General features: G+C 41.6%; 1 pseudogene; it reads right to left on the reverse strand.

The window, feature by feature from the left end:
* Positions 1-40,205: 40,205 nt before the first annotated feature.
* Positions 40,206-40,323, reverse strand: LOC126428144 (5S ribosomal RNA; annotated as a pseudogene).
* Between the last annotated feature and the right edge of the window lie 31,766 nt (positions 40,324-72,089).

Raw genomic sequence — 72,089 nt, forward strand, 5'->3', positions numbered from 1 at the left:
TAAGTCCCATAGTGCTCAGAGCCATTTGAACCATTTTTTTAAACATCTTCTCGCTGATTTTGGGTGTGAACCTGTAACAGAGACAGTCAGTAACGTTGCATAATTGATGTCTGGATATTAAATACGGACTTGATAGCCATTTGTCTTGCAAGAATTTAGAACGCTCGATCGTTTAACTAATTTTCAGCTACTGCACATGGACTGGCGTTATGCGGCTTTTGCGTGGTAGGTGTTTAGTCGAACTGTCTTCAAAAAGGCTTTCATCGGCTAAAGCAGTATCTACCATCGCAGAGTGAAGGGGCAACCACCTGAAACCTATCCAGGTAGGTGGCCGGATTGTTTGTTGGATAACGAGAGACCAACCAGCCCCGCAACAGTCTGACGCAATTCACTGGCCTTCTTTCCCCTACCGGCCCCCTCAACAACAGTAAATACAAAAGGTAATGAATTCTGGTGGCCGTTCTACTAGTCACCGAGTAATGTTACTGTAATTGTTTACATAACCGACGGTAGTATGTGGTACTTTATCTCTCTCTTTACCAAAATACCTGTGGATGTACGTGTCTGTCTATTTGTTATTTGGTAACTGAGCTCTATGTATTTGAAACAAAGTGCACGTAATGCGTGAGGCCAAGTGGTCTGTATATCAATTAGTGTAATCTCGTGAGTTCGGTTTACACAGCACCCACATACTCACACACACATTTTATGCTCCGAAAAGTACATCTCAACTCTGGAATCACTAACTAGCACTGCCTTTTAACACATTTGACAATTAAAGTGGATCTTGATTATGAACTTGACTGTTAACTGGCGGCAGTCATTCCCATGAATCACTAATAATTACACTTAATGTCCAAAGATAAAATTCTGAACTGGTATATAAAGACTGGTAGCGGATATTTTTCTACAATCTGATATAAAGACGTATTTATCGATCTTTAATTCTGATCGAAAGAGTTATTTAACTGCATGATCCGTCGATGTAGCTGTAACTCTTGATCACTCAAACAACAATCACAGTTTTCACTTACCTGATAAAGCACATTTATCTCAGGGAGTTGTTGTGTCTCCTGAAATTCTTTAATACGACACAAACAAAAGCAGTCTGTACGTGGTTCGGGGGGATCACGGACTGACTTGGGTGCAATGATGAATTATCACGTATAAATTCGGAGTTCGTGGAGTGGAGTGAATGCGCTTTGCAAGTTAAATTGTCCAGGGATGACAAGAGAAATATTACGACCGTGTAGGAATTGGAGAGTCTTCCAAGCAGCCGAATTATGTGTAGCTGCAGTGTGTAGTGCACTGTTCTTGGTAAGTAAAATTTAATCCGCAAGAGGCACCTTAATTTAGTACACGTATTGCCTAACCTTCTTGCAGCACTCTCCACACATTTGACATCATACTTCCATTTTCATTTAACTTCAAGCATGAAATTTCACTTATGTGCTTAAAATGGCGCACGACAATTAAGAAGAAATATTCCATTGTAGAGCACGTCTACCTTCATGTATGATTAAACCCAGAGTAGCTCCTTCTACGTCTTATTTCACTTAGCAGTTACATAAAAACTAAAATTAATAAAGAAGTCAGCGACGACATTGCATCGAGCAATGTCTGCGTAAGTACGTCTTCTCTAGCACATGCGGTTTCACCTTACGCATTTAGCTGTTCCGGCATGCGTCAGATAAGAACACGAAAAGGTTTGCTTAATACTGACAGGTCGCACCTCAGTACAGCGTTTATTTGCACTTTTCATGAATTTACGCATGAAAATCGAAATGCGGTGTAGCTAGGACCTCCAGACGGGTAGACCGTTCGCCTTGTGCAAGACTTTCGAGTTGACACCACTTCGGCGACTCGCGTATCGATGGGGATGAAATTATGATGATAAGGACAACACAACACCCAGTCCCTGAGCGGAGAAATTCTCCGACCCAGCCGGGAATCGAACATGGCCCGTTAGGTATGACATTCCGTCACGCTGACCAGTCAGCTACCAAGGGAGGACAATTTACACATGAAACTGCAAATGTGAAGTTACATTGATATCCTTCTGCGTTATTTAATATTTCAGAACCTTCTGAATCGCTAGCCATCTCTATACTGAACGGTACGGAATTTGTTCGAAGTGCAACAGGATAATGATGTTTTGTAATTCAAGTAGTACACACAAAACGTATTACAAGATCCACATCGGCCTCGTTTTAAATTTAGTGTTTGAGGAATTATTTTTATTGCTGGTAAATATTACCTGTGTAAAGAACAACAACGATAAATTTAGCCATGTTGCAAAATAAGTAACTATCGTTATAAAAATAATTTAAAATGTACTTTACTTACGTTCTTGCAACTGGTGCTCTTGATATGTTTTCTTTTATTTTAAATCAATAATTTCTATACTTTCGTAAACCTAAATTTTTACCTAAAACACATAACTATGATACGTTTGCTTCTCAGGCTTGAAGGCCTAAAAAAAATCCATCACAGGACAGTTTCTCCTCGTGCATCTAGGAAAAGTGTCACTACAATTTGTTATACAGTAAAACCACAAAGGTGTCGCTGTATAATTCACATGTACCACACATTATATTGAAAATGACCGCGTGTACCCATTATAAATCAAGTGATATAGAGATACATATCTCACTGATTTAAATCGGAGGCAGATCGTGGTACATATGATGAAGATATGAGATGAATATTATGATGGTTGCATGCCCACGACATTCTATGCGAAGTACACATTTCACTTGCGGTTTCGCAAGACCGCTTAAGGTAAATGTCGGACTCTTTGACATGTGACACCATTCGTAATGTGAACTTACGCTCCACGTCTACTGATCGCGTCACTGACGGAAAGTTGACCGATACTCTTTCCTCATTGCTCCCTTCCTTCCTTCCTTCCTGTCAGTGACGAGAACTCTCAAAAAGGCATGACGTGTCATTTCACATCGTACAGATCACGTACTGCCTTCCTCCGACCACTTTCCGCAGTGTCTATCTTATCAGAACACTTCGGGGAACGCTTATCAGATTGTAGCAATCCGATCAATGCAAAGTCAGCGGGAGCTGTGAGTTAATCGTACTCGTAAGGTCACAACGTTTCTGTTGTGGTGTGACGACCACTACAGTTGACTCTGACTAGCGAATTAAAAACAGAAATTCTGACCTCGTATCTATTTGAAATAGTTGTAAAGAAACAGCGGAAATATTTTTGGTGGTGTACGTTGCGTGTAAACAAACACACACGTCTACATCACCTGAAAAACATTGATATTGCACTAGGTTTCAAATAAAATATCCTGTCAGCACAAATAAACTTCCTCTATATTCCCTAAATATTCCTTCTATTTTAAAATATAGTAAAAAGCATTAATTACATCACCACACTAAGTACCACCGTACTCCCATTTGTCTGCAAACACTAAAATTTTCATTTCACCCATTATTACCTGTCCGGACGGGATGTCGAACGTCAACGAACTCGACTGTCAGTGTTAATGTCAACAGCGGCAAATTTTACGTTACATCATTTCCGAACAAATAAAGTGTTCAGAAAATCGCTTGAGAGGGCAATGTCCACTTGATTGGAATGGTGGAGTATTTATTTATATCTTGAATGCAAGAAATTAAGTTATCAACACTGTTCTTACACCATTCTGATCAGATGTTCCTAAAATAATAGAATTGTCTGTTTGGTAATGTTAAGAATCGTAGAGCAGGAACATATCTGTTCCTTCGAGTATCAATAAAGTGGTGAAACTATATTGAAAAATCACACTTTGCCAATGAATAAGAAGTGCCTACAATTCGAATTCGCCGACACGAGAAGAAGAGGTTAAATTCAAGTACGAGTACACCCAGTATATTGAGTAACTCTACTAAATATAATAAGGTCATCGCTACTATTTCAAGATCCACAGGTGTTTATACAATAAACAAAAGTCAAAAAGAAAAGCAGCACTATCCGCTCGCTGTATCATTTGTTTAAAATGGTTGACTGTTTCTCATTCAGCACCTGGACGTTTGTTTTCGGATCTTAAAAGGGCAAATCACTCTGGCTAGGACAGCTATCCACTACATTGGCACGTTCCAGCAGCCCCAAGGTTCAGGTCAAGTAAGAGTTTCCTCAACACCACTTCAGTCTTACAAACAGGAGCAGATACGCCAAGAAAAAAAGTATGGATCACTCGACTTCAGAACATCTCTGCCCCCCCCCCCCCCCCCCAGCTGATCATGAATAGAATAGAACTAGCTTCTTCGTTCTGGAGTTGGATGATCCAAAAGTAACCTCCAGAAATGACACTTTCCTGTGGTTACCACCTTTTACGACAGCTGGAGCCACAGACCATGGAACACCTGTTGGATAGTCAACTATGTCTTGAATCTTGTACAGAAGAAGATCTTCTGCTTGCGACACTTGGTGCAGCTGAAACTGCGAAAGTTTTGTCAAGAGTAATACATTATGATAATTCTTTCTTTCAGTTGTTTGTAATGGTAATTATCATGTATTGTATTTGTGTTCTATTTGGGGTAAACAGTCCCATTTCGTGTTTTTCCACAGCAAAGCCAGACGAGAAACAAAACAGTCACAGAAGAGTGATCAACCTGGACAGGAAAGTTATAGGAGTGTGACTAACATGTTGATTTGTAAGAATCACTTAGCCTCTTCCAGGAACGCAGGTTGAGGTGTAGCAAATAGTTTCTGGTCTGTTTCACGAGGCCAAATAATTGTGTCGCTAACATCCATGAACAAATGTGACTCTTCGGCTGAAAAGCGTAGTAACTAGGTGCATGGGGACGTCATAGAAACCTAAGAAAGCGTCCGGAAGTTTACTTTTACAAGCTGGTAAAATTTATGGAGTTTCGCTGCTGAACACGTACGAGATAGAGTATTGTGTTCCGCAGGTTGCTTCTCCAAAGCGACGGATGTGCATTGGTGTCACATGGATTACTTCGATAAATTCATGTTCTGTGTGAGATTCAGTTGCTCTTTCGGTAGCTAAGTGAGGCATTTACGCAGGTGAATCACAACCGTGCTGGCACGCGTTATACTTGTCTCATTAGTGCCAGTAAGGGTAACCGATAAGTCAGCCCTGTCTCAACGTGCAGTAGTGATGTCGAACTTTACATCTAACTTTGATAGTGAAATGCTGGCAGTGGACCTTACATTCCTATTACGCAAATAGCTTTCAATGAGTCTAACTCCTCCGTCCGCACAGGCTTCGAAAGTTCCAACAGTACTGACCGACCGCCGTGTTATCCTTAGGGCCATCTGACATTTATCGAGTGCGGGTATGGAGGAGCGTGGAGGAAGCTGCCGCTCTCCCGGCCGTTTGTTTTAGTGATCTGCAGCCGCTAATGCTCGCATACTGTCTCGTGGTATCACGAGAAAACCGAGGAGCCACGAGCACCAGCCATCGGGGACCAAAAATTCTGAGGACGGCTTTAACATAAGCCGAAACCGGCAAATAAACAAATATTATTGCGATCTCGAGTGTTGATTTTAACCTAAATATAGCACCAGATCACTGCATTCCACAGACAATGTTGTCTAAATTTATGCGCTACTGTTCAGTGAAGTAGCTCCTCAGTTGGTATCAAGTGTCAGAGAGGTAGCCGTTAGCTCAGTCGCGCGTGGAAGCCCTGATGTTTACCCATCCAATTGATGTTTACCCACACTGACGATGCTTAACTTTACAAGTAGGTTCTTTATGTGTTTATATGTTGGCAACGCTATGTAGCGCTTTGCATTAATAACTCTAAAAGCGCTGTGCGCACTCTGTAATAGGTTCTGTTGCTAGTCGGACTCAGCAGGTGGAGGTGAACACCGAGCAGTGATGGAAGTTAGAGGTGAGTAGCCAGCGGTGATGGAGGTTAGAGGATTGAAGTGTTATCGCGGGCGGACGATCTGGACGTGTGTCCTTCATGGAAATGTAATTTGTCGATGACTATATAATTTTTGGAACGGGATGTCATGGAATATTATAAAATATTTGTACTGGTTGTCACATTGTTAGTGTAAATACATAGTTTGTTCTGCAACAAAATCTTTTCTTTTCTAACCACTTGCCTCTTTGTAGTTAGAGCCTTCAGTAGTTAGAATCTTTTATTTAGCTGACTGTATTGGCGCTTGCTGAATTACAGTATTTCGTGTAATGAAGATTTTTTGTGAGGTAAGTGACTTATGAAATGTGTAGGCTATTGTAAGGATTTCTACTAATTCAGGGCCATTCTTTTCTATTAATTATTTGAAGTCAGGTTATCATTTTTGAGCAATCTGATTGCGTTGCGCTAGGATATTGTGGGTCAGTGTTGAGATGATAAAGACTGGCAAAGTGACACAGGCAATTAATTTCACTCAGCAGTTTAAGTAAAAATTTTGATTAAGAAGTTTCAACTTCAGTGAACTGATGGGAAATGGTGTATCCATCGCGGCACAACCGTTGACTCTTTGAGTCTAAGCTACTTTCCTAATGTAAGTTAATATTTTTGGCTTCGAAGATAGGTGACTCTATGGTATTAAAGGTAATCTGAACAGACGAAGTAGCAAGCAACTATATTTCTGTATTTAATGACTTCCGCTGTATTTTCATGATAGAACAATATTTAGGTAATCTCGTTAAGAAGCTGAGTACATATTCAGTGGTGGATGGGAATTATGACTATATTGCCACTGAGCAGAAAATGGCACAAAATAACTAGAAACTGGTATAGGCACAGTATAAATGAGGAAGCGCAGTACAATGTAAATATGGACGACATGAGCCAAGGCTGGATCCCCGTGTCATGTCGAGGTTATGGGTCGTAGCCAGCTGACACCGCATTTCACCAAACTGGCAACATCCTCAATACCAACCCAGTATCTTGGGCAATGACTAGCCTTAAGAAGTTTCGACGCCAGGGAAGTATGTGGCAGCAGATGTCCCCCACATTAACTCTGTACAGGGCGATTCAACCAGCTGCCCATACCTACGAGTTTTATGCAACCTGCAACCCGCAACACCATCAAAAACCACATATGATATTTTCATGTTCTCTCGCTCGCTATACAGGAACTGTTGGTCATACAGAAAAACGAATACTACCTTTTGTAAGAAATTTAATGTAGTTAAATTTTGTACAGTGCTACGTTTCTACTGAAGGCTACCGTTATCGAGTTGTTCAAGGAAAACGAGTCTGAAGGTGAATTTTGTACGCTTTTGTTTAATAATTCGGGAACTACAGCCTCTAGCGAAAATGTATCCTAGTACAAAATTTAAATTTCTTACAGAAAGGGCCTACTCGTTTTTCTGTAGGAGTAACCGTTTGCTAGCGACCGAGACGATATGAAAATCTTGCGTCGTGGGTTGCATAAAACCCAAAGGTAGGGGCAGCTGAATCACCTGTGGCGTGACACACATCTTTGAGTCAGCCGAGGGTATCACTGGTGCAGGAGGGCTGTAGATGGACGCTTCCCATGTGTCGGCCTCGGTCATGCCGTCGCCGAGGCTCTTCTAACAGCTGTTACCTTCGCATCAGGGTCTTCTGACAGCTGTTACCTTCGCATCAGGGTTGCAAAGCACCAACCGCTGACTGATGGCTGGCCGTCTCCACGAGGTGGCCTCATTGTGAGTGGTATGAACTGAGGTCCATCCATTTCCTTGCTGCTGGGGTCCGAGGCCGCCAGGCTCAGCGGCGGAGTCATCAGTCCGGGGTTCGTCTCTCGGCCGTCGACCGATACGTAGGGCTATGACCGTAGGGCTATGACCGCCGCCTCCGTCGTCACAGCAGCAGGTGCGTCAGAACGGTCGAGTAAGCGCACTGCATCCCAACAGCGTTCGAGAACCCTAGGGAGTGCCGTCACGATTCTTTAGCAAAGCAGAGACAACAACACGCTGCCCCCAGGACGCACCTGTAGTTGTTCGGGCTTGTTAGAGTAATAAGGAATTTTCATGTAGACCAAATGTCCCACTGCAGCCACGGATAATGGGCTCTTGTCTCCCACTTCAGGCTTACGAACGAATTAGTACTAGGTGAGAGACTCAAACTCCCCCTGACTCTCGCAGAACAGCGCTCCTGCCTCTTTGTAGCTGTCATTGCACACCTGTCCACTGCTGAAGTATTCTAATAATTAGGGCCAAATTATCCAACGTAGGTGCATGAAGAGAGGAACTGAAAGCTGACTAAGGAAGATTAAAAACGGTTTCTTTAATAAGACGTCTCTGTTTTTAGAAGAGATTGGCACATAACTGAGAAAAATATATGAAATCAAAGGTGAACCGTGCGAAACCCAGAGAAAATCGAAAGTGAATCGTTGAAATGCAGAGCTACGTCACGGCGTTTTTTAATCGAAGGGAAACTAATGTAGTAGAAAACAGACTACGTGAAACGTGTTTATCTATTTTTATTTATTGGTTTATTTAAATTGATGGTTCACAGAACGAGGAATAGGTCAGAGGGTCATGCGCTAAGACATTCAGGGATAACAAGAGATGAATCTGAAAGGGGTAGATGAAGATATGGGGAAAATAGGTAAGGAGCAAGCAAATAGTTTTTGGTGGTCTTCGTTTATAATTTGTATATATAAAATAGTTACTCGAGCGGAATATTAAAATAAGAATGACTGCAAAAAATCTACTCGAATGTTGTATTACATTTTAAACCACCTTCTGCTGACTGAATTGCACTAGCTCCTAATAATCTAGTTTACTACGTATATTTACACTGGTACCGGTAACGCTAGTATTAATTGACACATGCTCCGACAAAAATCCTCTCTGTAGAGCTATGTATTACCATCACGACGGACAATAGACAATAGAAACAAGAGGATCAAAGAGTAAAATTTATTCGTTCAGTGTACATGGTGTTTCGCTAACAGCTCTGTCTTGTAACATCCTGTCAGATTAAAAACATGTAGCGGACCGAGACAAGAGCTCGAGACTTTTACCTTTCACGGGCAAGTGCTCTACAGGCTGAGCTACACAAGCACGACTCACGAGGCATTATCACAGCTTTCCTTCTGCCAGTACCTCGTCTCCAACGTGCCAAACTTGACAGAAGTTCTCCTGCGAAAGTTGCAAGACTGGCACTCCTGGAGTAAAGGATATTGCGGAGACATGGCTTAGCTACAGCCTGGAGGATGTTACCAGAAGGAAATTTCTGCTTTACAGCGTAGTGTGTGCTGATATCAATCTTCCCGGTAGATTAAAACTGTGTGTCGGCTTGTAAGGTTGCCCAGTACGAAGGGCGCCAGAACAAACTGACTAGTGATATTAGAGAGTCAGTTAAATAATTCCATTGCCAAACTTCATTGTGTTAATGTCACCTTGATCTCCTTAGAAACCATCAATCAGACGTGATGTGACGACAGTAAGTATGCCATGTCGATTGTAAAGATAACCAAGGACTGTCAAAAAGGTCAGAAGATCACGGAATCTGACATCTTGTATACAGTTTTTGTTGACCCATGTTATCGAACTAACTCCTTTTCAATAGCGTCATACGACTTCATACCATCAAGGGATCTCGAAGAAAAGAACTCTTAGATTGCCGGTAACTGGCATTGCACGAAAGTTTTTACACGCCTTACCAGCTTAATCACTCCAAAGTAGTTACATCAGTGCGGAAGGAAAAAGATTCGGCACCACTGCGTGATTCAGTCACGACTTTATCTTTTGAGACTTACGCTGATAACTGTCGGTAAAATCTTCTCTTTCGATGTACCATAAAAGTTAATCATATATCTTTTTACTACATTATTCAATAAGTGTAGCTCCTTGCCTACACTATAGAGGGTTCTTATTCATTAGCCTGTTTCTAGATTCTAATTCATCAGCCCAGTTCTCAACAGTGGGCTCCTCTGTAAAATCCCGGCAGTCCTTTCTTCTTGGCGTGGACAAGTGAGAAACTATTGCACATCGTGACCTTCTGGAGCGCACAGTAGGACATTCCACGAACGTCTCGAACGAGAGTTGTGCTTTTGAACAGTACGGCACTGAGATAAGAATGAATGGTGGCTTATCGGAAACTCGAAAAGTTACGAGCCACGAGGCGCTAGCTCTGCTTGATACTAAAATTATCAAACCCAAGGGCTAGTGGTCAGTCAGCTTCCGAATAACATTGATCAGCACTACTGACTAAGAGTCTCCCGGTATAAGAAGTCATTCTCATTATGAAAACGGCATTGTTGACAAAGCGAAGTGCGGTCAGACGTTCAGGGAAACCAGTCCGTAAAGACAGAAGAATAAGCAAAAGTCCACTGCATCAGAATGCAAAAGTAAACTGTATTAAAAACACAATGCATATATACAGGTAATGTGGCTGGCCAGGGAAGCAGTCGAACATTTTCTGTATCCAGAAAGACCCGTACAGGAACTGCAACATGCGGTCGTGCATTATCCTGCTGAAATGTAGGGTTTCGCAGGGATCGAATGAAGGGTAGAGCCACGGGACGTAACACATCTTAAATGTAACGACCATTGTTCAAAGTGCCGTCAATGCGGACAATAGGTGACCGAGACGTGTAACCAATGGTACCCCATTCCATCACGCCGGCTGATACGTCAGTATGGCGATGACGGATACACGCTTCCAATGTGCGTTCACCGCGATGTCGCTAAAAACGGATGCGACCATCATGATGCTGTAAACAGAACCTGGATTCATCCGAAAAAATGACGTTTTGCCATTCGTGCACCCAGGTTCGTCGTTGAGTACACCATCGCAGGCGCTTCTGTATGTAATGCAGCGTCAAGGGTAATCGAAGCCATGGTCTCCGAGCTGATAGTCCATGCTGCTGCAAACGCCGTCGAACTGTTTGTGCAGATGGTTGTTGTCTTGCAAACTTGATCAGTTGACTCACGGATCGAGACTCGGCTGCACGACCCGTTACAGCCATGCGGATAAGATGCCTGTCATCTCGACTGCTAGTGATACGAGGCCGTTGGGACCCAGCAGGGCGTTCCGTATTACCCTCCTTTCACGAGGCATCACAACAACGTTTCACCAGGCAACGCCGGTCAGCTGCTGTTTGTGTATGCGAAATCGGTTGGAAACTTTTCTCATGTCAGCACGTTGTAGGTGTCGCCACCGGTGCCATCCTTGTGTGAATGCTCTGAAAAGCTAATAATTAGCATATCGCAGCATCGTCTTCCTTTCGGTTAAATTTCGCGTCTGTAGCACGTCATCTTCGTGGTGTAGCAATTTTAATTTCCAGTAGTGTAGCTTCGGAATATTCGATTAGCTCAGTCTTCACAGCTACAGATAGATCCTGATGCAGGGGACTATTATCTCCAAGACTTTTTTTTTTTTTTACTAAATGGCATAGTGCTCTTCATTTACTAACAGGCATAAGCAACATGCATCTGGAACACACGATCTCCATTTAATAGACCTAGCGCCACGTTGTCGAAGAGTTGCTTACGGCGGTAGTGGATGTAAGTCCATATTTACGTTAGACGGCATGGAATTCCATGTACATTTTCTTTCACTTATCACTGGCCAAAGATATCTGTGTGACCGTGTGCATCCGTTTTATCAAATAAAGTACCCACTAGAGAAATGGTTAATTTATCGAGACTGTACCTCCTTGTAATTCCTCCGATCCTAGGATGCAGTACATTTTACTAAGAACACTTCACGATGATCTTATTCACAACACATGAAATGCAGGCCAACGTAATCTACCCGCCTTGCGACCATCTCCAAACTATTTTCGTGAGCTATAGGTGGCGGCTGAATGGATATGGATGAGGTTAGCTGTAACGTTTCCGGTGGGACTGAGTCAGCGTCATGATGAGCCACTGTCTCCGTAAGGGTGAAAGAAGGTGCTCCACGAGTTACATTTCCATTCAGTTTCTTAGTAGTTTCTTTCAAACTGTTGATTTTGTGTGATTGGTCTTTGTCTGTATCTCGTCATCTTTGTGGTGTAGCAATTTTAATGGCCAGTAATGTACTTAAGCACTATGGAACTTAACGTCTGAGGTCATCAGTCCCATAGACTTAGAACTACATGAGCCTAACCAAGCTATTGACAACACAAACATCAATACCCGAGGCAGGATTCGAACCTGTGACCGTAGCAGCAGTGTGGTTCCTGACTAAATGCCTAGAACCGCGGCCGGCGAACAGGAATGGGCCGGAAGCGACAGGAAACCGACATCAGAAAACATGTAAAGGTCAACGGCACCTACAGCAGATGAAGCGATAGATTATGTGAGGACATTCAACAGAAATTCAGTACAGTTATGAGATGAAAAATATTTCATCGTGATATGAAGCTCTATAGTAGGGAAAGGATTAGAAAACCGTTGCGAGAAAGTACTGGCTCGTTTGTAGGATGGGAGGCAGCAGGAACTTTACTTGAATTCTCCAGTAAATTTTAGCAATTAAACGTAAATACTCTGTTCAATAAACACAAGACGAGGAGCTACCAATGGAAAAGGGCATTAAACATAAATACGCTGTTCAAGAAACACAAGATGAGGAACTACCGCCGTAAATGGGCATTAAATGAATGAAATCGACTGGATTAATTCGTAGTGAGACAGTTATTCAGAAATCACTTTTTACATAGTGGGATGTATCCAGGACGACAGTTTGGTAATGATGAAGAGTAGATTGATGCCAAAGAGACTAAAAAGTATCAGTGTGTAATGAAGTTGGACACTGATGCACTGAGGAAGGATGATGCGAGTTCAAATCTTAAAAGCTGCAGATACTGAAATACTGAAAAACGTTGCTGGCGTTTCAGTTGAACGGACATCCCTAAACTGGAAAACTCAGACTTTTGGTACACTAATATAAGTGAAAGGAAGGTAACTATAGAAACCTTTGGCAGCAGAAAAAATACCTGAATAATTATCGACGAAAGAACGAAATACTGAAATGCTCACTAATAGAAAGGAATACCGCTTTGTAAGCGACTGAAGGATTAAATCAGTATAGAGAAACTACACTGAAACGTGTTCAGGAAAAACAAGAAGGAATATGATGGGAAAGTGTCATCAGTGGGATATATTAAGCATTTAGAAAAATCTAAGTATTTTTCAGTGAAACTAAACCAAATTTGTCAACACTAAACATTCCAAAGGAAATACATCTCTAAACAAAGTGGGGAGATGATATAATCGAGGACTTCTACGAGTATAGTTAGGTCAGGAAATACATAACTGAGTGTCGATTTGGAAGAACTAAGGAACACACGATCTGTCAAAAGTCAGTAAGTTTGGTTCAGAAAAATCATAATACATTCATACGATGTGCAATTTTCAGAAACCGTCTATGGGCAGATCTCTCTGAGCACTATCAGAATACTGTAATAGATTTCATAAAAAAAACATTACAGATTTTACATGACAGAGCTTAATGCCACCACCATCCGTAAAAAAGCGTTCAGCAGGATAAAATAGTGGAAGTCGCATCAGATGCTTAGAAAACAGTTGCAAGAAAATGTGAAGAGGAAAGGAATAAGTATATTTGGAACGGGCGAGAGAAGTGCTCCGATTAACGCTCTTGCCGAACAGCTATATCTAGTAGCATCTCTCAAATACGTGTTTTGTTTCCGTTTAAAGCAGATCATAAATTAAGGTAGTCTTCACCGTGGAGTTAACTTCGCGAAGCCATTCTCCTCTACAAGAGTTATACCAAATTCCTCAGCAAACAGCAGCTGAGAAATGAAGTAGTTTCATAGGAATATTCAGTCCACAAGATGTTTTATTGTTCTCCGTGATAAAAACACATTTTCGTCTTCTTAAGTATTATACAGTGTCTCTGAATAACTCGTTTCATCATTATATCGGTTTTGCGTATTATAGTGCCGTTCTGGAGACAGCCATCAGCACCACATGAATTATATGTGTACCCCACATTCGTGGGTTATTTTCCTTGTTGTGGTGTCACCGCCAGACACCACACTTGCTAGGTGGTAGCTTAAATCGGCCGCAGTCCATTTAGTACATGTCGGACCCGCGTGTCGCCACTGTGATCGCAGACCTAGCGCCACCACCAAGGCAGGTCTCGTGATACGAGAGAGCACTCGCCCCAGTTGTACGAGAACCTAGCTACCGACCAGATGTACGAAGCCTTTCTCTCTCATTAGCCGAGAGACAGAATAGCCATCAGCTAAGTTAATGGCTACGAACTAGCAAGGCGCCATTAGCCATACAGTGATTGTAATTAAAGTCTCCTGTGTATCGTCAAGATCGATGTACCACAATGATATTAAAGATAAGTATTAATACAGCTACGTACTTTTCTTAATAACATTAATTACGTAGCCTGTTCCAGTACTTCACGCCCGTCTGCGTTAGTCTAGCGTGCATTTTCAGCCATCTCGAACTACAAGGTGTCGGCCCAGCTGCCGACACAACACTTGTCACTGCCTACATTTATTTCTGCGCGTTTGTTACACGTTGCTTAATTTCAGATGTTGTACTTTTCTCTTTACCTCATTATTTTGTAGAATTCCACCAGATACAAACGTCAACCTGGATTTCAAATTCTCCTCTACAGGAGGTCTTGATCCAGTTCTTTAAATCTACGTCTCTTTATCTCTTTTTCCATTTCCGAAATATGAATCGTAGGCATTTACTCTTGCGAAATACACTCTTGGTTTAAGTCTACTCAGTGATCCTGATTTTGAATTTCGAAAGACACTATCATCTACAATCATCTTATGCACAATATCAAAACCGCAAACTGTTTTAATGTATAATGTGATCACGTGCATCATAATTTACGCTGGAATTCCCGAGTAAAAGACCCTTACTTCATCTCTGCAATATACGAAGCCATAGTAAAGTACGCTATTTATATTCTCTTCCTCGTCTGGATTCTGTTGACACGTTTTAAGCGTCCCAACGACAGTGAGTATGTTGCATAAATTTATTGAAACAGTATGTGGATATCTAAAGAAGAAATGATACAAGTACAAATTCACTCCCAGTTCTTAAATATATGGTAGACATTAGGAAAAATCTATTTTGTAAATAATGCAACTACTGAAAAAGTTCGTGAAGTAGCAGAAAATGTTGTTAACTCAAAGGTTCATCGTGTTGTCATTCTCAGACGCAGTTAGGCTCTGACATCTTTAATGATGCACTATTCACAACAGCGACGTTACTGTAAAATATATATAATACACAAAGATAGACTAAATCAGAGATGAGGACTGTGAGACTCCTGCTGCTTTTTAGTTTCTCGGGAGAACACCCTATGCCACACACTGTCAGGTGGCTTGCGGAGTATGGATGTAGATGTAGAAGAAATGCGTTGGAATCTGTTGGAACACCTTGAGTAACGGTGGTGAAAAGGTGTGTAAGACAGGGAGGCATTTTCCACTACGGTCAGACACGTGCAGCGAAGAAGGATAGGCGGGAGTAAAAAGTTTCAAGAGACGGATTAAAATTTAGTGTGAAAGCGTATCAGTGATAGGATTCTCTAATGGTACTGCTGTCCACAGTGAATAGGAGGAAGTACTGCAGGACCTGTTGAGCTGAATGAACTGTAATTGACTCATAACACAGATTTAGATTGAAGTGTGAGGCAGCGGAAACAGGTACAGCGATAACCTTATAATCGACATCTAGGATCACGTAGCAGTCGAATGAAGCTATTCAATTTTCTTGAAAAAAAAAAAAAAAATTATGACCGGCACAGAAGAGAAGACATATGTAGCCGGCTTTGGGAGGAAATCGACATTACAAGATGTCTACTGGTATAAAATTGCAAATAATTGAGGACGTAGGTTGCAAGTGTTAATCTGAGATGACTTCGTGGCGGGCCGCATCAAACAAATCAGAAGAGTATATTTCTGGAAGACAGCACGGTAGGGAAACGATTCATGGACAGTGGGACAACCTGGAAGTGATAGAAAAAAAGCGTTAGAGATGCGGTGTTACAGACGTCTGCTGGAAATTAAGCAGATTGATAAGAAATTGGGAGCTCCTTCGTAAGAATGGCAAATAAATGAATGGATAGAAAATACTGACTATACGAAGGGACATCATAATCAGAGAATAGTTTCACGTTATGCCAGAGAGAGGAGGGGACGGAAAACAGGGTGGAATAGATACCAAAAATAGACGAAGATGTTGAGTGTAAGTGCTACTATGAGATGAATAGATAGGCGGGTACTGGACTGGAGGGGAAGCTACTGCAGATAGTATTAAATCAATTGCTAAATAGCAGAGGTAACTTTATTACTTCTGATTATCTCTACCTTGAAATCACTTATTCAAAATTTTACATGTAATAATCCAACTTAGGTTATTAAATCCTCCACGTTAGACATTGTGAAACAACTTACAGACAGTTTCAACATAAATTTAAGGATTTGCTATCTTCATTTTACAAATCATTATGTAATATCTGCCTAAACAAAGACGTAACATCAGATCAGCGTTTACTGTATCATGAGGATGCACTGATGTTATTATAGTTGCTAGAGCACCTGGGATGCATTTTCACATTCACCGTTACCTTACATACGTTTAATTTCCCTTTGTGGGCAATTGGTGTTAAGGTCAAATGTTCATTTCAATTTACTTTTGCGTTATTCTGTTGAGCTTCTTTAATGTTTTAAACATAATTGTAAACTCTGGGGATAACTAATGCCTCCCATGTAATGTAGCATATAATATTATGAATCAGAGCATACCGAAATATGTACAGCTATACCATGATTATAGGTAAAACTGTTCTCGCCATCTATACCTGACATGTCCCATGTACTTGGCCCTATAGAAGGACACTTATGTTTTATATCTTATGCTGCCTGCTTGTAATTCTCTTTAGTGGTTGAAGGCAACGATATTTTTGAATATATCTATGATAGAAATAATTTTCAGCGTATAATAACTATTTAGTTCTCATCGGTAGTAGTAACATATCCACCTGGATGATAGTTCCTTGATTTCTTGCGAGCCAAAGACTGTAAGCCAATACTGATGTTTCTCTGATGTGTAGTCGTAATACATCGCTCTTCACAACGTTACCATGGTGGATGGAGGCGTCCCTCATAAGCATCTTTGCCCCATGGTCGTTACACACACAGCCCTAAAAAGGGCCCATGCACATTGTTATACTTTAACAGCTTCTTTTCTTTCTCTTTACTCAGTTTTAAGCTTTTTTCGTATTATGGTTTGATAAAACTTATTTGTAATGTCGATATACTTATGGCCTGCACGTATATAATGTACAAATTTAATGATGTAATGATGGAGACTATGGGTGGAGCTTCCCTTATTTAATCGATGTAAATTGCATGATATGCAAGCGGCGATTATATTCCTCATAGAGTTGCATCTGCTCCTTACCAGCTACCAAAGACTCCCACGCGTATAGCTTTCTTTCTTATACGTATTTGTCGACGTACTGTGTTTCCTTTTGCGCTTGTAGTTTACATTCCTCTAAGTTCATTCCTCTTACTCTGTTCACAGAATAAGCGGTCTGATGATGACCAGAAACTGGTCACCAGTGAATAAACATTTTAGGTGGTTGCGACTGTTTAACTATAGTAAAAGAATGTAGCCGCTGACTTTCGAATAAAAAAGTAAAATGTTCCAAAAATTTTTATCACTCACTGCCAAATGTCTCATCCTGTTGTAATTCAAACAATTCAGACAATTTAGACGCTATATCACTCAAAGCTTTGTACTGAGTTTCATGAGGAACTGCACTGAGTGCCTTACAATCTTACAGTAATTACGGATTGTTCATACAATTAAATACTCAACCTACTTCCTCTCGCTCGCCTCGGTAGCTGAGTGGCTGGTGCGGCTGACTGCCATACAAAGGTAACACTTTCGATTCCCGGTAGTTGCCGGATTTTTCTTTGGTGGAAGTGCATTCACCCTGGTGAGGCAACTGAGGAGATACTTGTCCCATTAGGGACGATTCAAACGTCCAACATCAACAAGCACGCCAAGATAGTGGCGTGCTAACCACAGGCCCATCCGCACCACATCCTTCGCCACTGTTGGCAATCGATGACACTGCAGCCGATCGGATACAAATGTGCCCTCTAGAGGCAGAACGCTGAACTACTCCATACTGCGTGAAACGTTACGCCACTGTACACTCTTTTCCTTTAAAACTGTACGATCAATAACGACAGTAAATATAGAAATTTTACTTGTGTCTCAATATAGTTAAGCGAGAAGAGTGCTTGCTTAACCCTATACGTAAACAGGCGATAAATTTAATATACAGAGCTGCTGCCATTGACACAAACAGTACTTCTAACCTGGTAGAGTCTCGAATCGAACTGAGCTTGAATGCCACATGTAGTTAGGTCATTGCATGCAGCTCCAGCTCTGACTCGTAGTCGCTAGGAAGTATTGGCGAGTCAACCCATGACCACATGTTTTCAGCGTGTGACAGATTTGGAGAACGTGCGCTCGTCAGGCCGTCAGCCAAATATTCCTTGTATCGTGGTAGGTCAGGACAGCACATGCAAAATAGGCTCTTGCGTTATCTTGTTGAAAGATAACGTAACAGGAGATTTCGAAGTTAGGGCTCCGAAACTGGCCATAAAAAGTCGGAAACGTAACGTCTCCTGTCCAATTTACTGGCTTTGCCAAGCAGAGTTGATCGTATAGTGTAGCCAATGACTACATACAGCATTACGCCAGGAACTGTCACCGTTCTCAGAAATTAATTCCTTTAATTAAGGCCTATGTTTGATAATAGTAGACTTCTCTAGGCCAGGGATGCCCTTTTTGCCGTTGCTAGTCTGCTTTTGGTGTCCTCCTTGCTCCTTCCATCAATGGTTAATTTACTGCCTAGGTAGCTGAGTTCCTTAACTTCATCTACTTTGTGACCATCAATCCTGATGTTAAATTTGTGGGATTTCTCATTTCTACTATTTCTCATTACTTTCATCGTTCTTCGATTTACTCTCAATCCATATTCTGTACTCATTATAATGTTAATTTCATTCAGCCATTCACGTTATTCTTCTTTACTTTTACTCAGGATAACAGTGCCATCAGCGGATCGTATCACTAATAACATTTCCCCTTGAAATTCCTCTCCTGAACATTTCTTTTATTTCCATCATTGCTTCTTCGATGTACAGATTGAACAGTAGGGGCGCAAGATTACATGTCTGTCTTACACCTTTTTTAATACGAGAATTTTGCTTTTGATCGTCCACTCTTATTATTCCCTCTTGGTTCTTATACTTATTGTATGTTACCCGTCTCTCCCTACAGTTTACCCCCATTTTTCTCAGAATTTCGAACATTTTGCAACCATTTTCCATTGTCTAACGCCTTTTATAGGTCGAAAAATCCTATGAACGTGTCTTGATCCTATATGACATTTGAATATGGGCCTCCTGAACGCATCCATTCCGTATTTTGGACACAGTGGTGAGTTCCCGACCAAGGCGGGCAGCAGTGTCGCGGAACGCGCAAGGCTACTATGCTCCCACTTTTGAATTTCAGTACATGCTGCTAGATAGTTCTTTTTAGGCTGAGCTATCTTTTAATAAATAACCAAATTCGAAAATATGAATTCTTAATCAGAAATCTGTTGCATAATCTTTCCGAAAATATTGAAAGTTCGACGTTCGTATTTGTTTTTTGAAAATTTGCTATTGATTCTGCTGTTGCGTGCATACACAAATTCTGAGCCTGAGAAATAATTATCACGAGTGGTAGCGAGCGACCAGTTGTTGGAGTAGTCGGACGAAGCCTGGCGTGGAGAGAAGCCACGGTTCAGGAGAGGTAGCAAATTGCTCTGACCGTGCTACTGGCGTGTGTTGAGACTTTTGTATTACTCGACGATTTTTCGTAATTTGCCTTTTTGCTGCGAGTAGTACTTGCTTGCTTGCGCACTGGAGGGATTTTGTCAGATCTGATTGTGCATACATTCAAATTAACATTCAAATCTTTATTGTGACCAGATACGTGATTATTAGTTGAAGACATTGTTGAATAATTAGTTTTTGATAAACAAACTGTCCAAGGAAAAGAAAGGTCTGAGTAAATACTTTCAGGATATGAAACGTCAATTTTCAGAATGTAGTACAAAAGTTTTTATTGATTCCTTTAATTTTTTACACCGTTTAAGGCTTGTTGACTGAACCTCTTCCCATCATTTACTTTTTATAAAAAAATTAGAAGGAGTAGTTGTATCAGCAGTTCTGAGCAAGATTGCGCTGTGCATTGATCGCAGTATTTCTCTTGAATTATTTGAGTGCTTTGCTACATGCAGAATATTCAAGCAGTTACAGCAGAAAAGTAAGCTGTCTGGTTGCGTGCAGGAGCACTACAGTATAATTGTTGGCAGACGTCAGAGAACATTTTTCAAAATTGCTGTCATATACAAGAGAATCGGTTTATCAAGATTTATTGGAAGTGTAATTAATATTAAACGAATATACTTTCAGTGTGTGCATACACAAATCTGATAAAATCCTCCCAATGCGCAAGAAAGCAACAAATGCGAGTAGCAAAAAGGCTAATTATCTAAAATTCTCGATTAATACAAAATCTCCTCTGGCGCCACTAGCACTTTCAGGGTATGCTGTGACCTCCCATGAAGAGCGGCTTCTCTGCACGCCAAGCGGCTTCCGCCTACGACCAACAACGGTTTGCTCGCTACTACTTGCGATAATAATATCTCAGACTCAAAGTTCGTGTGTACACACAACGGCAGAATCAATAGACAACGTTACAAAAAGAGATATGAACGTACATCTTTCAATATGTTACCTAGTCTATGTGTTTATGTATAAAACCAATAATTTTTGTACCGTATCCAGTTACGAGCTGATTTAATACTGATTTGAAGTACGCTGTATGGCGCCTTCATGTTGTAAAATTTAACGGCCTGTGGTGTATTGACTAGATGTGAGAGTGTCCGGTAATAAATCACTTCGGTTGAACAAGAACGGCACACGTAATGAGGACACAGCGTTTAGCATTATCAGTAGAATTTCAACTGCCGACTATAAGTAAATACAAAACTGTCAGTGAAAATTTACAGATTTTCTACCACTATTCCTAATTTGAATCGAATTGTACAGTGGTGCTCAACTCTGCCGGTTGCATCCGCGGAAGGACGCTTATCCACGATATACACATGTCGAACTACGAATTACGTGTCGATAAATATGGAAATAAAGGGTACGTATCACTTCCTAGTGGACGAAGCAGTCATTTCAGCGATAAAAAACTCAAATGTCCGCAATGCAGCATTACCGACTCTTTCATTCCTTATACGGTAAGTGGGATATGGCTTCCGTCTGCACCTAGCTTATCAGATTACTCCGACAAAATCTTATCAGACTGTTGTGAGAGAGATTATATATAATTATCGGGCGCTGTTAGTTAATTCAGCCGGCATAATATCATGGCTGCCAGCGTTACACTCCAAAATGATACACACGCCGTCAGTGCCAAGACGTAGGTTAATTGGAGAAACAAGAATCTGGTTTGAACAGTGGTACTACTCAATTCCTTAGAAAATCAAAAATTACAATCTCACTACAGTGATTTAAAGGAAATATGGATCACTAGTAGTCTAGAGGTAGCGTCTTTGATTCATAATCAAAAACGTCTTCGGTACCGGGTTCGATCCCCGCCACTGCCTAAATTTTGATAAATAATCAGCATTGGCGGCCGAAGACTTCCGGCATAAGAAGTCAGCCTCATTCTGCCAACGGCCTTGTCAAAGAGGGCGGAGAAGCGGATAGAGGTTCAGGGCACTCTCTCGTCCGAGGAGTGGGAAATTGCCCCTAAAGGCGGAAGAATCAGCAATGATCAACGACATGAGGATGCAGAAGGCAATGGAAACCACTGCATTAAAGACACGTAACGTGTATCCACAGGACATGTGGCCTGTAATAGAAGAAGTGCCATGATGATCTCTCCATTGGCAAAAGATTCCGGAATAGTCCCCCATTCGGATCTCCGGGAGGGGACTGCCAAGGGGGAGGTTACCATGAGAAAAAGATTGAATAATCAACGAAAGGATAACGTTCTACGAGTCGGGGCGTGGAATATCAGAAGCTTGAACGTGGTAGGGAAAATAGAAAATCAGAAAAGGGAAATGCAAAGGCTCAATCTAGATATAGTAGGGGTCAGTGAAGTGAAGTGGAAGGAAGACAAGGATTTCTGGTCAGATGAGTATCGGGTAATATCAACAGCAGCATAAAATGGTATATCAGGTGTAGGATTCGTTATGAATAGGAAGGTAGGGCAGAGGGTGTGTTACTGTCAACAGATCAATGACAGGGTTGTTCTAATCAGAATCGATAGCAGACCAACACCGACAACGATAGTTCAGGTATACATGCCGACGTCGCAAGCTGAAGATGAACAGATAGAGAAAGTGTATGAGGATATTGAAAGGGTAATGCAGTATGTAAAGCGGGACGAAAATCTAATAGTCATGGGCGACTGGAATGCAGTTGTAGGGGAAGGAGTACAAGAAAAAGTTACAGGAGAATATGGGTTTGGGACAAGGAATGAAAAAGGAGAAAGACTAATTGAGTTCTGTAACAAGTTTAAGCTAGTAATAGCGAATACGCTGTTCAATAATCACAAAAGGAGGAGGTTTACTTGGAAAAGGCCGTGAGATACGGGAAGATTTCAATTAGATTACATCATTGTCAGACAGAGATTCCGAAATCAGATACTGGATTGTAAGGCGTACCCAGGAGCAGATATAGACTCAGATCACAATATAGTAGTGATGAAGACTAGGCTGAAGTTCAAGACATTAGTCAGGAAGAATCAATACGCAAAGAAGTGGGATACGGAAGTACTACGGAATAACGAGATACGTTTGAAGTTCTCTAACGCTATAGATACAGCAATAAGGAATAGCGCAGTAGGCAGCACAGTTGAAGAGGAATGGACATCTCTAAAAAGGGCCATCACAGAAGTTGGGAAGGAAAACATAGGTACAAAGAAGGTAGCTGCGAAGAAACCATGGGTAACAGAAGATATACTTCAGTTGGTTGATGAAAGGAGGAAGTAGAAACATGTTCCGGGAAAATCAGGAATACAGTAATACAAGTCGCTGAGGAATGAAATAAATAGGAAGTGCAGGGAAGCTAAGACGAAATGGCTGCGGGATAAATGTGAAGACATCGAAAAAGATATGATTGTCGGAAGGACAGACTCAGCATACAGGAAAGTCAAAACAACCTTTGGTGACATTAAAAGCAACGGTGGTAACATTAAGAGTGCAAAGGGAATTCCACTGTTAAATGCAGAGGAGAGAGCAAATAGGTGGAAATAATACATTCAAAGCCTCTATGAGGGTGAAGATTTGTCTGATGTGATAGAAGAAGAAACAGGAGTCGATGTAGAAGAGATTGGGGATCCAGTATTAGAATCGGAATTTAAAAGAGCTTTGGAGGACTTACGGTCAAATAAGGCAGAAGGGATAGATAACATTCCATCAGAATTTCTAAAATCATTGGGGGAAGTGGCAACAAAACGACTATTCAGGTCTGTGTGTAGAATATATGAGTCTGTCGACATCCATCTGACTTTCGGAAAAGCATCATCCACACAATTCCGAAGACGGCAAGAGCTGACAAGTGCGACAATTATCGCACAATCACCTTAACAGTTCATGCATCGAAGCTGCTTACAAGAATAATATACAGAAGAATGGAAAAGAAAATTGAGAATGCGCTAGGTGACGATCAGTTTGGCTTTAGGAAAAGTAAAGGGACGAGAGAGGCAATTCTGACGTTACGGCTAATAATGGAAGCAAGTCTGAAGATAAATCAAGACACTTTCATAGGATTTGTCGACCTGAAAAAAGCGTTCGACAATATAAAATGGTGCAAGCTGTTCGAGATTCTGAAAAAAGTAGGGGTAAGCTATAGGGAGAGACGGGTCGTATACAATATGTACAACAACCAAGAGGGAATAATAAGAGTGGACGATCAAGAACGAATTGATCGTATTAAGAAGGGTGTAAGACAAGGCTGTAGCCGTTCTCCCCTACTCTTCAATCCGTACGTCGAGGAAGCAATGATGGAAATAAAAGAAAGGTTCGGGAGTGGAATAAAAATACAAGGTGAAAGGATATCAATGATACGATTCGCTGATGACATTGCTATCCTGAGTGAAAGTGAAGAAGAGTTAAATGATCTGCTGAACGGAATGAACAGTCTAATGAGTACACAGTATGGTTTGAGAGTAAATCGGAGAAAGACGAAGGTAATGAGAAGAAGTAGAAATGAGAACAGCGAGAAACTTAACATCAGTATTGATGGTCACGAAGTCAATGATGTTAAGGAATTCTGCAACCTAGGCAGTAAAATAACCAATGACGGACGGAGCAAGGAGGACATCAAAAGCAGACTCGCTATGGCAAAAAAGGCATTTCTGGCCAAGAGATGTCTACTAATATCAAATACCGGCCTTAATTTGAGGAAGTAATTTCTGAGGATGTATGTCTGGAGTACAGAATTGTATGGTAGTGAAGCATGGACTGTGGGAAAATCGGAACAGAAGAGAATCGAAGCATTTGAGATGTGGTGCTATAGACGAATGTTGAATATTAGGTGGACTGATAAGGTAAGGAATGAGGAGGTTCTACGCAGAATCGGAGAGGAACGGAATATGTGTAAAACACTGATAAGGAGAAGGGACAGGATGATAGAACATCTGCTAAGACATGAGGGAATGACTTCCATGGTACTAGAGGGAGCTATAGAGGGCAAAAACTGTAGAGGGAGACAGAGATTGGAATACGTCAAGCAAATAATTGAGGACGTAGGTTGCAAGTGCTACTCTGAAATGAAGAGGTTAGCACAGGAAAAGAATTCGTGGCGGGCCGCATCAAACCAGTCAGTAGATTGATGACCCAAAAAAAAAAAAAAGTGATGGACAAGCTTGTGACTGTTTTACAGTTTATTATAAACTTCAGTTGGGACATTTTCCCTCTTACTGATGCAATATACAAATCTTCACTTTAACTGAATTACATAAACAGGAATAAGAATCATAGTTTGCGTCCGCAACCAAAAGCATATAGTGGGCACGGTGAAATAATCAATCATAAAGAATCATTCTTGTTTAACTGTATCTCAAAAGACTAGTAACACTATACACTTTCAACCCAAAGATACGCAGCCGCATAATACCACAACTTCATTAAAAAACAAAGATCTTGAATCTTAATGAAACTGAAATGCCCACGTAAAGGTCCACAGAGAAACATGCTCGTGCTAAAAATGCTAAGTGGGTCAACCAAGGTCGTAAAACTGGCACACAGGAAAAATAACAAGTTGCACATTCATTAAAAATACACAAATGATTAATATAATTGTTAAATAAGAATGGGTAGTAATATCTTAACCAGTAAAATGACTTACAGAAACGCTAATATTAACAAATTGGACTCACTTAACTAACGGACACAATGACTCAGAATGATTCCCAAATTGCATTTAACTGTAGAGCACAGCGTTAAGGCCCACATCAGTATTTGGAAGCAATAAGGCTACGCCCGGCAGGCAGTACGAGCGTTCACACCCCACGGCTTGTGTACGGGTTCACTACCACGCAGTATATATTCATAAATAGTCCGACCGGCCTCATAATGAGCGGTCCTGACAAGAATCCATAAACGCACCGACGCCAGGAAACGAGCAGACTCAACAAATAGGTTGCAATGAAAACAAGGTCAAATAATAGGCACTCTGGAATATACAACAAGCATGCCACCAAATTCTTATGGAGCAATACTCTAACATTACCCATCTCCCAGTAAACTAACAGGAAACTTAGAGATCACTTCCAGTTGCCTTAAGGCACTTTCAGCATTAAATAAACATACGAAATCCTGCCGTGACAAATGATTAAACCATTAACGCAACGGCTGCCAGGCGTGTACACAACCGCAACCAGTCCCAAAGCGGTCAATGTGTCATAAAACAAGTTAAAATTTGCTTGAAAACTACTTGAAACACACACTCCACAGATGATAAACGAAATGAGGAACATCAGCCTCCTTAAAATAGCCACTGTGGGACCAACTTCAGAACATCTCCGGCGGCTACCCATGCCACAACAAGTTTCAACGATCTTCTTAGTTAAACACAGAATAAAAGTCATACGTAACTTGGAGCTTGCTAATTACGCGCTGGGAAGCTGTTCAGCGTGAGACGACGAACCCACCACAATTTTGCACGTCAAGGCGCCCAATGATCGGCACCATACATCCGGTGCGACAAAAGACAAGGCCGGCCGTTGTGACCGAGCGGTTCTAGGCATTTCAGTCTGGAACTGCGAGACCGCTACGGTCGCAGGTTCGAATCCTGCCTCAGGCATGGATGTGTGTGATGTCCTTAGGTTAGTTAGGTTTAAGTAGTTCTAAGTTCTAGGGGACTGATGACCTCAGATGGTAAGTCCCATAGTGCTCAGAGCCATTTGAACAATATACAAGGGCGGCGAGCACGGTGAGGATCGTGCACCACGGTTAGGGACGCAGGCTTGTTTTCAACACAAGTTGGCTCGTTGAATGCCGACCGGATACTCTCCCGTCACACGTTCACCCGGGAAAACCCCGTGGGGAGCAGTCAAAGACAGCAAGACAGCCGATTATCGATATCAGCGATGCAAGTAGAACACCCTTCCGCCAGTCGCCACGGCTCATTGTTTATTATCCGAGAAGACTCCTTGAACCGATAAAATCAAATTGTGTCGACCAGTACTGATGTGTGATCATTGCTAACATCAACTCATAAAAAACCAAACCGTTCAGTTCCTCTACAGCCACGTAAACACATGTGACACGCCGGGTCGAAAATTGCTGAAATGATCTCTTGCAAATTATTTTTGAATAATCGTGTTTATTGGCATGATAGACTCGCTGCACAGTGTTGTCTAAAATTGGTAATCAGAAACAAGGAAGACTGATCACCGGCATTCGAGTTCAATTGACACGGCTACTCTCATATGTCATCTAGCCGAGAGTCTTCTTACAGTGACGTACAATACCAAACTGTAAGAACGTAAGAAATAGAGCGTCGTTTATCGAAATTATTGTTTCGAGTCGATTTACAAGGATTCAAAACTATGTAGAGAACGTTGTGTAGCTATGTCGAACGGCACGGGTGACACACACCCCAGGGCCTGCCCTCTGACTCATTAAGCATAAAAAGACAACTGACTATAGTTAGCCAGTTGTTTTCATGTTCCATGAATCATTTGCACCACAAATCATGACGTGGAATGAATCATTTCACATTCACTTCGCAAATTAATTTGTATATGTGGATACATGGTGAACGTTTATAAGTTATTCTTTCTATTTTTTGAACACATGTCTCTCTATATTTGAGTTAATAATTCCCATTCAGCACCTTTTACGCATTACAATAATAGAAATTCGTCTACGAAACAGGAAAAATGGAGACGTCTAGAACACTATAGTAAACAATTTTTAGCAAGTTTTAAGCAACACAGTCCGAAGACTGGTTTCATGCAACTCTCCATGCTAGTCTGTTCAAGACTGTTAATCTCTGCACGTCGACTGCAGCCTTTATCCTTTTGAACTTGCTTGCTGTATTCATCTCTTGGTCTTCATCTTCTGTTTTGATCCCACATGCCTCCCGCCAGTGCTGAACTGATGAGTTTATGACGTCTGAGAAACTATCCTGTGAACCGATCCCTTCTTTTAGTCAAGTTGTGGTACAAATTTCCTTTGTCCCAAAGTCTATTCAACGCTTTCTGATTAGTTACGCTATCTACCCATATAATCTTCAGCATTCTTCTGTAACACCGTATTTCGGAAGCTTCCATTCTCTTCTAGTCTAAACCGTTTATCATCCAAGTTTCACATTCAAGCTTAACAACGCTCCGAATACTTTCAGAAAAGACTTCCTAACTCTGAAATGTATAATCAATGTTGACAATTTTCTCTTCTTCAGAAACGCTTTTCCTGCCACTGCCAGTCTACATTTTATATCCTCTCTGCTTCGGCCATCATTATTTATTTTATCTCTCTGATAGCAGAATCCGTCTACTACTTCAAGTGTCTCGTTTACTATTCCAATTTCCTCAGCGTTACCTGATTTAATAAAACTTCATTCCATTATCTTCGTTTTCATTTTGTTGCTAGTAATCTTATATGCGTTTATTTGTCCATTCCGTGTAACTGCTCTTCCAAGTCAAGTCGAGCTTGCTGTCTCCGCCAGAAATGCAAAGTTATCGACAAACCTCAAAGCTTTTATTTCTTCTGACTGAACTCTAATTCTTTCTACATACTTTCTACTGGTTCCGTTTCCTGTTTGCTCAGTGTACAGATTAAATAACATCTGGAATAGCCTACAACCCTGTCTCACTGTCTGCTCAACTACTCCATCCCACTCATGCCCTACGAAACTTATATCTAACGTCAGGTTTCTGTAAAAGTCATATATAACTTTTCACTGCCTGTATTTTACTGTGGACTAATGAGTAGGTAAGGGACGTGTACATTGATACTTTGGAAAACATGTCTCATCTTTCAAACAAGTAACGATATTAATCAAAGATTTCGCTGTGATTAGGGGCACACGTACTACATAACACCAGTGCGGTTTTCACTAGCCACTTAACTGATCTGACATAGTCTCCACGTGTCGCGTCTCTACCCAACTAAACCGAATACGCACAACCTATAGAAAAAAGATCGAGACACCTATTTGAGTATGTTTCTGCAAAGGTTCGCATCTGCCCTTAGTTCGGCACCTACACACCCTGTCTAGTGTCCTCCTCCTCCCTCTGCCCATCCACCTCATCCTCCTACCTCCATCTGCCTCCTTATCTTCACACTCTGTCTCTTCATCTCCTCCTCCCCATCTCATGGTCTATATCTTCACACTGTCTCTTCATCTCCTCCTCCCCATCTCATTGTCTATTTCTTCCACACATTCTGTCTGACCACATCTTGCCCACCGTTCCTCTGACCATATCTTCCTTCTTCTCTCTGTCTCCCACTCCTCCTTCTCCACCTACCCAGTACCCCTACATACCACCTATCTGCCACATGCATCACCCCTCCTAACCTCCATCATTTCCTCAACCCCCGACTCACTCTGTCCATCACATCCATCTCACCGTGTCCCTAGTCATGTTCATCAGCACATGTAACGTAATTTCACATGAAAAATGTGCGCCAAAGGAGGCAAATTAAAGTTAGTTTCCTTTTCCGCAGCGTATCGTAACTGTAGTCATCGTGACACACATTCCTTCTTGACTTAAAGCCTTACGTAAATATAATGAGAGCACTGTGCTGGCCCCACGCGTCTCATTATCATATCCAACGACGATCTTGGCAGAGGATGTCACGGCATTTGGTAGGTACTGCTGGGCCTGCCAGGGCCTTTGAAAGAGGGTTTAGAGAGCAAATACACTGTACAATTGTTTCCTTCTGTGCTGAAATAAGGTACTCAAGCTACGGTCAAGGTAAGTTATTCAAAAGAATCAGTGTAATGTTCCATGCAGACTTCATATTTGAATGATACAACGGATGTCTGAGCGAGTTCCTGAATACCGCTTAACATCTCGCAAAATCGTCCAATGCACGTATCGTCTTCTTCAAAAGTGCGATGTGTTAGCAGCAACTTACATCTTTTCCATTTGTAGTCTTCTCTTGTTGTCATTGTGAACCAAATAATGGTATCTCAAGAACGCCACTGTACTTGCTCTTGACACAGTCTCGTTTAACGCTTTCCACGTTTAACTGCGAAAAGCAATAGACAATACTTTGCATCGTATATCGGCTGTAGTGTGTCACACGATCAAGCTCACAACCAGTAATATCTGGTTTACCGAGCTCTGTAGCTAGACTGAGCATCCTCTTTCTCCGTCAAGTTACCGTCATATGCAAAACTAAAGAGCGCATGGCAAAGCGGGTGAGTTTGTTTGGAAGGCAGCTACCATATGACACGCGTATTTTATTACTCCTAAATCTGGATTACGAGCTGTGTTTGTCACATGCTTGGTCGTTTTGCTGCTTATACTGCCGGCTGTAAGTGTGGGTGCTATGCATCTTGTTACTTTAGTATGCTGTGGTCACTTCGGAGACACTAAGATAATTATTGCTCCATGGTTCACCAATCAGAACACTAGACGGTATTTGCGTTGAATTCTGGTCATGAGTTTTGGAACGGCCAAAGAGCTCTTGGCTCTATCTCGGCAGAGTGAGAACAATCGTTCGGAGGGTCAGGAGCTTGAAGCACGCCACATTAAAGCTTTTAGGCATTTCGCTTTTCTGGTATGGAAAAGCTATTAAGCCACCTATGCTCATAGAGTGGGGTGAGGATTCATAGTTCTGAGCGCACTGCATTTTTAGTTTATTTTCAAACGATCCCTCATTTATCGGTTTCTAATTTAGTGTACTACGTGCTAGTCTTTGTTACACGCACAATTACTTTTGACCACGTGACGTCCGTAATCTGTTTCAGTGATACGCATCCTATACCGCAAGTGACTTCCACAAAATTTATCTTACTTTAAAAGATTTCTAAATCCCAGGTGAAACGTTATTTTCTTTGGTAGTGTTTTTAAGATGTTGATGAGAAAATATCAAATAACATTATAATAGATGGACCAACTGCCATGCCTGAAACGCAGTCATGATTTTTATTCAGTTAAAATTTCAGGCAATTTAACATACTTTCAGCCATTAGACAATTTCAATTCTCCCCTCTGATAAATCGTAAACTTCTCATATTTTACTTTATCGAAGATATATTGGCATGCATCCGCTCAACAAGAAGACATGTCCAGTAGAATTAGGTACTCTCAGGGGTTTAATGTTCCACGTTTTCCTTTGAAGGTCTTTCGTAAGCAAACCTCAAAATCTAAATTCGTTCAGAAGTAGAGCGGTGCTAACGAAAATTGGCCAAAAGAAAGACTGTTTGAACTAAATACCTCCCTAATGAATGAACGAGATCAGTCGTGACTTAGTGCATGTGGACATATGGTAACATAAGTGGTAGAGTTAAGTGTGTTCAGTTCAAAGTAAATAAACAAAGTATGTAAATATTCTGCATTTACTTTTTGATTGCTACAAATTCCAGTTATTAAGTGATCCAGCAGCTACATCATTGCATTTGACACAAATAACAATGAAGTGCCTTGCAGAATAGTTAATTTAACAAAAACCATTCACTATCGTGCACCTACACGCAGAATTTTTTTTTTAAGAATAGAGATACTCTCATTCATATTGAAACCGAGAGAGATGTTTGCTATTGGGTGAGGTTCTTGGCCACGCGGAATTAGCCGAGCGGTCTCAGGCGCTGCAGTCATGGACTGTGTGGCTGCTCCCGGCGGAGGTTCGAGTCCTCCCTTGGGCATGGATGTGTGTGTTTGTCCTTTGGACAATTTAGGTTAAGTAGTGTGTAAGCTTAAGGACTGATGACTTTAGCAGTTAAGTCCCATAAGATTTCATACACATTTGAACACTTTGAGGTTCTTGTACACAAGCTACAATGCACTATAATCTATTCTTGATTCTTTTTTTGAGTCTTTAGTCTCTAGGCTAGTTTGAAACAGGCGAATTCCTGTCTTGTGCCAGCCTCTTCACCTCAGAATTGCATTTTCAACCTATGTTCTCAATCATTTCCTATATATATCACAATATCCGTCTTCCTCTACACTTTTTACTCTCTACGCCTCCTTCTAGTACCAACGAAGTTATTTCCTCGTGTCTTAAGGTGTCCTATCATCCTGTCCCTCCTTCATGTCAGTATATTCCATATATTCCTTTCCTCGACGATTCTACAGTGAACCTCCTCATTGCTTATTTCATCAGTTCACCTAATTTTCAACATCCTTCTGCAGCACCACATCTGAAATGCTCCGATTCCCTTCTATTAATGTTTTCTCACTGCTATACAGTGCTTTGCGCCAAACGTACATTCTCAGAAATTTATTCCTCAAATTAAGACCTAGGTTTGATACTAGTAGACTTCTCTTGACCAGGAATGCACTTTTCTACAGATCTGCTTGCTTTTTATGTCCTCCTTGCTCCGTCCATATAGGGTTATTTTGCTACCTACGTAGAAGAATTCCTTAAATTTATTTACTTCGTGATCGATAGTATTATACTGTTAAGTCTGTCGCTGTTCTCGTTTCTGATTCTTCTCATTACTTTCGCCTTTATTCGATTTACTATCAAACCAAGTTCTGTACCGATTATATTGTTCATTGCATTCAACAAGTTCTGTAATTGTACTTCACTTTCACTGAGGGTAACAATGTCATCACCGTATCTCATCATTAATATTCTTTGACCTGTAATTCAAATTTCCCTTTTGAAACTTTGTTTCATTTTCGTCATTGCTTCTTCCATGTCTAGAGTTAAAATTAGGGGCCGAAGACTACGAATCTGTCTTACACCCTTTTTAATCCGAGCGCTTCGTTCTTAGTCTTACATTTTTATTATTCTCTCTTGGCTCATGTACAAAGCGTGTATTACTCGTCTTCCCCTATAGCTTACCCATATTTTTCTTGGAATTTCTAACGTCTTGCATCGTTTGACATTGTCAACGTTTTTCCAAGTGTCTTTGTGTTTCTTCAGTCTTCCACAAAGCCAAACTGACCGTCATCTAACACATACTGATCTTAGTTTTCCATTATTCTGTATATTATTCTTGTCAGCAACTTGGATGAATGAGCTGTTAAGCTAGTAGTGCGATAATTTTTGCACCCTCCAGCTCTTGCAATCTTGGGAACTGTGTGCGAGATGTTTTTCCGAAAGTTTGCTGGTATATTGCCAGACGCAAAAATACTACACACCAACCTGAACAGCCGTTATGTTGATAGTTTGCTTAATGGTTTTAGAAATTCTGTTGGAATGTTATTTATCAACATTACTCGATCTGAAATCTTCCAAACAACTTTCAAATTTTGATTCTACTGCTGGGTCCCCCACCTCTTCTGTATCGACTCCTGCTTTTCCTTAAACAAGGTCACCAAATAAATCTTAGCCGTCATAAAGGCCTTCAGTGTACTCCTTTCAGATATCCGCTCTCTCCTCTGCATTTAACAGAGGAATTCCGGTTCCATTCATAATATTACCACGCTAGCTTTTAATTTCACAGAAGGCTGTTTTAACTTTTTTATATTCTGAGTCAGCCCTTGCGCCAAGTACGTCTTTGTGGATTTCTTCACATTCTTCATCTAGGCATTTCACCTCAGCTTCCCTACAATTTCTGTTTATTTCATTGCTAAGTGGTTTGCATATCTGTAATTCTGAAATTCCCTAAACGTTTTTGCACTTCCTTCTTTCGTAGATAACCTGAAGTATTTCTTCTGTTACCCATGTTTCCTCGCAATTACCTTCTTTATAACACTGTTTTTCTTTCCAACTTCTGTGTCTGCCATTTTTACACATGTCCATTCCTCTTCAGCTGAGCTGCCTACTGGGCTATTCATTATGGCACTATCTACAGTGCTACAGAGCTTCAAGCACCTCTCTTCATTCTCTAGTACTTCTGTAACTGACTTTGTTGCGCATTGATTCTTTCTGATTGATCACTTAAACTTCAGCCTACTCTTCATCACTCCTAAGTTTCCGTCTGAGTCTATTTGTGTTCTAGGGTACGCCTTGCAATTCAGTACCTGATTTCGGAATCTCTGCCTGACCATGGTGTAACGTAACCGAAATTTTACCGTATGTTCAGGCCACATTTGCGTACACCTCCTTCTCTCGTGATTCCTGAACAGAATATTTGCTGTTACTAGCTGAAATTTATTGCAGAACTTAGTGTTTCTCCTGTCTCGTTCCTGCTACCAATCATATATTCTCCCTTTCTTCTGATCCTGCACCGGCAACCGCATTTTAATCCCGCATAACTTAAATTTTTATCGCTCCTTACGTTCTAAGCAAAGAAGGGAAAGCAGAAAGGTGGAAGGAGTTTATAGAGGGTCTATACAAGGGCAATGTACTTGAGGACAATATTATGGAAATGGAAGAGGATGAAGATGAAATGGGAGTTACGATACTGCGTGAAGCGTTTGACAGAGCACTGAAAGACCTGAGTCGAAACAAGGCCCCGGGAGTAGACAACATTCCATTAGAACTACTGACGGCCTTGGAAGAGCCAGTCCTGACAAAACTGTACCATCTGGTGAGCAAGATGTATGAGACAGGCGAAATACCCTCAGACTTTAAGAAGAATATAATAATTCCAATCCCAAAGAAAGCAGGTGCTGACAGATGTGAAAATTATAGAACAATCAGTGTAATAAGTCACGGATGCAAAATACTACCGCGAATTCTACACTGACGAATAGAAAAACTGGTAGAAGCCGACCTCGGGGAAGATCAGTTTGGATTCCGTAGAAATATTGGAACACGGCGGCAATGCTGACCTTACGACTTACCTTAGAAGAAAGATTAAGGAAAGGCAAACCTACGTTTCTAGCATTTGTAGAGTTAGAGAAAGCTTTGACAATGTTGACTGGAATACTCTCTTTAAAAATTCTAAAGATGGCAGGGGTAAAATACAGGGAGCGAAAGGCCACTTACAATTTGTACAAAAACCAGATGGCAGTTATAACAGTCGACGGACATGAAAGGGAAGCAGTGGTTGGGCCCATCCCCATTTTATTTAATCTGTATATTGAGCAAGCAGTAAAGGAAACAAAAGAAAAATTCGGAGTAAGTATTAAAATCCATGGAGAAGAAATAAAAACTTTGAGGTTCGCCGATGACATTGTAATTCTGTCAGAGACAGCAAAGGACTTGGAAGAGCAGTTGAACGGAATGGACGGTGTCTTGAAAAGAGGATATGAGATGAAGATCAACAAAAGCAAAACGAGGATAATGGAATGTAGTCGAAATAAGTATGGTGATGCTGAGGGAATTAGATTAGGAAATGAGACAATTAAAGTAGTAAAGGAGTTTTGCTATTTGGGGAGCAAAATAACTGATGATGGTCGAAGTAGAGAGGATATAAAATGTAGACTGGCGATGGCAAGGAAAGCGTTTCTGAAGAAGAGAAATTTGTTAACATCGAGTGTAGATTTAAGTGTCAGGAAGTCGTTTCTGAAAGTATTTGTATGGAGCTTAGGCATCTATGGAAGTGAAGCAAGGACGATAACTAGTTTGGACAAGAAGTGAATAGAAGCTTTCGCAATGTGGTGCTACAGAACATTGCTGAAGATTAGATGGGAAGATCATATAACTAATGAGGAGGTATTGAATAGGATTGGGGAGAGAAGTTTGTGGCACAAGTTGACTAGAAGAAGGGATCGGTTGGTAGGACATGTTCTGAGGCATCAAGGGATCACCAATTTAGTACTGGAGGGCAGCGTGGAGGGTAAAAATCGTAGAGGGAGACCAAGAGATTAATACACTAGACAGATTCAGAAGGATGTATGTTGCAGTAGGTACTGTGAGATGAAGAAGCTTGCACAGGATAGAGTAGCATGGAGAGCTGCATCAAACCAGTCTCAGGAGTGAAGACTACAACAACAACAACGTACTGAATTACCTGTTCAATATCCTCCTATACTTCCTCTATCTCTTCATCTTTCGCCAGGACGTCAGCATCTGTATCTAAATTAACGTTGTCGGCATTGGTCTATTGCCGACTCTGATGAGAATATCCCTCTCACTGAAGTGTTCACAGTAACTCACTCTGTGCCCTACGTTGCAATTCATAACAAGTCCTTCTCCCGTCATACAATTTTATGCTGTTATTAATATTAGCCTATATTCGTCTGACCAGAAACGCTTTTCTTCTTTCCGTGTCACTTCACTGACTCTACTATATCTAGGTTCAACTTTGGCATTTAAGTTTTCAGATTTTCTAGCTTCTCTACCATGTTCAAGCTTCGGATAGCCCACGCCCCGATTCGTAGAACATTGTCCTTTCTTAAGCTATTCAACCATTTTCTCGTTAGCAACCTCCTTCTTCGCAGTCCCCTTCTGGATAACCGAATAGGGAACAAGTCTAGAATCTTTTGCCACTGCAGAAATCGTCATGATACTTTTTCAATTACAAGCCAAGTGTCCTGTGTATACACATGTACCTTTAATGCAGTGGTTTCCATTGTCTTTTGCAATCTCATGCGGTTCGTAACTGCTCATTCTTCCGCCTTCAGCACCAGTTTCCCTCATAAAACGTAAGAACATCTGTCCGCTCCTCCACCCTGTTTGACAAGGCTGTTGGCTTAATGAGGGTGACTTCTTGTGCCGAATCTCTTCAGACGCCATTGCTGATTTTTTCTTTTTTTTCTTCTAAATTTTAGCACGGCATGTTCCAAATCGGGACAGAAGATGCTCTGATTGCTAATCAAAGACGATACGTCTAGTCCATTTCTGCTGCATGCTACGAATTTCGAGGTATGCATTTCTACTTACTAGGGTGTTGAGATAACTTTTTGAAATTTATGCAACTGAAAGATCTCTTGAAATATCGGCCCACGACGAAATTAAGCTCGCATCAAATTGGAAACCTAATAGTGAGACAGTGCTGCGGCTGCATTTACTGTCAGTAGCGGTATACAGGGGCAGCATAGGTAGCTATTATACTTTGTGTTCTAATGCCAATTTCATTAATGACTAGTGCGTGGTAGGAGTACTTTCATTTTCACTGGTCGTGTTAATTTTGTAAGAGTGATTTGTGCACAGTCCGCATGCATAAACGCTGTCACACTTCGAAGTATCAACTGAGTACAATTGCCTACAATGTGTATTGTTGTTACACTATTGAGCCAGTCACCTTTTTCATCGTAGATAACGGACGTTCCAAATCCCAGTCACATAGTCCCTAGCAACGCACGTTCTTCTGTGACTGTCGGTAAATTACTGAAAAGATAGAAGTTTTGTGATTGTTTTAATAACTGTATAAGTAGTAGATGGAGTAACAATTTCAAAAAGCAAACATTCACACAGTTCATTTAAATTGTGGTTACGCTATGAGACGAGTGCACTTCATTATGTATATTTTGAAGTACCTCCATAGCCCATTCATACGATATTTCGATCTTTGTCTTAAGTATATCATTCGGTTTTTGTCAAAATGATTCGGTGGGCGGAACAAAGATTTAAATTTTCCCTTTTTGTCGGGTGTAAACCATGAGTGCCTTTTAAATTCTTGCAATCAATTTAGCAGTGGTATTGTGCTGTCTGTCGGTGATCACTTGTGTTTCTATAGTGCTTCTGTGGAAATAAATTTGTGCTTTGACTTTGATATTAATGTTACTCATAATCAGTTTGTAGGTCAGCCGATATTTCAAAGATAAATAGGAATATGACGATTTTAAGACAATAATTTTCAATAAGAAGTAGACCAATAAAAGTTAAAATTCTACACCATTCATTTATTTTCTCTAAATATTGAATTACATGTTCATTTTCTTACAATACAGTTAACAAATGCAGAAAGAGACTGACTACTTTCTTACGTTGTGAAACAATGCTTGGAGAGACATAAGCATTGTTATTCAAAGGAGAATTTCATCAAAGAATACAGTCACAATTCGAAATTCTTACTCGAAAAGGTATGGTCTGTCAATATTTTTTCGGTTGTACTGCACCACTTACGGTATCCTTTTAGTAATAGTTTTTTCGGGAACCGAGGCTGGAATGCTGTCTGAGAGAGTCGAATAGGTTAGTGGCAATAATTACACAGTCGTCAACAAACACAGTGTCAAATTTCACCTCGTGTAAGAATATTAAAAGACTTGACTGAAATGCACATTGGAAACAGCAGGAAAATATTCTCTGCTGATATATAAAATTAGCAAGTAAATTGCAGTCAAAGTGGTTGGAAACGATACCATTTAAGAGAGTTCACTGGTGTTTCACACGTTTAGTACTTACAATGTGCAGCAGAACATTATTTATCTGGCTTCTAGCTTTACTTGCACTTAAAATACGAACTACCAATACAATATAGTCTTTCGCTCGAACCACACTGAGTATTATATGAATACTACAAAACAATTAATAAATAACATGAAATTAATAAATAACATGAAAGAAACATTTGGAAATTTCATCGTCAGAACGTTGCACTGCGTGCTCGTCGATAAAACAAATGGAATAAATAATACATACACACAGTAAACAACAAAGAAATAAGTTAATATGAGCATATCCCAGCTGCATAAGAAATTGTAAACTTCATGTCTGCTAGCCTTACATTGGACGGATAGTCAATAATAGGCAATTATTAAGTCACTGGACGGTTAAACGATCTTGCAGATCTAGCAGAGGACAGGTAGAAATTAAAATCCCCTAATCGCAGTCGTATACTGACCCAGGATTGAAACCTAGGCCTGGATTATGAAACACTTGTAATTTTTTTTTTTTGCTCTGTATTAGCAAATGCTAAGTACAGACTGAAGGCTCAGCCTTACTCACTCCTCATAAAAAGCTGAGCATTCGATGAAAACTAAAAAAAGAAGTAATAAGTCGATAAGTTATACTTAAAAAATTCCAACAAACAATAAATTAGTCGCATTGTAAGAAGAAACTGAATAAACAGTACAAGCACGCAGTAAAAGAAATAAGTTACTGTGAGCGCCTCTGAGTGACAATCTGTAAAATTGAGAACTAGTCTCCCTGTTGTACTGTGGACAGTACCACTTGCAAAAGAGTCTATGGACGAATACTATTTATAACTCAGGGCTTATGCAGTATTAACACAAAAATTCGAGGACGGAGTCAACAGGCGTTCAAATCAAACCCCCTAATCGCAATCCAGTATTGCTCCAGGATTCATCTGTCGACGTGGCTGGCAGAAGAGGACGTCACTGTACTTGCTGTGGGCCCGCAGCACGCACTGCGGTCCGCAGGTTGCGTTCGCGGTGAGGCGGTGCTTCTGATCCCCGTCCATGTACAGCCGCAGCTCGTACGTCTCCACGCAGTTCTCCAGGCCGAGCTTCAGCAGGTTGTGCCAGGCCTTGCTGAGCCAGCGCTTGGAGCAGTGGCCAGCCCTGCTGAGTACCCTGCCGTCAACCATCGAGACTTGGTACAGAAACAGCACCAAAGCCAAGGCAATGAGAACGACTGCTGCCTTCTGGTTGGCCATCGCGACTGTGTTCGGTCGAAATTTGGGGAACGTATTTATACAGGTTAGGTAGAGAGATACTCAGCGATAAAGATCTTGAATGTGGAGCCCCACGAGGAAGTGATAGGTGTTCACGTTATCTTCTCTGTGGAGGGACGTCGCAGAGGGACACGTCATGATCGGAGGTCTGCCAAGTTATCGCAGGAAGCAGTGAGGAAACTGTGTTCGTAAGGTAGCGGTGAATGAACCGCATAGCGATTGACGTGTCAAGATTTGTCTCAAAACCTAATACATTGCTGCTGTTTCAAGTTTGTGATCTGAGTTTAGTTAACTTCATCGGCGAAGGAACTATCGATTCCCTTGCTAAATGAAGTTAATTTAAACAATAATTTGAAAACACAAAAATTACTGGTATCTACCTGTGTCTCAGTAGTTCTGATCATTACCGTATGTTTGTAAGGATGTGTTGGAATGATACCAGTAACTTTCTGTGTTTGAAGGAATTTTCATTATCGATACTTGTTTGCAGCTTCTGTGGTGGTAAAGAGATGCTGGACTGATACCAATAACTTCCAGTGTTTGAAGGAATTTTCACTATCGATACTTGTTGAAGGTTTCTGTGGTGGTGGCACACAGTCCTACCTTTAATAGCAGTTCTACCATAAAAGCTCAAAGTATATTTTTTGAGTAAAATTCAGTCGTTTGCATCGCACGAAGTAGAAGTTTGCTATGCTTTTGATAGTGGTCTTTGTATCCCGTTGAGTGAGACGCTCTTCGAGACTAATAAAAAACAAAAAGAAACTCCGTCCGGACAGGCCATGAAGGCCCAACGGTACCGATCGGCCGCTATGTCATCCTCAGCTCACAGACCTCACTGGATGGTCGGCCGAAGTGGCCGAGTGGTTCTAGGTGCTACAGTCTGGAACCGCAAAACCGCTACGGTCGCAGGTTCGAATCCTGCCTCGGGCATGGATGTGTGTGATGCCCTTAGGTAAGTTAGGTTTAAGTAGTTCTAAGTTATAGGGGACTAATGACCTCAGAAGTTAAGTCCCATAGTGGTCAGAGCCACTTGAACCTCACTGGATGCGGATATGGAGGGGCATGTGGTCAGCACACCGCTCTCCCGGCTGTGTGTCGGTTCATGAGGACGGAGCCGCTGCTTTGCAGTCACGTAGGTCCTTAGTTTGCCTCACAAGGGCTGAGTGCACCCCGCTTCCAACAGCGCTCGGCAAACTGGATGGTCACCCATCCAAGTGCTAGCCCAGCCCGACAGCGCTTAACTTCGGTGATCTGACGGGAACCGGTGTTACCACTGCGGCAAGGCCGTTGTCCTTCGAGACTTATTCTTGGAATTGTAATTAGATAAAACAGAAACCATATTAGGATGACATTTCATGTTTATCTTTTTGTTATATACTGATAAATTTTAAGGCTGGCATTTACACATTTATGTTCGTCTTAAGAACACATTTTTGGACTTGAAATGTTCTTCCGTAATGTTCTCTGTCAGTCCAGCACCACTATCCGAGGTTCGCGAGAGACTGGTTGATGCCGCATATGGATGCTGGAGGGCAAGGGTTGAGGGTGGTTACTGAGGCACATTTGACGTTAGTAAGATATAAACCAAATATGATTATACCGTACACAGATTTGCTATATAAACGTCAGGTACACCTGAGACGACGCTAGAAACCTGGGAATCGATAATGGGTAAATGAATTGAAAATAATTTAATCGCACTCTGAGGCAATTTCCGTTTTTCTTTTTTTTTTCTAGGTAATCGAATAATTCCGTCTCCAGAGACCCTCCGATGGAAAAAGCAATAAGACGCACTGAGGTGACGAAAGTTATGAGATACCGCCAAATATCGTGTCTGATTTCCTATCGTCCTGCGTAGTGCAGCAACTTGACGTCACAACGACTCAGTGAGTCTTTGGAAGTCCCCTGCAGATATACTGAGCCATCCTGACTATAGCCACCCATAATTGCGGAAATGTTGCCGGCGCAGGATTTTGTGCACCAACGGACATCTCGATAATGCCCATTAATAACCGATGGGTTTCATGTCGGGCGATCTGGGTGGCCAGATGATTCTCTCGAATTGTCCAGAATATTCTTTGAGCCAACGGCGAACGATTCTGGCCGATGACATGGCGCCTTGTCATTCTGCTGTCGTTTTGAAACATGAAGTCCATGAATGGCATGAAATGGTCTCCAAGCAGCCGAACACAACCATCCCCAGTCAATGATCTGTTCAGCTGGTCGAGAGGACCCAGTTCACTGTACCGAAAAACAGCCCACACCATTACGGATTCACCACCAACTTGCACAGTAGCTTGCTAACAACTTGGTTCCGTGTCAGTGTGGGGTGTGAGCCACACACTTACCCTACCATCAGCTCTTACCAACTGAACTCGGCGTGCATCTCAGCAGGGTACTGTTTTCCATTCATCAAGATTAGATTAGTTCTTGTTCCACAGATCATGAATACGACACTTCGTAATGATGTGGAACATGTCAGGTTATTAAAAGGTGTCTATATAAGATATTAAATAACATAAAATATTACATGAAACTTAATATTTTTAATATTTTTTTGTGGGGGTTGGGGAAATTACCCACTTAGTATATCCAAAAATTCATCTAATTAGTAGAACGAGTTGCCATTAAGAAATTGTTTTAATTTCCTTTTAAATGCTATATGGCTATCTGGTGGACTTTTGATGCTATTAGGTAAGTGACCAAAGATTTTTGTGGCAGCATAATTTACCCCCTTCTGAGCCAAAGTTAGATTTAACCTTGAGCAGTGAAGATCATCCTTTCTCCTAGTGTTGTAGCCATGTACACTGCTATTACTTTTGAATTCGTTCGGATGGTTAATAACAAATTTCATAAGTGAATATATGTATATTGTGGGGCTACAGTGGAGATCCCTAGCTCTTTAAATAAGTGTCTGCAGGATGATCTTGGATAAGTTCCAGCAATTATTCTGATTACACGCTTTTGTGCAATGAACACTCGTTCACTCAATGATGAGTTACCCCAGAATATGATGCCACACGAAAGCAGAGAATGAATAAAGCCGTGGTAAGCTAATTTTCTGAGATGTATATCGCCAAAATTTGCAATGACCCTAATAACATAAGTAGCTGAACTCAAACGTTTCAGCAGATTCTCATCAATGCATACACCTAGAAATTTTGAATATTCTACCTTAGCTACCGATTTCTGATCGAAGTCTCTATTTATTAATGGTGTCATTCCATTTACTGTGTGGGACATTATATACTGTGTTTTGTCAAAGTTGACTGAGAGCCCATTTGCAGAGAACCACTTAATGATTTTCTGAAAAACATCGTTTATAATTTCACCAGTTAATTCTTTTCTCTTGGGTGTGATAGCTGTACTTGTATCATCGGCAAAACGTACCAGCTTTGCATCTTCGTAAATATAGAATGGCAAGTCATTAATATATATTAAGAACAGCAGAGAACCCAAGACCGAACCTTGCGGCTCCTCATTCTTGATTGTTCCCCAGTTTGAGAAATCACCAGTTTTTTGCATATTATGTGAACTGCTTATTTCAGCTTTCTGCACTCTTCCAGTTAGATATGATTTAAATCATTTGAGCCCTGTCCCATTCATACCACAGTACTTGTGTTTATCTAGAAGTATTCCATGGTTTACACAATCAAAAGCCTTTGATAGATCACAAAAAATCCCAACGGGTGACTTCCGGTTACTCAGATCATTTAATATTTCATTAGTGAAAGTGTATAGCATTTTCCGTTGAAAATCCTTCTGGAAACCAAACTGACATTTTGTTAAAATTTTATTTTGCAAAGGTGTGAAGCTACTCTGCAATACATTACTTTTTCAAGAATTTTGGATAAGGCAGTCAGAAGAGATCCAACCGGTATGTTCACGAGTCCAGCAGAGGCTATGCAGGTCAGTCGTTTTGTTAGCAAACTCACTCGCATCGGTCGTCTGCTGTCATAGTCCGTAAACGCCAAATTTCGCCTTATTTGCCCCAACGGATACGTTCATCATACGTCGCCGTTTGATTTCTGCGGTCATTTCACGCAGTCGGTCTGTTAGTACTGACAACTCTAAGCCGACGCCGCTGTTCTCGATCGTTACGTAAAGGCCGTCGGCCACTGCGTTGTCGGTGTTGAGTGGTATTCTCGGAGCACTCTTATCGCTGTGATTTTTCGAAATGGAGTGTTTATGCGACTAGCTCCGACTACCATCCCACGTTCAAGGTCTCTTAATTCCCGTTGTGCGGCCATAACAACATCGGAAACATTTTCACAGGGATCACTTGAGTACCAATACAGCTCCGCAGGGGCACTGCCATATTTAGACTTCGCGTACGCGATACTACCGCCATCTGTACAAGGGCATATATCTCTATCCCGTGACCTCTGTCATCTCACTGCATTATTGCCATCAACTCTATACCGCTTTGAGTTCTATGGCATTCAGTACGGTCATCTACATAAACGGGGCCATTTGGGATACAAAACATATTCTAAAGGAAAATAATAACATGGAAAAAAACAATCACAGCACATGAGTATACGAATGATAATTACAGATTAACGACACGTCAACATCGATGTTGTTGGAGACAGGGGAGAAGTCGAGTTTGGCAAAGAACTCAGGTAAGAAACAGGTTGAAGGTACTATCCTGAGATTCCCTGCGAACAATTGCTATATCTTGTGGTTCATCAGTGTCAAAAGGCTCTATCCTTCTCAAAGAATTTCACGTTACAGACGTTTCTTCAAACACGCGTACCCTCCATGAGCGTGTGTTACACTGAAATTAAATTAGCATAATTTGATATGTCACAAAAACATTTAATCTTATCTGCATAGATACTCGAAGTAATCAGTCTGACTCAGCTATATGATTCAGAATGTGGTGATTACTGCTCAAAGAAAATGACTTTCGACTAACTACTGCAGGACACATTTCACCTACATAGACCATGCTCTCTAGGATGAGTCTCAACTGTACTGTTACTTACATTTGCGAAGTGCAACGAGCCAGAGATCTCTGTTGCCCCTCGTGATTCCAGCGATGCGCCGCCATCCAACGCTCTTGCGGCTACTTTGTCGCCTGGCGACACTACCGACCGGGTCATAACGGCGATTTCCGGAAGTCGCTAACAGCTAAAAGTTGGATATGCTGGCGGCTGACAATACAGCTCTTTGTTTGCCTAAAACACAAATGCGGTAGTGTTCACCAGCTGCAGCGGTGCCGATTCGAAGAAGTGGGTTCTTAGACGTCTTTCTTTTTACATCTACATCTACACTTATACTCCACAAGCCACCCAATGGCGTGTGGCGGAGGGCACTTTACGTGCCACCGTCATTACCTCGCTTTCCTGTTCCAGTCGCGTATGGTTCGCGGGAAGAACGACTGCCGGAAAGCTTCCGTGCGCGCTCGAATCTCTTTGATTTTACATTCGTGATCTCCTCGGAAGGTATAAGTAGGGGGAAGCAATACATTCGATACCTCTTCCAGAAGCGCACCTCTCGAAACCTGGACAGCAAGCTACACCGCGATGCAGAGCGCCTCTCTTGCAGAGTCTGCCACTTCAGTTTGCTAAACATCTCCGTAACGCTGCCAAGCTTACCAAATAACCATGTGACGAAACGCGCCGCTCTTCTTTGGATCTTCTCTATTACGTCTGTCAACCCGACCTGGTACGGAACCACACGGATGAGCAGTACTGAAGTATAGCTCGAACGAGTGTTTTGTAAGCCACCTCCTTTGTTGATGCACTACATTTTCTAAGGACTCTCCCAATGAATATCAAACTGGTACCCGCCTTACCAACAATTAATTTTATATGATCATTCCACTTCAAATCGTTCCGTACGCATACTCCCAGATATTTTACAGAAGTAACTGCTACCAGTGTTTGTTCTGCTATCATATAATCATACAATAGAGGATTCTTCTTTCTATGTATTCGCAAAACATTACATTTGTCTATGTTAAGGGTCAGTTGCCACCCCCTGCACCAAGTGCCTTCCTGGATTTCATTGCAATTTTCTAATGCTGCAGCTTCTCTGTACACTACAGCATCATCCGCGAAAAGCCGCATGGAACTTCCGACACTATCTACTAGGTCATTTACATATATTGTGAAAAGCAATGGTCCCATAACACTCCCCCGCGGCACGCCAGAAGTTACTTTATCGTCTGTAGACGTCTCTCCATTGAGACCAACATCCTGTGTTCTTTTTGCTAAAAACTCTTCAGTCCAGCCGCACAGCTGGTCTGTTATTCCGTAGGCTCTTACTTTGTTTATCAGGCGACAGTGCGGAACTGTGTCGAACGCCTTCCGGAAGTCAAGGAAAATGGCATCTACCTGGGAGCCTGTATCTATTATTTTCTGGGTCTCGTGAACAAATAAAGCGAGTTGGGTCTCACACGATCGCTGTTTCCGGAATCCATGTTGTTTCCTACAGAGTAGATTCTGGGTTTCTAGAAATGACATGATATGCGAGCAAAAACCATGTTCTAAAATTCTACTGCTTGACGACCCTTCTTGAAAACTGGAACTACCTGAGATCTTTTCCAATCATTTGGAACCTTCCGTTCCTCTAGAGACTTGCGGTAGACGGCTGTTAGAAGGGCGCAAGTTCTTTCGCGTACTCTGTGAAGAATCGAATTGGTATCTCGTCAGGTCCAGTGGACTTTCCGCTGGTGAGTGATTTCAGTTGAATTTCTATTCCTTGGACGCTTATTTGGATGTCAGCAATTTTTTCGTTCGAGCGAGGATTTAGAGAAGGAATTGCAGTGCGATCTTCCTCTGTGAAACAGCTTTGGAAAAAGGTGTTTAGCATATCTGTTTCAATGCCATTATCATCCCAGAGCGTCTCGATTTGCTGTTTCGATCCACTTACTGATTTAACGTAAGACCAGAACTTCCTAGGATTTTCAGTCAAGCCCAGACAGCTAAGTTCAACATCGTTAAAGAAACTGCCGCGGCAGACGAGGCTGTAACCACGAGCCAGGGTTTGCTGTGCGAGTCCCAACGTGCGTATGTCAGGCTACCCATTCTTGTACTTCACGGCATGTACCATTCGTAGCACAACGAAACTTCAGAAACAGAATGAACGAGGTCAAAATAGGTAGTGTGCAGCGTCTGTTAGGCAAACGAAGTAAAAATTAATGACAATGTACACGATACGTCATGTAGGTCTTCAAGGTACCGAAACGATGTATTTCTCAAATGACCATTGGAGTGGTACATTCCATTCTTCAGAGATAATGAATCAGTTACGGAATGGTTTAATTTCAAACCTGAAAATGCTACAACACACATTCTCTGGAATTCATTCTACAGGTCTTCAACGAACTGTGTTAAAGAAATAGCACTTGTCAATGACTGGTGTAAAAACAGGAATGTAATTTAATGAATGTGGGAGCCAAAAAAGAAAGGACCCATGGTCCAGGGGTAGCGTCTTTGATTCATAAACAAAACGTCTTCGGTCCCGGGTTCGATCGCCGCCAGTGCCTAAATTTTGATAAATAATCAGCATTGGCGGCCCAAGACTTCCGGCATAAGAAGTCAGTCTCATTCTGCCAACGGCCTTGTCAAAGAGGGCGGAGGAGCGGATAGAGGTTCAGGGCACTCTCTTGTCCTAGGGGTGGGAAATTGCCCCTAAAGGCGGAAGAATCAGCAATGATCAATGACATGAGGATGCAGAAGGCAATGGAAACCACCGCATTAAAGACACGTAAAGTGTATCCTCAGGACATGTGGCCTGTAATTGAAGAAGTGTCGATCTCTCCATTGGCAAAAGATTCCGGAGTAGTCCCCATTCGGATCTCCGGGAGGGGACTGCCAAGGGGGAGGTTACCGTGAGAAAAAGATTGAATAATCAACGAAAGGATAACGTTCTACGAGTCGGGGCGTGGAATGTCAGAAGCTTGAACGTGGTAGGGAAATTAGAAAATCTGAAAAGGGAAATGCAAAGGCTCAATCTAGATATAGTAGGGGTCAGTGAAGTGAAGTGGAAGGAAGACAAGGATTTCTGGTCAGATGAGTATCGGGTAATGTCAACAGCAGCAGAAAATGGTATAACAGGTGTAAGATTCGTTATGAATAGGAAGGTAGGGCAGAGGGTGTGTTACTGTGAACAGTTCAGTGACCGGGTTGTTCTAATCAGAATCGACAGCAGACCAACACCGGCAACGATAGTTCAGGTTTACATGCCGACGTCGCAAGCTGAAGATGAACAGATAGAGAAAGTGTATGAGGATATTGAAAGGGTAATGCAGTATGTAAAGGGGGACGAAAATCTAATAGTCATGGGCGACTGGAATGCAGTTCTAGGGGAAGGAGTAGAAGAAAAATGTTACAGGAGAATATGGGCTTGTGTTGAGGAATGAAAGAGGAGAAAGACTAATTGAGTTCTGTAACAAGTTTCAGCTAGTAATAACGAATACCCTGTTCAAGAATCACAAGAGGAGGAGGTATACTTGGAAAAGGCCGGGAGATACGGGAAGATTTCAATTAGATTACATCATGGTCAGACAGAGATTCCGAAATCAGATACTGGATTGTAAGCCGTACCCAGGAGCAGATATAGACTCAGATCACAATATAGTAGTGATGAAGAGTAGGCTGGAGTTCAAGACATTAGTCAGGAAGAATCAATACGCAAAGAAGTGGGATACGGAAGTACTAAGGAATGACGAGATACGTTTGAAGTTCTCTAACGCTATAGATACAGCAATAAGGAATAGCGCAGTAGGCAGTACAGTTGAAGAGGAATGGACACCTCTAAAAAGGGCCATCACAGAAGTTGGGAAGGAAAACATAGGTACAAAGAAGGTAGCTGCGAAGATACCATGGGTAACAGAAGAAATACTTCAGTTGATTGATGAAAGGAGGAAGTACAAACACGTTCCGGGAAAATCAGGAATACAGAAATACAAGTCGCTGAGGAATGAAATAAATAGGAAGTGCAGGGAAGCTAATACGAAATGGCTGGAGGAAAAATGTGAAGACATCGAAAAAGATACGATTGTTGGAAGGACAGACTCAGCATACAGGAAAGTAAAAACAACCTTTGCTGACATTAAAAGCAACGGTGGTAACATTAAGAGTGCAACGGCAATTTCGCTGTTAAATGTAGAGGAGAGAGCATATGGGTGGAAAGAATACATTGAAAACCTCTGTGAGGGTGAAGTTTTGTCTGATGTGATAGAAGAAGAAACAGGAGTCGATTTAGAAGAGATAGGGGATCCAGTATTAGAATCGGAATTTAAAAGAGCTTTGGAGGACTTACGGTCAAATAAGGCAGAAGGGATAGATAACATTCCATCAGAATTACTAAAATCATTGGGGCAAGTGGCAACAAAACGAAAATTCACGTTGGTGTGTAGAATATATCAGTCTGGCGACATACCCTCTGACTTTCGGAAAAGCATCATCCACACAATTCCGAAGACGGCAAGAGCTGACAAGTGCGACAATTATCGCACAATCAGCTTAACAGCTCATGCATCGATGCTGCTTACAAGAATAATATACAGAAGAATGGAAAAGAAAATTGAGAATGCGCTAGGTGACGATCAGTTTGGCTTTTGGAAAAGTAAAGGGACGAGAGAGGCAATTCTGACGTTACGGCTAATAATGGAAGCAAGGCTAAAGAAAAATCGAGACACTTTCATAGGATTTGTCGACCTGGAAAAAGCGTTCGACAATATAAAATGGTGCAAGCTGTTCGAGATTCTGAAAAAGTAGGGGTAAGCTATAGGGAGGGACGGGTCATATACAATATGTACAACAACCAAGAGGGAATAATAAGAGTGGACGATCAAGAAAGAAGTGCTCGTATTAAGAAGGGTGTAAGACAAGGCTGTAGCCTTTCGCCCCTACTCTTCAACCTGTACATGGAGGAAGCATTGATGGAAATAAAAGAAAGGTTCAGGAGTGGAATTAAAATACAAGGTGTAAGGATATCAGTGATACGATTCGCTGATGACATTGCTATCCTGAGTGAAAGTGAAGAAGAATTAAATGATCTGCTGAACGGAATGAACAGTCTAATGAGTACACAGTATGGTTTGAGAGTAAATCGGAGAAAGACGAAGGTAATGGGAAGTAGTAGAAATGAGAACAGCGAGAAACTTAACATCAGGATTGATGGTCACGAAGTCAATGAAGTTATGGAATTCAGCTACCTAGGCAGTCCAATGAGTACCAATGACGGACGGAGCAAGGAGGGCATCAAAAGAAGACTCGCTATGGCAAAAAAGGCATTTCTGGCCAAGAGAAGTCTACTAATATCAAATACCGGCCTTAATTTGAGGAAGAAATTTCTGAGGATGTACGTCTGGAGTACAGCATTGTATGGTAGTGAAACATGGACTGTGGGAAAATCGGAACAGAAGAGAATCGAAGCATTTGAGATGTGGTGCTATAGATGAATGTTGAAAATTAGGTGGACTGATAAGGTAAGGAATGAGGAGGTTCTACACAGAATCGGAAAGGAAAGGAATATGTGGAAAACACTGATAAGGAGAAGGGACAGGATGATAGGACATCTGCAAAGACATGAGGGAATGACTTCCAAGGTACTAGAGGGAGCAGTAGATTGGAATACGTCAAGCAAATAATTGAGGACGTAGGTTGCAAGTGCTACTCTGAGATGAAGAGGTTAGCGCAGGAAAGGAATTTGTGGCGGGCCGCATCAAACCAGTCAGTAGACTGATGACCAAAATAAAAGGGAGCCAAAAACTCCCACTCACATACATCTCAACACCACCACCACGTAAACGATAATTAACGAAACCAACATTTGAACTGATTTTTCGACTTTAAAACACTACAAGGTATTAAAGAACATTGTGACCAGTGCTATGTTATACTTTTTGATATCCACTTCAGTACATGAATACGTTTCCAATTTGGCAGTATATTTTATACGAGTAATTAAAAGTTAGTTGGTTTAGGAAGCACTGCCATTTTTCAGACATGTTTCGATATCTACTCCCGTTATGACACAGTACAGTGTCTTTGCTATTGCGTGAACCGCCAATTTGCTTACCGATGACAATTTCCTATCTCCAGTGGTGATGGCTGTGATACTTTGGTCTTGGAATACATACGAGATGTATTCGACTCGCCGCACGGAACTATGTACAGAGTCGTGGACTAATAATTCGGAGAATCGAGTTTGAAATACATTTAATTTATCAAGCAAACTGTACAGTATAGATGTGTGCAAGCAGGACAATGTTGACAGCCATCTATTCTATTATACATAAAAGTCTATTTGAGATCGCCTTGTCCTCCATCCTTGCAATGTCAGGCGATCATTTTAGAACGCAGGTCTATCTCGTCACTTTCGACCTTATCAAAAGAAAAGTTAATTTTAGCCTTTAATATGAAAATTCTTTTAATCTAATAACTTCCGTGGTACAAGAAATTAACTCAGAAGATCAACCAATAGAATAATTATCAAAAACTAGACTGCGACGAGGCTGAAGTCGACCAAGGATAAAAGTCTACAAAAATGAAAATTAACTTTTTGCTTTCTTCTTCATTTCAAAAATCTCTCTTATGTGTGTATGCTATCCAACCATTGTTCTGAGTCGTCATTCCTCCTCGTAATAAATATACAACTCACATAGTTCCAAAAGTGTGTCCATGCATTACTCTGTAGAATCTACGAATCCCCAACTACTCCACACAACACAGTGATCCACTACTAACTAAGATTCTACGACTCCACGATGTTGCCGTCGCAGACGCAGATACCGTTGCCTAGCAACTGTTTCTCTGACCACAATTCTGCAAATATGTTTCTTCCTTTACAAATACTAAGACGTTCAATAACATCATCAAGAAATAGCCATCTTACTCGTCTTCGGAACAAAGGATTATGGCCGTCCTCAAAAGAGCATAGGAATCAATTAGTCTACTCTTGGATTTTGGGTGGATATGTTCCGTTGTTCCTTACGTGCTTCACATGTCGCAATCCGCTGATGCTAATCTATAATTTTCCCCACCGAAATTAGCCTCTTATCGCAACAGAAATGCATGCGGAGCGATACCGAAATATTGGATCTGAGGCGTCAGTGGTTCCCACGAGATAAAGAATGCCACTGAAGATGTGTTACGTCTACATAGACGAATGTTACCACCGTGACACTGACTTTTCTTGTAGTTAAAATTCTCATATACCCACATAGGACGCATTTCGTGTAGTTTCAGAAAAGACACTTGTGTATCCGTCACGTAGATACGTTGTGTACAAACGCTGCTCTGTTTGGTTGCATAGAAAATTACAGAATATTTGTGAACGGTAAAGTGGAACACCAAGCCGATAAACAACCAATTGATCTATTACAGCTCCAAGTGACATGTCCGTCACATCGTACCTCTCTGACGAAAAATGTGACCTTCAATTTTACGTCATAGAAATCGCAGTCGAATAATAGCGACCAAATGCTTTCCACCCCAAGACTTCAACCACCTGTAACAGGATCGATCGCCACACAACACCAATGGGCAATGTCAGATACAGAGGAGACAGATTTGCGTAGCTTCTCATGGTTGACCAAGACTGGTAAAAGGGAGCAATGTCAGTTAACAGAAACATCTAGCACGATGCCGTTCTGGTATCAGGAAACTGAGAAATGCGGAATATCCTATTAAAGGAATGAAACTTGCACAGTTAAAAGACGATAACGCATAGTTAGCAGTATTCAAAAACCAACAGAATCAATTTCAAAATTACGACAGGTAATATAAAAAAATAGATGTATTCTCAAGGGAAAAATTCTTTGGTAGGCACACGAAGAGAGATAGGGAAAACAGGTAAATGTGTTACATGCAATTACTTATACATTGAACAAGGTTTGTTTCATAACATAGAGGAAATGAAGCATATCAGCGATCCGATATCCACAGAAAAAATTATTGTGATAGAGGAAATGCCCATGGTGTTGGTAGTACATCCTAAAGGAACGAAAACAAAAGGAAAACTAATAAAACGAATAACCACAACAGAATTCGTACCAGTGAAGTACAATATTTCGGTAATTCCAAATTTGAATAAAACGCGATAAAAACAAGAAACAGTAATTATGGCACAGTCTATTAGTAAGGCAGAATGTCAAGTTTCATCTCATAAACAGTTCAGTACTCAAGTCGTACTGGTCAAAGCAACAAGGTGCCTTCGCGACGGAGTGCTATTTTCACTACGGCAAATCTGCCGTGAGCGTGCAATGTACGTTTCATTATCATTTCGAGATTCAGACGCGACATACAATTCCTGCTCGTGGAGTAAATGCGTAAGAGACCTCTGTTCAACTCCGACTGCATCGGATCAAGAATTAACTGGCCGTCGGAAAACCGTCCGAACTCCCGAGAACATCGAACGTGTGAGTAGCAGTTTACAGGCAAGCTATCTTAGTTTGTTACGAAAATGTGCCGAAAGTTTGCAACAGTTAACAGATCGAATTCACGATGAAATTTCCAGAATTCATCCATCAGCTACGAAAGATATGTTGAAAAACAGCATCGCGAATGGTCGTCGTTTGTCCGATTTCATAAGTGAACTTGAATGAAGTTTGTACCTTGTGTAAAGTATTGAGCTTTGTTTCGCAATTAGTTAATTCGTCAAAATATTGATGAACATAAGGAATAGGCTACTATATTACAGTACACGTATATGACATGAGGACATCTGTTAAGGCATGCCAGAAGACCAAAGCTATCTCTTGAGTGAATAGCAGAAGTGTGAGAGGGTTGTAGTACTGATGGAGCAAACGTGTAGAATAAGTAAACCATTTATTATTGAAAGATATGGATAGTAACCACATACAATAATGTAATTACTGATGCAATTTAGTAATATTTGAATGAAGTTTCAGGTCATTACCATGTATTACGTCTGTAGAAATGGGCAGTTATTGTATAGACTAGCGGTCTATCTTAACTAACGGTATATCTGGCAGAGTACTTGCTGATATTAATCACTGATGTGTCCCTTTGTCTCTTACAAAATTGATTACCTGACAACTGACAGGACAAATACTGATGACAAATTACGTCGCCTTTTCACCAACTTACGCCATGACTGTTTTTGTTCATACAAATCTTGTGTATTACTCTTCCCTGACAATAAGAGGTCGATTTTCTTTACAGGAACAGCAGTCGATCATAGAAACATGTAAAAATAGGAACAATTTGATTAGAAAGAGACTTTTCATCTCGAAATGGGGAAATATTGGGTTCGTTTTATAGGAAACACCCCAGCATTAATCTTGGGCAGTTTACGACTGCTCCACTTCGGTAGGGATATGAAAATCAGATATGCGACGAGGAGGGACTGAATACGCGTCAGTTAAGTATTCATCATCGAACGTAAGAAGCTCTATACCGTGTCGCTTGGCTCAACAAATTATCCTTCAGGTCAAACGAACAAAGCAATGATTAAAAACTGGCAGTTTTAGGTTCACGATTGGCTTTCCAAGCTAATAATTACTAGTCGATGCCTATAATTCTCAGCTCTGAAAAACCTATTACATGTAAATAGCACAGTGAAAGTAGTAGAGGGAGAGAAACACATAAACACTGCAATCTGAAAGTCAAACGACTACTGGAGTGAAGGAGAGTAAAGTAGTAAAAAACTGCGAATATCTTCTAGGTGGGGACAGCTGCCCCCCCCCCCCCCCCCACCCGCCCCTGCCCCTCGCTCGGTACTCCCATGCTACTGGCCATTAAAATTGCTACATCAAGAAGAAATGCAGATCATAAACGGGTATTCATTGGACAAATATATTATACTGCAAGTGACATGTGATTACATTTTCTCGCAGTTTGGGAGCATAGATCCTGAGAAATCAGTACCCAGAACAACCTTGATACGCCTGGGCATTGAGTCAAACAGAGCTTGGATGGAGTGTACAGGTACAGCTGCCCATGCAGCTTCAACACGATACCACAGTTCATCAAGAGTAGTGACTGGCGTATTGTGACGAGCCAGTTGCTCGGCCACCATTGACCAAACATTTTCAGTTCGTGAGAGATCTGGAGAATGTGCTGGTCTGGGCAGCGGTCGAACACTTTCTGTATCCAGAAAGGCCCGTACAGGACCTGCAACATGCGGTCGTGCATTGTCCTGCTGAAATGTAGGATTTCGCAGGGTTCGAATGAAGGGTAGAGCCACGGGTCGTAACACATCTGAAATTTAACGTAAACTGTTCAAAGTGCCGTCAATGCGAGCAAGAGGTGATCGAGACGTGTAATCAATGACACCCCATACCATCACGCCGGGTGATACGCCAGTATGGCGATAACGAATACACGCTTCCAATGTGCGTTCACCGCGATGTCGCCAAACACGGATGCGACCATCATGATGACAGAACTCGGATTCATCCGAAAAAATGGTGTTTTGCCATTCGTGCACCCAGGTTCGTCATTGAGTACAGCATCGCAGGCGCTCCAGTCTGTGATGCAGCGCCAAGGGTAACCGCAGCTATGGTCTCCGATCTGATAGTCCATTCTGCTGCAAACGTCGTCGAACTGTTCGTACAGATGGTTGTTGTCTTGCAAACGTCCTCATCTGTTGACTCAGGGGTAGAGACGTTGCTGCATGATCCGTTACAGTCATGCGGATACGATGCCTGTCATCTCGACTGCTAGTGATACGAGGCCGTTGGGATCCAGAACGGCGTTCCGTATTACCCTTCTGAACCCACCGATTCCATATACTGTCATTGGAACTCTACCAACGCGAGCAGCTATGTCGCGATACGATAAACCGCAATCGCGATAGGCTACAATCCGACCTTTATCAAAGTCGGAATCGTGATGGATTGCATTTCTCCTCCTTACACGAGGCATCACAAGAACGTTTCACCAGGCAACGCCGGTCAACTGCTGTTTGTATATTAGAAATAGGTGGGAAATTTTCCTCATGTCAGCACGTTGTAGGTGTCGCCACCGGCGCCAACGCTGTGTGAATGCTCTGAAAAGCTAATCATTTGATTATCACAGGATCTTCTTGCTGTTAAATTTCGCGTCTGTAGCACGTCATGTTAGTGATGTAGCAATTTTAATGGCCAATAGTGTAAATGGTGATGCAGGAGACTGTTATCTCCAAGATTTTTTTTCACTAAATGCCATACTGCTCTTCCTTTAATAACAAGCACAGGCTACATGCATTTGGAACACAGCCGGCCGGAGTGGCCGAACGGGTCTAGGCGCTTCAGACTGGATCCACGCGACTGCTACAGTCGCAGGTTCGAATCCTGCCTCAGGCATGGAGGTGTGTGATGTCCTTAGGTTAGTTAGGTTTAAGTAGTACTAAGTTCTAGGGGACTGATGACCTCAGCTGTTAAGTCCCATAGTGCTCAGAGCCATCTGGAACACACGATCCGCATTTAGGAGACCTGGCGCTGCACCGTCGAAGAGTTGTTTACGGCGGTAGTGGATGTAAGTCCGTGTTTACGTCAGACAACACGGAATCACAGATACGTTTTCTATCACTTCTCACTGGTCAAAGATATCAGTGTGACCATGTGCATCCGTTTGTCCAAATAAAGTACCCACAAGAGGAGTGGTTAATTTATCGAAACTGTACCTCCTTGTAATTCCACCGATCCGAGGATGCAGTACATTTTACTACGAACACTTCACGAGAATCTTATTCACAACACATGAAATGCAGGCCAGCGGTATCTTCCTGCCTTGCGACCATCTCCAAACTATCTTCGTGAGCTATAGGTGGTGGCTGAAAGGATATGGATGAGGTCATCTGTAACGTTTCCGTTGTGACGTTTAGTCTGCGCCATGTTGAGTCACTGTCTCCGTACGGATGAAAGGAGGTGCCATACTCTACGAGGTATGTTTACGCTTAGTTTCTTAGCAGTTTCTTTCTAACTGTTGATTTTGTGTTATTGGTCTTTGTCTCTATCCTCGACAGAAAATGTGCCGGCGACTCTGTGCGGAGTTTGGACGTAGGACAGACGAAGTGCCATATCATGTTATGACTGTGTGGCTGAATGCAGGGAAGAGGCTACCCGCGAAACAACGTTTTCCACGTTTCATTCCGTACAAATGTTTCGATATGGCACACACGCTCATGTAAATGATTACCTGTGTTATTATTGACATCTACTGGATCTGTGGTATCATTTCTTCCTCTGCATATATGTTGAAGAATAGTCCGTGGGTGTACGGCCGTTCCTCGATGTCCAACGGGAGCAATATTTCGGTAACCAAGCCTGATGCTGTCATCGGGTGTGCTGACGACTGACTTCTTCGGTGCATGCCCTTAACCAGACGTGGGAAGCAGTGCTTACTTTCTCTGTCACCACTAGACGAATGTAATCGGAAACATTTTCCACGTTTTTATCACTTCTAGCAACTACATCAGTTGACTAGCAACTACATCAGTTGAAGCATAAAATATTACCACAAATCTATTGGTGACTTCATGTGACGTATGATACTCACATTTGTGTGGGTGGTATTCGGTCCAGAGAGCTGATTCGAATTTTGTAGTGGGAAAATGTATTTGGTAGACGGCCCGTATGGAAACAAATCTACATTCCATAGAAACCCATGCCATTTTCTGTAGTCAGCCTTCGGACACGTTTCGAGTAGGCCATATCTTCATCATAGAGAGTACCTACACCCAAGTTTCTCAATTATTTATTGGATATATTCCAATATCTGTCCTCCTTCTACATTTTTTTACCAAATGTGTCTCCCTCACGTACCATGGAAGTTATTCCCTGATGTCTAAACAAATGTCCTGTCATCCTAAGCCACCTTCTCAATGTTTACCACATGTCTCTTTCTTTGCCGATACTGCAGAGAATCACCTCATTTCCTATCAGTCCACCAAATATTCAATGTCTATATATATCACAGTCCATTTTTCAGTACCATACAGTACTGTACCCCAAACATGTATTCTGGGAAATTTCCTGCTCACATTATATTCTATCTTTTATAGCAGCAGGCTTGTTTTGCTCGGGAATGCCCTCTTTCATGGCGCTGGTCTGCTTTTTATGCCCTCCTTTCGAGGTATGTGATGCGTTGTTTTGCTTACCAGGTAGCAGGAGCCCTTCACTTCATCTACTTCGGAGGTCCCAGTCTTCATGTTACTCGTACGTTTATCTCTAATATCATCTCTGACACTTTCATCTTTCTCAGTTTGCTCCTCTCCAAGGTGCTTACTGATTAAACCGTTTGTTCCACTCAACATATTCCTGCAACGTTTCAACGCTATAATGACATTAGAGTAATAAGTCTGAAATTCAGCGCACAGAATTGTATTCTGTCTACTTTATCAGGTTGTGAGTCACATTAAAAGTCACCGCCGTAGAACTGCAATTCGTTTGTGTAGACCTTATACACGAGAATACGCTACTGCTAAGCGTTGTCTCCTGGAAACCGCCGAAGTCTATCATCTTCCTTATACTTTCATGCTGTTAATCGGCTTACTATACGCTACTTCCTCTCGGCTTTCAATCAGAGAAACAAATGAATGCTATACACATACGTAAAATTCACTCTATTTTAACCACTCGTACCAAAGATTCAGCTGAAAATGATCGGTACGACTTGCTGTGCTGGTCAAAATGTTCTGGAATGAAATGTATGTTAGGAGTTAGCAAAAGAGTGATCAGAATCAAAACTGTATCGGTTGCAGATGGTAACATATCAAGCATTGTGTGTGTTCTTACTTTCGGGTGTCTCTCCAACGTCCGCTTACTATCTGTACGCCCAAATATCGTTCATATCCAGAGATTTGTTTCATAGTTTAAACTCGGGAATATAAAATCGGCCTCTTTCCACTTAAAATCTTATGGAGAGAACCACTGGCACTCATAACTCATTTTTCCGTTACGTGTCTGGACAGTACAGATTCCATAATAATTTTAGTCTCAGATTTTAAAACACCATAATTGTGTCCAGTCATACGACGCATTGTAATATAGCGGAACCACTGAGTAACAGCAAGTCAACACTGTCTTTCTAGTACTGATAATTTGTTAAATTGACAGAATATGACCTGTACCATCATACCCAGTGCACCAAGGGTGGTACGCACTTCAAGTGACAAAAATATATGTTGCATTACGTGCTGCATGCAGAGTGCTAACAATATGTTTGAAACAATCGCTTACATGCAGTCTATAGTCCACTGTCAGCACAGTTTTACATTTCATGCAGCATGAGCCTGATGGGTGACAACAGGTTAAATGTTTGAAACTATCGCTTACATGCAGTCTATAGTCCATTGTCAGCATAGTATCATATGATTTAGACTCCGTCCACACTGTTTTCCATCACATCGTACATCCAAGACCAGAAGTAGAATTCCACTGCACCACATCTAGCCGCACATGTACTGTCCGAATATGGGCATGTAAAAATTCACAAGCTCTCATAACTTACCAACTTTGAAGAATGACTACCACTTATTGACGAAGACAAGTAGACTTCAGTAGTGTGAGTAAGACGGCATCCTATTTTCACAGTACTCACAGAACATCATGACGTATATGTCGAACAGATATTTCTTTAATTATGTAGTTTATTACATGCTCATAACTATTTGTCGTAAAATTTAGACGTTTTTCTTGCGGCTATTGTATGGTATAATGTCTCATCAATCGATGGTTGAAATATGAACGATTACATATTTTTGTATATTTTTCTGTATCGAGGCATAAGATCTTTTGGGCTTTCGAAAAGAATGAAGAAATCTCAAAGTTTAACTTCAGTAAGACGCATTGAATGCAGAGCATTAGGGTTCGTCAGCCAGTACATTACAAATCGGCGTATTTCCCATTACAGCCTGAATCGTGAATGACTTCTGTGTAGTTAATATTGGCGAGAGAAAAGTTATTTAGAAAACTGTATTCTGCAGCTCCAGCAACGCAGTAATGCTATTTTTCAGGGAACAAATGAACTATTTTGTCAAATATTTTTTAAGGTGATAATGATCCCGTATGTGTTTACTTATTATTATGTTGAAAGTCGCATCAGAATTGTGATCACTAGTTTAAGTTTACTGACACTCTAGTTTCTCCAGAGCTCTTAGGTCAGCAGCAATTTCAATAAAAGGAAGGAGGTACCAGTGATGTTACAAATTCAACAATGAAACACCAAAAGAAAGTAAAATTTCTAATCGATTTATTGACAATATTTTAAATTAAATGATGTCCTTCTAATGAATAAAATTAATATGCAGCTGACACAGTCATGCATAAATAATAAAATAAAAAATTGGACGGTCGCTCACAATAATAAGTGAAAAGTTATTCACCCAAATGTATCTAGGAAACTGTATCATAAATAATAATACATAAATAGGGACATTGGTATATTTTCTGGCATCATGCCTTAACGTAAGTTCCCTTTGTGCGCACTCTAAATTATACTGCATATTATGAATTAGATACTTATCACTTATTAGTAAAAATAATGTTTAATTAAATTATTACTAATGCATTAAGTAATTAGAAATTGAATGCTGTCATTCTTCTAAGTAAACAATTAATATGCAGCTAATAAATTACATACTGAAATTACAAAATTAATAATTGGACGGTTTCTCGTAATAACATGTAAAAAGTAATTCAGTCAAACATATTACACATAAACAAACTGAATCATAAATATTAGTATATCTATAGTGACGGTTGTATATTTTCTGGCGTTGCGCCTTGTTGCTGGTTCCCTTGCTATGCGCTACTTGGTGGTTACTGGCTGTATCACTATTATCTGCTGCAGCAAGCTTTTGTATTCAGATGGGATACTGATGTACATATGCACTTAAACACATCAGTAGTCACAATCTACCTTTTGAAAGTGCAGCTAGAGAATAAAAATATTACAACCCATAAATAATTTAAAATACTGAAACGAAATAAATATTGAAGTGCAGAGATGAATTTTTCCGAAGCTGCAACGAGGACTATGAACTCCCAGAAATTTTCAGAAAAGCATAATATAATTTTTTGCAATTTACGATAAGCTACCCTGTCTGAAACAGAAATCAAAATACAGGGGAAAAAATACAAACAACTTCAACTACAACTTAATCACCCCCAGGGCCAGTTCGGTAGTAGGCGGATACTAAAAGATCACTGGTAAATAAGATAACAGTTCTGAGTGAAAAGCAATGAATTACTTTCTCACCGATATAGGATACTGGTAATTAGTACAAGCATGCACCAAAAGTTATAAGTTAGTATCAGAGCATCTAAATTGATTAGCAAACTGTCAAGTTAAGTACTGGTCTTCCTCTTACTATGGACGGATTCACTTTGAAAGAAACTTAAAAAGTAATAAGTTAGTATCAGCGCATCTAAATTGATTAGCAAACTGTGAAGTTAAGTACTGCTCTTCCTCTTACTGTGGACGGATTCACTTTGAAAGAAACTTTGGACGGATCATGTAAAATAACATAGGACTCGCACTGCATCAATATAAAATTAAGTGGACGGAGTCAACAGGCGCTTAAATCAAGCACTCTAATCGCAGTCGAGTATTGCTCCAGGATTCACGCGTCGACGTGGCTGACAGAAGAGGACGTCACTGTACTTGCTGTGGGCCCGCTGCACGCACTGCGCTCCGCAGGTGGCGTTCGCTGTTAGGCGGTGCTTCTGATCCCCGTCCCTGTACAGCCGCAGCTCGTACGTCTCCACGCAGTTCTCCAGACCGAGCTTCAGCAGGTTGTGCCAAGCCTTGCTGAGCCACCGCTTTGAGCAGTGGCCAGCCCTGCTGAGTACCCTGCCGTCAACCATCGAGACTTGGTACAGAAACAGCACCAAAGCGAGGGCAATGAAAACGACTGCTGCCTTCTGGTTCGCCATCGCGACTGTGTTGGGTCGAGATTTGTGGCACACATTTATATTGGACAGGTAGACCGATACTCGGCGATAAAGATCAGCAGTGTGGAGCCCCACGAGGAAGTGATAGGTATTCGCGTTATCTTCACTGCTGAGGGACGTCGCAGAGGGACACGTCACGATCGGAGGTATACCAACTTATCGCAGAGGAAGCACTGACGAAACGGTGCTCGTCATGTAGCAGCGAACGGGGAGTACTGTTGGTGAATTACAACATCTATCTCAAAGGGACTATCGCAGGAGCCTTTTAGATTGATAATAAGTGTTACACAGGGTGGTCCACTAATCGTAACCGGGAAAATATCTCACGAAATAAGCGTCAAACGAAAAAACAACGAAGAACGAACCCTGCCTAGCTTGAAGGGGGAAACCAGATGGTGCTATGGTTGGCCCGCTAGATGGCGCTGCCGTAGGTCCGACGGATATCAACTGCGTTTTTTTTAAAAATAGGAACCACTTCTTTTATTACATATTCTTAAAGAAATATGAATGTTTTAGTTGGACCACTTTTTTCGCTTTGTGATAGATGGTGCTGTAATAGTCACAGACATATGGCTCACAATTTTAAACGAACAGTTGGTAACAGTTAGGTTTTTTAAATTAAAATACAGAACGTAGGTACGTTTTAACATTTTATTTGGGTTGTTCCAATGTGATACATGTACCTTTGTGAACTTATCATTTCTGTGAACTCATGCTTCTACAGCATGGTTACCTGTAAATACCACATTAATGCAATAAACTCTCAGAATGATGTCCGTCAACCTCACTGAATTTGGCAATACGTGTAACGACATTCCTCTGAACAGCAAGTAGTTCGCCTTCCGTTATGTTCGTACGTGCATTGACAATGCGCTGACGCACGTTGTCAGGCGTTATCGGTGGACCACGATAGCAAATAACCTTCAACTTTCCCCACAGAAAGAAATCCGGGGACCTCATATCCGGTGAACGTGCCAATCCACCTGTAATGAAATATGCTATTCAGTACCGCTTCAACCGCACGCGAGCTATGTGATGGACTACACTACGGGTGCATTCGATGTTGATGTAGCATTCTCAACACCGACGTTTTTGAGATTCCCGATTCTCGCGCAGTTTGTCTGCTACTGATGTGCGGATTAGGCGCGACAGCAGCTAAAACACCTACTTGGGCATCATCATTTGTTGCAGGTCGTGCTTGACGTTTCACATGTGGCTGAACACTTCCTGTTTCCTGAAGGGGGGTAGGATGTCAAACGGGCCGACTTGGAGCAGGAGAGGCATCACAGGACATTTCAATTTCCCGTGTCTATACTTTTATAAATAAATTCATAAAACTTTGTCAGCATCACCAGGAATGATTCAGAAATCACTCTCATTGCACTGGAAGTTCGAAAATATAACTAAATAATTTTTTACGTGCGAAATTTCATCAATTTTCACTAACTAACAGCTGCATTTGTTGCTATAGGTACACTTTACTTAATAAGTTAGATCCTTCGATGAATTTTGCACAGCATACATACCATACTGACAGGTGTATGAAACTCTAGAATTTATTTAATTTATTAAAAAACGAATGAGCTGTTGTATTTTAAACTTCATGTTTAGAAAAAACACAAATTTTGTAATTAATTACCTCAATTTTTACCACAGTTTTTAATAGATTTGGAAAATTCTAGAGTTTCATACACCTTTAAGTATGGTTTGTACGCTGTGCACATTCATCGAATAACCTCTCTTACTTATGAAGGAAAGTGTACCTATAGCAACAAATACTGCAATTAGTAAGTGAAAAAAAGATGAAATTTCACATGTATAAAAAAATATTTCGTTATGTTTTCGAACTTCCACTGCTATGAGCGTGAATTCAGATTCCTTCCTGGTCATGCTGACAAAGTTTTATAATTTTTTTTTTTAAAGTATAGACAGTGGAAATTGAAATGTCCTGTGGTGCCTCTCCTGCTCCACGTCGGCCCGTTTGACGTCCTACCCCCCTTAAATAACGTAACTATCCGGCGAACGATCCGGACACTTAGAAGATGTCGTCCAGGATACTGGGAAGCCGGTTGGGCATTTTGATCACAATAGCAGTACATCAACACGATATCGACCTTTTCCGCAAATGGTAAACAGTCCATTTTAACATGGGTAATGTATCACGAAGCAAATACCGTGCGCACTGGCGGAATGTTACGTGATACCACGTACTTATACGTTTGTGACTACTACAGCGTCATCTATCACAAAGCGAAAACAGTGGTCGAAGTAAAACATTCATATTTCGTTACGTACTACACGAATATGTAATAAAAAATGGAGGTTCCTATTTAAAAAACGCAGTTGATATCCGTTTGATCTATGGCAGCGCCATCTAGCGGCTCAACCATAGCGCCATCTGGTTTCCCCCTTCAAGCTACACGAGTTTCGTTCTTTGCAGTTTTTTCATTTGATGCTTCTTACGTGGGATATTTGGCCCGGTCACTATCAATGGACCACCCTGTATACCCTTAAGAAACTTACGTCTGCTTATGATATGAATATTATGCAATTAATCGGAAATGGTAGATGGTTCGCAGGGTAACCTAGTTTAACGGTGTTCGACGCGGCACTAATCTTTCCCTACGGTTTCATGTCTTGGCTCTACTGCTGAGTTGAGCAGTGTTGTTGGCTTGCATTTACAGCTCTCTAGACTAAATGGTGCTAGATGTTCGCAATTCTGAGAGAAACAAGGCTAAGCTACAGGTGTGATACACAATAAGTACGTATAAGAACTAGGAGGGAACACTGCGAGTGGAAGACCAAGAACGAAGTGCTCGGATTAAAATGTGTGTAAGACAGGGATGCAGTCTTCGCGCCCTCTTGTTCAAATTATATATCGAAGAAGTAGCAAGGGCAGTAAAAGAAAGTTTCAAGGCTCTAATTAAAATGTAGGGCGAAAGGATATCAATAATAAGATCTGCTGATGACATTTGTGTCTTCTGAAAAAGTGAAGAAAAGGTGAACCAACTTTGACTGCATCATAAACCGTTGCGCACAGCGACCATAGACTATAAGGAAGGTGTAACACACAGCAATCAGTCGCAATCCTTTTAGGTTTTATTATTCTTGCAACTCTAAATTTCGGCTATAAATAGCCATCTTCAGTGCATTTTCGTAATATTCCAACAGACTCGCAGCAGTTAATGTCACCTTATGTTCTTAGAGGTGTATAGGCCGCCTCAGTGTCCATCTGCCTGAACGCTGTAAGAACACACGGTGACACGTTCTATACATATAAGGAAAATACACTGTAGGTAGCTATTTATAGCGGAAACCTAGATTTGCAAGACTAATAAAAGCTAATGGAACTGAGACTGACTGAAGACGAGCTATAGCTGTATAACGAGAACTGAATATGGACTGACAGTAAATCTAAGAAACACGAGTGTAATGAAAAGTAGCGGAAATGAGAACAGTGAGAAACTTAAACATCAAAGTTGGTGATCGTGAGGTATGAACTGGAAATGGCAGATGAAGTTATCGAATTCCGTTACCTACCCGGCAATATAACCAATGGCGTACGGAGCAACGAGAAAACAAAGGGGGATAGATGAAAAGGGCTTTACTGGCCAAGTGAAGTCTCCTAGTATCAAACATAGACGTTAATTTGAGTAAGAAGTTTCTCAGAATGTACGTTTGGAGCAAAGCATTGTGTGGTAGGGAGACACATACGTAGGAAAACAGGAGCTGAAGAGAATCGAACCATTTGAGATATGGCGTTACAAAAGCATGTTGACAATTAAGTGGATTGATAAAGTGACGAATGAAGAGGTTCCCAGTAGAATCGGCAAGGAAAGGCATGTATGGAAAACACTGACAAGAAGAAGGGACAGGATGATAGTAAATGTGTTAACACAAGAGGAACTAGCTTCCATGGTACTAGAGGGAGCTTTAGAGAGTAAAAACTGTAGTGGAAGACGGAGACAGAAGAACATGCAGCAAATAAATGAGGACGTAGGATACAAGTTCTAATCTGAGATGCAAAGCTTGTCACAATAGAGGAATTCGTGGCTCGTCGCATCAAACCAGTCAGAGAACTTATGACTGAAAGACTATATTGGTATTTCCTGCGTAAAATGCCAGGAATTACGTGAAGTGAAGGCTTTTGATATTGTTGACGGCTATCGGACCAAGACTTTAAACTTTGGGCACACGCTTCTCACTGTCATCTTCCTATCTACGGAATATCTACAATTAAATGCAGAGAAAATTCTTGCACACGCAAACAAGCGATTTTTTTTCTTTTTTATGGAACAGTAGACATAATTTTCTCACAAATAAATAAAAACTAACGCCCAACTCCGGCTTCCGATTAGGGTTTGCCACAGAGTTCCCCTGGTTGTAAGCCAAGTGCCGGAACTGGTAGCCTCACTACCATACGTGCCCAAATGGGAGTTTCTTTGCCCCACAGCCACTTTGCGTCGTAACGGACTGAAAGGAACAGTTCGTTTATAATAGTACACATCTCCAGCTTCTCGCACAACTCTTTGGGGTAGAAACTAAAAATTACGAAACCGAGAACTGTATAAGAGAGTAACAATTGGTGCAAGAGAAGAGAGCCTTTTCCAACAGAAGGAGCGTTCGACGTCGTGGTTATGAGGGCCACGGTTTGTGATAGAACATGCACAACGAAAGAAATCTTGTAATAATGTCGTCAAAGAAACCATTTCAAGATAAATCTTGTCTGGAATGTGCTGTTCGATAATGCCGTAAGACTCTTATTCCTGAATAAATCACGTTGTACGTTTTCCTTAATGCGCTCAGTATCTTAAGTTTACGTTAAGGAGCGTACAGAAACCGGTAATCAAATTCGAGTATTGTCATACGTAAGTTGTTACGGTGAACAACTGCCTTAGAATGTATAGACTCAAAAGGGATCTCTTTACATCGGTTGGACTTGAATCGAAATGGGACGACTTCAGTAATTGGAGGGATCGACTGACTGGACACATAATTAATCACGAAATAATCGTTAATTTGATAATGGAAAACGGTTTAAAAATTATAGAGAGAGACCGAAGTTTGAATCCTGTAAGCTTATTAAGGATCTAGATTGCAGTCGTCATCAACAGATGAGGAAACGTATCTTGCATGAGACAGACTAGCGTGGAGAGATATATAAAACTAGTCTTCGATCTGAAAACCACAATGCAACACACACATCATTCACACAGTGGTGAGTCAGCTGGATGGAAAAAGCGTTGTACTAACTCGGGTAGGCGGACCATACCTGCTTTCAATTCACATGATTGTCTCTAGGATTAGTATCAGTTTCCTTTAAGAAATACTGAAACAATTAAAGGTTAATGCTTTAATATTAATAAATTATTATACTATCTGTTAAAATTAAAGTGGTCAAATTAAGGTTCTGTGGGTACCCTAGCAACATCCCATTCGCAACACATTGAACTGTTGAATTTATATTGACAGAAAATAGCCCGACTGCGAACTGCTGAACTAAATATCCAAAAGAAATTGGTAATCATTTCTGAAAAAACAATGGTTCAAATGGCTCTGAGCACTATGGCACTTAACTTCTGAGGTCATCAGTCCCCTAGAACGTAGAACCACTTAAACCTAACCAACCTAAGGACATCACACACACCCATGCACGAGGCAGGATTCGAACCTGCGACCGTAGCGGTCACGCGGTTCCAGACTGTAGCGCCTAGAACCGCAGGGCCACCCCGGCCGGCATTTCTGAAAAAATATGAACCTAACGCTGGTGGTTTTTATTTCAAATATTGCCTGCCAACAAAAGGCTACAAAATCACTCACAGTGATCGTGGAAATAACTAAAAAAAAGAGTTTTAATTAACACTTTATACGGAGACTGAGAGGTGTGTTATTACTCAACACGTGACGCCACGGTATCACTTTAGCACTCACTGCGTAGACAGCAAAACAACTCTCAATTATTGAGCGAGGTGGCACAGTGGTGTAGACGCCGGAGAAACGGCTTTCAAACCCCAGACCGGGCATCAACATTCCATGGTTTCCGTACGTCGCTCAAGAAAAATGATGAAACGGATACTTGGACATCAATATGGTTTCCTTCTCTTGCTTGGGCCCATCTAGTAGTATTACACCTTCTTCTTCGAAGGTACGTTGAATCGTCATTTCGTTTTGTCCTTTCAACAAGCGTCTTCGATTTTGTTTTTATTTTAACCACAACAGCATCCATAATCACTTGAAATTCACCGAATGATGACATTTTGCCTCACCAATTGCCACCAGATGGGATAAAGCATCCGATAATTTTGTTTTCATTTCTGTGGTATCTCTACTTTGAAGCCATTTTCAAACTTTCGTAATGTAACCAAAGGTCCTTGTGAGTTGGCTATTCTTCTCATCAAAAATGGGACAGTAAAAATATATAGCAGTTTCTACTCGATCCACACGATCTTTGGGGTGCTTTGAATGAATCTCTTGCCTTAATTCCGACCGACATGCAACTATTGTGCACGTCCTAGGTTAGCAGTTTCTCTTGTTTGTGCGGCCACTCGGGGCTATGTAATGGTCTGGCTAGGACGAAGTACCGTACACTGAGCAGTTCAGTAACTTGTAATAACACCAAACTGAGTTGTTTGGGCGATATATAGTGTACGGTTGTTTGGTGACAAGTATACAATTTAGTACTATCGAAAAGTATTACTAATTGCTTGCCTACGTGTAGTAATTTGGTTTTTATTTTGTACTAGCACGAATGTGCAAGGTAGTTGTCTACTCTACAACTTTAGCCTTGCATGGAATCAGTTGTGTGGTCACTATCAGTGCTTTTTGCACAACTCACAGGAAATCTCTGATGCACGTTAGCTTCGTTATATGCAGGTTTTAACGACAGATCAGATTCTTTCTTTCTCTATTACTGGATTCTGAAGTCAGGTGCTTTCCCGCCTGCGTTCACTGCACTTCGTAGATCTTTTAGGTGCCAAATGCTGCTTTCTGCACAGGGAAAAACAGAACCCGAAAAAGGACATTATGGCTCTTATGATACGTATGATGTCTCTGATAGACGAACGTCTGGCTTGTGCAGAATGAAACAGTTTGGTGGAAGAGGATGAGGCTCTGTTAGACGTTGGTGACGTTTTGTCACCACACGGACGTGTCAGCATGCACTATACTATAATAGCAGAATTAAAACACACCGCATAACGTGCAAGCAATGTCACTATCTGGCGAAGGAAAAAGATTGATACAAACTCTCCCAGAAAACGTGAAGTGGTCCGCATCATACCTTTGTATTAAAAAATTTAAAAATTGGTTGTATCATAAAATATGAGAAGATAAATATGTGATTATTTTGCTAGAATTTCTAAAAAAGTAAACTAAAATAAAAACAAACATTTATTTATTACTGGTCCTCAAACAAGAAATATATTACAGTATCAATATGTCAGAGCACAATTAAGCTGAAATATAGAAATGTGCTAAACTTGAGGACCAAAGTGACTTTCACAGCCAAGTGATATAGCTCGATAAAACTTGGGGCGCACGCAGAATCAACTGCTGCATTATACTATAGAAGGTCACTGAAAAAATACATAATCAGAAGAACAGAAATGACACGTTTATCAGAGATGGTAATTACAGTGAAGTCACCTGGCCGTGGCAAAAGGTTCCTAATAGGGTGTTTGATCACCAAAGGCACTAATGCATTCTCTGCAACGTGCTCTCATGATGGGAACAAAGTGGGTAAAGAGATTTTGTGGTAGGGCGTTCCATTTCTTCGCCGGCCTGGTTGACACCAGATGGAAGCCCGTTGATGCATATGGACTCGTAGCAATATGTCTCGCCACCGGATTCCGTACGTGCTTTAAGGAATTTATATCGGCGAAAGGGATATTCTGCTCCATTCGTCGAATATCCTCCCATTCCAGGAACTCCTCCACCTGCGCAAAAAAATGAAGTTAGTGGCGAATGCACCCCAGGAAAGATGCACAAGGGAGAGCAGTACAGTGCCACAGTAACGGCAAGCGTATCATAATTAAAGATTTAGAGGTCAGGATGCCCATGCAACATTATTTCTCCACACAACACAGCTTGTGGACCACCAAAACGATCATTTTCGACAGTGCTGGATTTACCCTCTTGACGAGAGGTGACAACACGTAATGTCACCAAGACCATTGTCCAACACAATCGTTTTGGTTGTGAAAGTGGTATGAGGTGGGGAGGCATGTTGTTGCTCGGGCGTGCTGATCTCTGAATCCTTGAAGACGGTGTATTCACGAATCTATGTAATTTTGACATTGTACTCCTTCCTCATATTCATCTCTTTTTATGGCCCAAAATGAGCAGCCGCATGGAACAGCGTAGGTGGAGTTACTCTTGTAACAAGAGGATACTGTGCGAATGGACTGGCTTACCCGTTCCTCCGTCTCAAAACCCATCGAGCACGTTTCGGATGCAGAGACATATAGCAGCGCATCCACTTGCACCAACGACCACACAGCAATTATCAACCGCTCTGGAGGAGGAATGGAACGCTCTACCACAACACCTTACCATACTTGTATCCAGCATGGGAGCACGCCTAGATAACACTTTGCTATTTGTGGCGATCACATATCCTATTAAGATCCATTTACCGCCTTTCATAGTCTCCAGGGGAACATCATGTATCGCGGTGACTTCAGTGTAGCTATTGTCTTTAAATACATGTGTCATTTCCGTTAGCTCATTACTTGTTTCGTTCAGTTACCTTCTGTACTATACTTTAGCAGTTCTTTCAAAGCATGGTCAGAGTTTCATCGAGCTGTGTTACTTGGCAGTGACTCATCACTCGAAAGTTCCACACCAGTATAAAACGTGAACTGCAGAATAGTGCTATTTTTTTCCATTAAATTTTGAAACATATTGAATATTGTATATATGGTTCTCGGGCGAGACGTCGGATGTCATAGTGCGAACTCCACAATATTTCGTCAGCGCAACTGGCCGACATCTTCAGGTGCGACGAACACACTGCTAAGGCAGGACCAGGGCCCCCTATTTATGCCAGTTTTAGACAGGAAGTGCGCATGCGTGGAGGCGCCAAATTCGATGGCCAATAGCGACGATATCAGCTAGTAGCTGGAAGGACAGTAACGCCACCAACAGGATGAAGAACCAAATACTTCGGCGCACGCGCGGAGGCTGCCGCCGCTGCTCTGCGCTGCCATCGGCCGCCCCAGCGACCTCTGTCGGAGGCCGCAAGCACGGAGGCTGCCGCTGTTACTCTGCGCTGCCATCGGCCGCCCCAGCGACCTCCGACGGAAGCCGCAAGCAAAACTGCGCGTCCGCGTAGGCGCCTTGATTATTCTCCCGTTGTCAACAGAATATTTATGTTGCTGGCGAATCGTCGTCAGTCTCATGACCAATAGTATTCCTCTCTGCTCGAAGCGACTTCAATATGGCCAGTGCTGGATCCCAAGCTGTACTAAGCTGAAAGCCCGTGTCTCTGTTTACAAGATTCGTCGAGTTACGTATTTCCACTGCTTCCTTAATAACACTGTCCCAGTACGAGCTCGTCGATGCGAGGGTTTTTGTATGTTGATAATTCATAGAATGGCCTGTACTGAGACAATGCTCGGCCACTGCAGACTTTTCTGGTTGCTCCAGACGAGTGTAGCGTCAGTGTTCAGTGCATCTCTCTTCTACAGTGCGACAAGTTTGTCCGATGTACGACATGCCGCAGCTACAAGGAATCTCGTAAACACCGGGTTTTCTTAGGCCAAGGCTGTCCTTAGATGAGCCCAAGAGAGCTCTGAGCAGAGTAACAGCGGCAGCCTCCGCGCTTGCGGCCTCCGACAGAGGTCGCTGGGGCGGCCGATGGCAGCGCAGAGCAGCGGTGGCAGCCTCCGCGCGTGCGCCGAAGTATTTGGTTCTTCATCCTGTTGGTGGCGTTACTGTCCTTCCAGCTACTAGCTGATATCGTCGCTATTGGCCATCGAATTTGGCGCCTCCCCGCATGCGCACTTCCTGTCTAAAACTGGCATAAATAGGGGGCCCCTTGTCAGTGTTGTGTTTCGTGCTATTTCTCGTGTGCGTCCAAAGATGTGATTTTAATTGTGTACTGCCTTGAGGTTCGCCGTCAGTGTGCTATGCCATCCATCAACACCTTTATGCTCCAGTCATACTGTGCCTTGTGTTCTTTTAATCGTCGCAGAGTGTGGCTTTTTGTGTGTGCTACTTTTAAACAGTTTTTTATCTCCATTTTACAGTCACCCCGTTTTTTTGTGTATTGCCTTCCATGATGTTCTCCCTTTTGTATATCTATGTTCGCCTTCTTCTCTCCTTTGCTGTTTTTAAATGTCTTCTATTGTTTTGTTCTATGTCTTTCGGCTGAAGAGCAGCGCATATGCTGCTGCCAGCCCGCCCCGATGGGGAATTGAAATACAATAAAGGAAAAAAAAAAAAAAAAAAAAGGGGCCCTGGTCCTGCCTTAGCAGTGTGTTCGTCGCACCTGAAGATGTCGGCCAGTTGCGCTGACGAAATATTGTGGAGTTTGCACTATGACATCCGACGTCTCGCCCGAGAACCATATATACAACATGTCCGTCGGGAAAGCCTCAAGCAACATATTGAATATTCCTTGCTACTGTAGCGTTATCTTGAAGCTGTGAGAAAGGAGGACAGGCGGTCCGAAGTGCGGAAGCAGAGACGATGCTGAGGACAGATGAAACTAGGAGAGATATTGTTACATGAAGTAAACCGTAAGGGGAGAGCCTTGCGAAAATGCAGACGCCCCCAGACGCGGTCCCAGGGCGTTAGTTACTCTTCAAGGAATTAACATGAATATGTCGTCTAAACGCTGCGATAGGTTGCCACCGTAGAACTTTGTAACCAACAAGCACGTACTAGCATATAAAGCCAGCTTGATACCAGCCCTAAGAACAGCAACGTCAGTAGGCTGACAAGGACTAGAAAGAGAGCGAAAACGCCAAAACCTGTTGACCTAACAGTCCCTACTCCGGGGAGCCCGATGGGCGGGGCTAAATGACGTATAACAATAAAGTTGCAAGCCTTATTTGGCAGAGCAGTTACGTTTAGCTTTCAGCTGAACAATGTTGATACCAAATACGGACTTAGTGCAACTGCATTAACATCCCCGACTTAAGAGCAGTAGAGGGGAGGTAACTAAACCGTGATTGGCAAGCACCTGCAAGAGAC

This window comes from Schistocerca serialis, chromosome 1 (genome assembly GCF_023864345.2).
Source record: "Schistocerca serialis cubense isolate TAMUIC-IGC-003099 chromosome 1, iqSchSeri2.2, whole genome shotgun sequence".
In the NCBI taxonomy this organism is placed as follows: Eukaryota; Metazoa; Arthropoda; class Insecta; order Orthoptera; family Acrididae; genus Schistocerca; species Schistocerca serialis.